The following is a 72,089-nucleotide window of genomic DNA, read 5'->3' on the forward strand; positions in this document are numbered from 1 at the left end:
GTCTACAGCACATCCTGTAGAATTTCTTTACTGAGGTCAACTGATTGTAGCCTCCAGTATTTTCTAACCTAAAATTGTCTTTATTTCGCCCTTGTTCTTGAAATATATGTTCAATATATCCCAGCTTGGCATTTAACTCTTTAGCATTAGGAAGCTATCACCTTTGGGACTGTGATGCATTTACTCATGGCTGGACCATGAGGTTGGACTTTTGGAGTCCTGGCTTCGTGGAAGATGGCTTCCTATAGGCCCCTGGGCTAGGGTAGTGTCGGGCACTGTGTCTGCAAAGCAAAGCTCAAAAGCTCAATGTTAACACATTTTGCAGTCACCATCAGAGCAATAGCATAGTGAGTTTATTGCTCTGTTAACCTCTGTGTTCACTATTGTTCTTTCCTCGTATTTACTCGCAAGCCAGATCTTTTATGTGCTTCACAAAATTGCATAAAGTATTTTAGTCAGAATTTTGTGTTATTTTTCTAGAGGGAAAATGCCATAAGATTTCTAGCCTGACATATTACTGAAAACAAAATTGTCTAACACCAGTTGCAAGCAGTGAAAAATTTGTTCATGATTTAGTAAACATTTTATCTATTTTTGTTGCCAATTTAAATATTTATATATTTATAACATGTGTCCTTAGACATTATTTCTCAATTTCATTTGCTTTTTGAAGTATAACATAAAAGAATCTATCGTGAATCTTTTTCTTTCATAATTAGGAGAGTTTAATTTTCACCTGCAAGCCGTAGGCGTGTCCGGGGGCTAGCCTACACCAAAGGGCCGATCAAGCACAGCTCCCACAATTCTTTAGCACATAGTTGCCCTTTATCTCTATTGGGCCTTGATTTTTTTTTTCCTAATTATTATAACCTGCCTTTATTCTATATCCCAAGATGCTTTCTCCATGCTTTTGTTGTGGGAACTGGGTCACTATGTTTGTTCCTATATCTGAGTCATTGATTTGCTAATTTGACCGGTACTGGAATCTCCCAGAGACTGTAACTGGTCTCCTGCCACTTGGATCTTAGCCATGATTTCTAGAATTCTAGGACACTTCAGCTGGAAGTCAGCTGTCTGCCTCTCATCTCTCTGGCTCTCAGCCTGGAAGCAAGCATTTCTTGGAGTCTCTTTGTCCTATGACTAATGAGTTCTCTATCAAAAAGATTATTCAGAACACATTTCCAGCATTGTATATCCAAATTGCTTAGGAGAGCCTGTGACATCCTCATATTAATTTAGAATAAAAGAGTATAAGAGAATTAGAGAGGAAAAGATAATTTAGAATTAAAGAAGAATATAAGAACTAGGGAGGAAAAGAAATTAGTGAGAAACTCAGAGGGAATAATGAAATTATTATTAACATGATTTTAAACCTATTAATTTAGCTGTTTGCCATTATAGAGTAGTTTCAAATAGATCAAGTTTATTTAATTGGTTCTGAATTTTTCAAGACAAAGTTCTTAAAATTGTTCAAAAACCTTAAATCAGGAGGATAATCTTTAATTATTCAAACACTGTTTAAATTCACAATTTATAACATAACATCGTAAATAGTTAATCTTTTTTTTTTCTCAATGAAAGACACAAGTCTCACAACAGACGCAACTATCACCAATGAAATCTGACTTGGAGGAGTGTTGAAAACTGCATTTGATGATTAATTGTACACGATTGAGGCATAATTTAGGTTTTATGCTTTTCATTTTAAGTTATAAATTTGAATCAATTTTGTTTGGTTATATTGAACAGCAGCTAACCATTCAAATGGAAATGCTAACATATTTTTACATTAGAGTAGTTTAGTGAGAATAATTTTGAAATCAACAGTAAGTAAATACAGCTTTCGCTTATATTTCCAGTTCAGTGGCACAAGCGTAAAATTTTTTTCCAATGCAATTTTTATCAGTGCTTAGAACTCACTAAATTGCTGCATTTTTTAGTGTGATTTTATGGTATTAAAATATGATTTCATGAATAAAAGCTAAAAATCGCTCTTGATTTCTCCTTTTATCCCTGCTCCGTATACTCAGTTCTACAACAAAAGTGTGGCCTAACTCCAAAATAGATCATGAATTATCTGTACTTTTCCATCTCTAATCTCTTCAGCCAAATCTGAACCAGCATCAAGTCTCACAGGAACTATTACATTTTCCTAATGGTTCTCCTTCTCCACACAGCAGTAGTGAAGGTGATTTTATTTTTTACGTAAGTCACATCATGATATTCACTTGCCTACAACCTCACTGTGGATTTCATTGTACTTTGTATAAAAACAAAAATTGAATGTGGTCTGCAGTATCTTATTAGATCTCAACAGGCCTCTTTTTTCTTATTATTCCACTACTTTCTTCCTAATTTATTCAGTTGTAGCCACACAGACCATTTTGTTTTCTGTTTTAGAAAACGTTTTTTGAAAACCTTGCTCTTCTCTCTTAGGATGCACTGCCTTGAAAATGCCTTGATTCTTGCTTGTTTTTTGGTCTTAGTTTCAATACCAAGCTTAGATGACGCTCCCTGTCTGATGTTACTCTCTTCTCTCCCTGGACCCATCACTTTCTATCAAATTATTTTATTTAAAATGCAAAATGCTCTTACTTGTGCCCTGGACCTTATTTATGCTCCGTCTCCTTCATGAAACGTTTTCAGCTTTATGGAATCGGGGCTTTCTCTCTTCATCTTTCTGTCCCCTGCAATTAGAAGCCTTCACCTACGGGGAACATTACTGAATAAACCAAAGCACAGATTAATATATATTACTATCTTTTCAAACAGAAAAGTACGTATGTAAAGTATGAACGTTTGACCAATTAGGAAACTAAGGATTGATTACTTCCCCCAGATCAAGAGAGAACTGAGAAGTGAGTGAGGGTGACTCTTTTGGTGCCTAGTGGGTGCTCTTCCGAGTGCAGCACACTAAGGTCATGAGGACCAGACCAAGCACGACTTAGTCAAAGGAGGAATGAGAGGCATCTTGCAGCTTCCCATCAGTTCCCACCAGCGGGCACCACTCACCTCCAGCGTTTGCACATATGTTTTCATAAGTGCTATCACCTCTCTGTTATTTTCTTTCTTTTTTTAAAAAACACATATTTATTGATTTCAGAGAGAGGAAGGGAGAGGGAGAGAGAGACAGAAACATCAATGAGGAGAGAGAGTCATCCATCAGCTGCCCCCTACTGGGGATCAGGCCTCAACCGGGGCATGTGCCCTGGCCTGGAATCCAGCCCTGTCCTCCTGGTTCATGGTCAACGTTCAACCACTGAGCCACGCTGGCCAGGCCGGGCCCCTTTCTGTCTTTAACCATTTTTCTAGTAATCAGAGAAGTTTACAGACGGGAATGTCAGCCATGACCAAGTAGTTTGTATTGGACTAACACCTCCAGAAAGGACAAACTACACAGAGCAAATAGGTGAGGGTGCTGGAGGCAGCCAGGCCTGCAGAGGGGGGCAGGCTGCAAACCCCGGGGGAGAAAGCCAGCTTCGCATTCGTTCTGTTTTTCCCCACGGGGAAGCCGCTGGTAGGCAGGGCAGGGAAACAGATTTACAGCAGATGACTGTAGCCTGCAAGCTATGGAGAAAATCACTGGAGCTCAGGGCTGCCGAGCAGTCTGCACTGGGGAGGTAACATCACGGGAGGAGGGAATTCAGCAGCATGAGTCCCAAACTCTGTGTGCAAATTCCCCTCGTGGTCTTTACTGATCCCCAACTCATAGATGTGCAGGACTAAACTGGTAGGAACCTTGGAGAAAGAGGCGTTTGAGGGGTTAAAGTGCTGAGCACAAATTTTAGCAGCTACCTGATGCTAAAGAGGCAGAGGTTGATTTCGGAGCCCGCCTGGGTGGAGGCCTTGATCAATACCAGATTTTATGCATTGAAATCCAAGAAAGGCCACATCTTAGAAGTAATGGATTAAGATAAAATGCAACAAAGAAAGGATTAAGAAGAAAGGATTAAGATGAAATGTGACAACCATTACAAAGCATAAAACCAACCTTTGCAGAAAAAAGTGACCTACCTATGTTCTTTATGCCTGACAGAAGAACAGTTCACCCCCGGGGAAGAAAGATAACATCTTCCGGAACCTCAACCACATTTCAGTCTCATATCCTGTGTGCAATTTAAAGTTATGTGGCATGCTAAGAAATGGTCCAATGACTACCAAGAAAAATACTTACAATGTAAACACATTCAAGGTGGATTCAGATATGGAAATTTTATAAAGGGAATTTAAAATAACTTTTGTTTATGTGTTCAGATAAATAGAGTAGAACATAGATAATTACAGGAGAAATCAGAATCTGTAAAATATGAGGCAACAGGGTGTTCTAGCACTTAAAATAACAACTGGGTAGACCAATCTGATATCAGATTAGGCATGCACACAGTCACTAGAAAAGGGGGAAAGTTAGTGAGGTGGAAGGCAAATCAGTTGGAAATACCTAGACTTGTGTGAATTATTAAAATATTAAGATGGTAGAGATATGTTGAGTTTTATTGATTTTCCATGCACTCCAGGGGTTTGAAAGTATCTGGGGGATGGAGAAATGACAGGAGAAAGGTAAAAGCTGTAGACCCTCCTTGTCTCTGGGACACACCAGAGAGCTGCTGGGTGGGAATCAGGAAGTTACTGGCCCCAAGTGGCTGCGAAGTTCCGGATGAGTACCGACCCCTGGGCACGTCGGCAGGCAAACTCCACTGCTTTTCTAAGCAGCTTTAATCCTATCGAAGTTCTTTTTTCACCTCTTGTGTAAAATGGAAAAGACATTTTTATTTTCCAAAGAGATACTTAGAAATGAATGAAATATTTTACAATATTGAACTATGTTACAACCCACTAGGTCAAGTCTTGGCATAGAGCAAGAATTCAACAAGTTCATGTTTTTGTTTCCTTCCTCTCTCCTCCAAGGTTTGGTCTAGGGATAATTGGTTTCCCAATGGTGACATAAATGGCCTCATAAACTCAACATTAAAAAATATGTATTTTTATTTTCCAGTAAAAAGCTTTCTCCCCTGCTTTATGTGAAGTATTTTCCAATGGCCACCCACTTTTCCATCTATTGTACTTCCTACAAGAACTAATTAAGTTAATGAATAGCCATTCATCTGAGGCCAACTGACGATTATCTTTAGAAATAACATCATAAAAAATCCTCCAGTGTTAGCTAAATACCATTCATAATTCACATTCAAAACTGATTAGTGTATTTGTTCTGCCTATCTGAGCAAACAAACACAAAATCAACTCTAAAATTGCTCAGATGTAAAGGAATTTTAAACACTATTGAAAAAAAGGGCCAATACTCCTATCAAGTATTTTGGTTTGAGACAGAGCCAGTCAAATGCACATGCATAAAATCACTTGCATTAAACTCTCAAATATTTATATCTAATGCAAAAAGATCACTCAAGATTTATACATAAAAAATAAAACAAAAATTTTAAACACCAATAAATGTTTCATATTTTGTGAACAATAAATAGGTACTTCCAGCAACCTATTTTCAGTTTTACTAAATCTCTCATCGTAACTTTCCCATTACCATTGTCCTTCAAACTAATCTTCCACTTTCCTACTTTGTACCAGCCTTTACCTTGGACCTCCTATATCCAAATTGAATCTTATCACCTCTATGAGGCCTTTTCTAATCGCCCTCTGTTTATACTCTCTTCCTTCAGATTCTTAATGTATTCGTGGCTTTATTTTCTTTTGTTACTGCATTGTACAGATTTTTATATTAGTACAGACTATTACCTTTCAAGAGAGCCATATTCTAAGATTTCACATTTCACCAAATGAACAAATATAATATGTTTATATAGGATCTAGTCTTTTCTCCAAGCCAGATTTTTCTTTCTGCTTTCACTGTCTGAATGCTTGCCATTTCATCACCCATTACAAATTTACTTTCAACCCTATGTACATTTGCAAACGGAAATAATATTGGCATTTCTCAATGAAAAATCACGAATATCTGAGGGCAAGAAGAGAATGGCAGAGCCAGGTGAATTATTCATTTCTGTGGTTAAGCTTAGTCTTTATTTCAGTGACTTGGTCACTAGATAAACTTCAGTACTTGGCAATTCAAACGCAGTCTTCATTAATCATATAATTGGCCTAGGTCGTCTAAGTATTCAGTTTGTCAGCTCTACAGTTCTACTCTGCTTTTCTTCCTCTAGAAAATTACCTTTCTCTTTCTATATCTTTTCAGCCTCTAGATGGTAAAGATTTACCTGAGAAGCTGTACTATATGCTGTCTCAAACTGTATCTCATTAAGAGGTAAGATGAAAATATTTACATTAAGTATCATTGTATTTATTTGAATTGGTTACACACTGCACTTATTAAAGTGAACACATTTTAAGCATATAATTCAATGAAATTTTACACATATAAACACCCTTGTAAACTGCCATCCAGATGAATATACAGATCTTTTCTCTCTCTCCATTATCTCTGTCTTTTAATTACACACATATTAGACTTTGGGACAATGTCCCAACTCTTTTATGCTTTCCCTCACTCTGTGTTTCTGTTCAGATATTTTAAATTGTTCCGGGTATTTTAAATTGTTCCGCCATTGTATTTACAAATTTCCATCCTCTGTAGTCTGCTGTTAAATGTATCCAAGGTGTACTTAATTTAGGTCATTATTATGTAATACAAGTTTATTTGAATCTTCTTTTAAATGTTAATCATCTGTTGAAATTATCCATAATTTAATCTATTATATCCATATTTTCTATAATTTTCCCTCTGCTTAGTGCTTTTCCTCCCAGCAGCTATTCTCTGTTAGAATCCCCTTGTACATGGACAGCTCAGAAGGCAACCAAGTATCCGAAGTAAATTTTTTTAAAACATGTTTCTATTGACTTTTAGAGAGAGAGGAAGGGAGAAGGACAGAGACAGAAACATTGATGAGAGAGAAACAGCATTGACTGGCTGCCTCCTGCAGAGCCCCTACTCGGAGCGAGTCTGCAACCGGGCCAGGCCTGTGCCCTGACCAGGAATCGAACCAGTGACCTCCTGGCTGTCAGTTACACCACATCCTGGAGATTTTAATTCTCCTTTATCCCTTATTCTTGGGTCTTTGATGTTTTGTTTGTTTGTTTGTTTTGGTTTTGGTTAGTTCTGGTTTGTCACATCTCTCATGTGTCCCCTCCAGGCCCTACCTACCTCTCCCAGCTCATGTCTATCTAGCTGCCTACTCTAACAATTTTTTTTCCAATTGGAATATCTGGAAATAATAATCATAATGCAGTGTCCTGCAGATTTTTTTTTTTTACCAAATTCTAATAATTCCTACGCATTCAGCTTTAATAGAAAGCCAATATGAGAATTTTAGATTGAAAAAAATTGTTTCTGAGCCTGTTGCACATCTGTAGTTGAAGACATTAGCATTTAGATAAGAATCCACATAATAAATTCCACTTTCAATTGTCACTGGCAAGAAGTTTGTCCATTCAGATAAACATATTTACTTTCTGTCATCAAATAGAGAAAACTTATAATGAAATGTTTCCATCTAAGCGTTAGTTGCCAGGAAATGCAGCATTAACTCTGTTTAACCAGAATTCGGGTGACAGTTTCATTTATGTCTTATTTTTTCTAGTATTATTTTGTTTAATTTTTTAAAAAGAGAGGCTTAACGAGTTATAATTGACTACAACAAACTGCAAATTTTCAAAAATTTTAAATATATAAATTTTGATCTATGTATATACTTGTGAAAACACCTTCACAATAAATAGAAAAAACATCCATCACCCCCAGAAAGTTCCCTTGTGCCCATTTGTCATTTCCTTCCTGCCACTCTTGTCACCACCACCCCTATCATAGTCCCCAAGCAACCACTGATCTACTTCATACCTTATAAATTAGTTTGAATTTTTACAATTTAAGATTAATAGAATCTTATACTATATAGTCTTTTTTTTGTCTGGACCCTTATATTTAACATAATGATTTAAAGATTCATATTGTAGCATATATTAATATGAATACCTTGTTATTAATAAGATTGCACTGTAGGAATTTAGCATAGTTATTTTTTCAATGACCAGTTTATAAGAATTTGGATTGTTTCTATTTTTGCACTTTTACAATACAGCTACTATGATCATTCATATGAAAGCCTTCGTATGACATATGCTTTTACTTCTCTTGGTTATATACCTAGCAGTGATATGAGTACAACATATGGTAGGTTTTTGTTTAAATTTTAAGAAACGAATTGGGTTTAAATATGTTTGTACCATTTTTTTTCTCACCAAAAGATAATGAGAATTCCAGTTAAACCATCTCCTTATCAATACTTGGTGTGATCAGTCTTTAATTTTAACAATTTAATTAAAAATTGTATTACACTGTTGTTTTATTTTTTATTTCATTAATGGCTAATGACATTTAATAGCATTTCATGTATGTGTTTGCCAACTGTGTATCTTCTTTAGTGAAAGGCCTGTTCAAATATTTTGCATATTTACTAAGTGTGTTACTTGTATTGAACTTTGAGTCATTTATATGGTGTGGCTACAATACCTTTATCAGATATATTATTTGCAAATTATTGACTTTGTGGCTTCTCTTTTCATTCTCTCAATAGTGTTTTCAGAGAATAGAAGTTTTTAATTTTAATGGAGTCTGATTTATCAATTTATTATTTTATTGATTGCACATTTAATGTCATATCTAAGAAGTTTGTGCCTAATCTTGAACAGGTGGGCAAGACTCCTTCCTGGTCCCTTCCAATATGGGCCAAGGATCTCTTCAATCTTTTTCTTCTCATTCACTCAGGACTTTTATCAACTATTTATCTCAAATAGCCAAGTAACAGGTTAAAGAACTGAGTATTTGAATGAGTGTTTTAGAGCCAATAGTGAATTTGACTTCTTGTTACAAGAAAAATTAGGATCACTGTTACATTAATCTTGCAAAAGCATACTATCAAGAATAAAGTTACCACTTTTTTATATATTTTTATGATAGGAACTTAGTGCTCTGTTCACTTTGGATCTGAAATCTGGAAGATTCTTATTCCATTTTCTGAAAGTTGTTACCTGATTAGGTTATTGCATTCCACCGAGCAAGCACCTAAATGTCATAGCAATATTTTACCCCATTAACTATAGATTGTATATGATATTTTTATATATTTATATTACCTAAGTTCCCTCCATGGTGCTATAAGCTACAGATTATAAATCTACTTTCACAGATAATTCTCCTATATTCAGGAAATACTGTATTTTCTCCTGTAAGACAGCATAGCACAGCGTCTCCTCAAACTGGATACAAAAAAATACTTCCCCAGCACAGATAAAACTTTCCTCTAGAATTTAACAATGATTCAATAAAACCAATAAAATAATTAAAGACCTAACACAGAAAAAATGCTGGGTACAGAATTTGGCATTTCGTTGAGCCCATGGCCCTGATCCTTCCCTGTGGGTTCACTTATGTGTTGCCCTGCTTTTAAAATGACTGTTTATATATCTAGCTTCTAGCCTTTATTTTGATAAAAGTAGCCAATTTTTTCCACCATCCAAGACTCAGATGTCCAGTTTTCAACAACTCTAACTAGAACACTAGACACACATTTCAGCTTTGCCAAGGCAATTTGATTCCATTCAGTGATTCTTTATCCAGCATCAGATAAAGATTACACTCTGTCCTTTGTTGCAATGACTGTATGTGTGCACATACACACTCTCACACACACACACACATGCTTCACCAAGAAAAAGCACGGTACATGAAGACTGTGTGTATACATATGTACATATAAACACACACATATATACATATATTTCCATATATATATACACATATATATATATATATATATATATATTTGTTTTATATAGAAGGAAATATTTCTCCAAAATTATGTTGATGGCAGAGTTTCAGTGTTGCTGTATGTACAGGGCTTGTGAAGTAACCACACAGAGCAGTTTTCCTCCTTAAAAGCACTGCTCTATGTGCTGTCTTACACCTTGGCTCACTTATTTCACTGCAAGGTCCCTTGGGCATTAAGTTGTGATCTCTCCTTTCTAGCTTTTAACATCTTTTCCCTTCCAATCTCTGCAATTCTCATCAAGGTTTTAAAGAGTGTAAGGGCAAATTGCTCAGTTGAAAGTACCATGTCATTCTTTCACACCTGCTGTATCTACAAAAAAAAAAAAAAAAAAATCGTGCCAGTCCTGCGGTCCAGGTGCATTAGGTGAACTCCGCAGTTCGCTCCTTCCTGTCCTACCTCCTTCCTATTCAGGGCTAAGGCCCTGTGCCCCTGAAGGCGGTAATTGATAACTGAGCTCCCTTCCAAGCACCACACTGCCTAGCCTTATGCTTGATGAAAAAACTTACATATAGCATTTACAGTATTTTTTGAAACTCCATTTTCTTTTAATTTTAATTAACAAAGTGAATTGTCAATCCCTCCCTCAGGTCTATGGAGTCAGAAGAGCTGCCTGTGACCCTCTGTAGCTGGGGAATAACTCTGGGGTTTGGGACACCTTACCTCACCTGTGTCTCCCTCAGTTTTAACATTAATAAAATGATGTTAAATGACAATAAGGACACCTATATCAAAATGTTTTTATAAAGAACAAATAATACTTCATATGAAGGACTGTAATAATCTGGCATAGAGTTAACATTCAGTACAATGTTTTATTATTTTATTACATATGGTATATGAAAATTTCACCACTCACAGATAAGCACTGCATAGATACGCCTGATGACTCTAATGATTAAATGTACAGTAATCTCTAACTATGTTTACCAGTCAGAGAGAGGTGTATGTTGTGCATATGAAGGCTTTAAAATAATACCAAGAACAGATTTGGTTACTTAGAGATTTTTTCAAAATGAACCGTTGGTAGTATGCAGCTGTGGTTTGGTGGTTTTTATACAATACACAGTAATTAGAACTCTATTCCACTTTCATTTGCTGAAAATAAGACACACTAATTGATGGATTTTCCTTTGTGTACCAAAAGAAATTCTCTCAGATGCTCATTGAACACATCTAATGTAGTTTAAAAATTAAAGTAGAAAAAAATAAATATTTCAGCTTCAAGACAGATACCCCAAATATTTATCCTAGGGAATTAAGCCTTGCAAAATTAGATGTCTTATCATCTTGACAGTAGGAATTAGCACTTTACATTCCACTAGAATCAACTTTCTTCTAATATATTAAAATTGTATTGGATCTTAAATTCCTTTCTCCTAAAAATTATAGTTAGAACAATAAGCTTATTTCAAATTTAATTGAATTCCTGCTAAATATTAAAATACCACAAATAGAAAGTACTCATATATATATTTTGTGTGTGTTTTAAAAATTTATCTTTATTGTTAAACGTATTACAGATGTCCCCTTTTTTCTCCCCCCATTGATCCCCTCCACCCTGCATCAGCCCCACACACCAGGCCATACTTATATATATTTTTATATAAGCATATACTTCTGATGTTAGGAAAGTTTAAGAAAAAATATATACTTTTCTAGTAAAAGGAAGACAGATGAAACCTATTTTTCATTTAATTGATTTATGTATATTATGAATGGAAGATGTCCTTATCATTGGATCACATTAAATATGCCACTTGTTTATTATGATAAACAATTAACAACGCAAATCTATATAGTTAACTATTACCCTATTTGTCATCAATATAACAACTATTTGATGTAATAGTTGTATATGAGAAAACTAAGAGTCACCCAATTCAAAAGAGCCAGGAAGTAGTAGAAAATAAATTGAAACCCAGGCCTGCAGAAACACAGAGGCCAAGTGTCTGCACAGGCCGCCATGTCACTCATGATGCCAAATAGCATAACTAAAACTGATGGAATTTAGTTATTTTAGTTTACAAAAAAAGTTTTAAATAAAATACCCTACAATAACTTATTTGCTCTATTAAATATGGCTACAGAATATTCCAAAGTGTTTTGTAAATATCCCAAACAGATTCAAGTAAATCAGTCATCAGAAGTTTAGCTGATATGTAGACATGACTAACTGCATAGCATATTTGTGTTGGAACTTGCTAATATATGGACAAAATATTTCTGAATTATCTCTATTTTTCAGTGTGATGTATTTGCAGTGAAGGACAGAGATAGACAGGAAAAATGAAAAATAGAAATTACCTATCTTTTTATGCATACCCAAGAATTTCAGGGGAAAAAATAATTGTAGACAAATGTATAGAAATAATCAAATAAATATAAAAACAAAGAAAATAAAGGACATCTAAGACTGAGATTCCTAAAACTATCTTGTTCACAATCCTAAAACTATTTTAGAATTTTCTGTTTATTAATAAATTATAATTTCGGAGCACCTCTGCAAGAAAATAAATCCTGACAGATTAATCCAATTTTCTTTTAATAGATTCGCTATTCTGGGGAATGTCATAGTAATGACAAACCCTAGCACAGGTTAAGATACATAAAGCAAAGCTTGTCAGAAATAAAAGGAGAAATAGACAAATCCTAAAGCATAATGAGTTATTTTAACATGTCTCTCAATGTCTGATAAAACAAACAAAGCCCAGTAAATTTATAAAATCTTTAAACAATGTGAATAATAATTAGTTGACATATATAGAACACTTAACACAATATTCATTCTTTTAGAAATGTACAAAGAAATTCTAAAAATGCGAAGGTAAGTTCCAGTAAATTAGAAATAACTGAAGAATGTGTATTATTTTCCCTGACCTCTGGATATTTGTGTTAAAACGAAGAAGATAACTTAAAAATTACCATATGTTTGGAAATTAAGAAACTCATGTGATGCATTTTAATTCTACTCAAATACTCTCATAGTCATGACTAATTGTACATATGGTTAATAGAAGCTGTATGTAAGGTGGATCTTAATTGAATCACCCTATACGAGTTCACATACACCCACATAGAATAATATGATTAATGAATTCAAGTTACACCGAAGCTGTTCTGTCATAGATTTTGCCATTTGGCACTGTCCAGTTAATTATTGTAACCAACGATATAAATGATCATGGCTTTGCCAAGGTAAAGAGAGCATCAAGACTATGATTGCTCTCTTCTTGGTTTGTCAGAGGGAATATTTAATATTCCTATTATAAATTTTAATAGTAAGTAAAAATAGGATAAGCATAGGAAATCTATAAGGCCCACTTTCCTACGCGTGATTATTTTCCTACTGAAACTCATGTAGTTATAGCTTGAAAATTAGCAATTTTACTAAAATTATTATCATCACATTTTTGTGGAACATTTGTATAATCTGACAACATAATTAGCACTTCACAGAACATATGGTGTCAATGACTGGGAGCCAACTAACTAAATAATAATTAAGATTGGAATCTCAAAAAAGGGAAATAAAAATTAAAGGATTTTTAAAACAGAGTACAGGCCTTGATAAAATATTAACCAAAAAAAAAAAAAAAAAAATCAAAATATGTTCTCAATGTCAAAATTTGAATTTTAATTTGAGCTCTAACAATTCAGTAAAAATAAAGTAGAAAAGGCAAAATCATCTATCCTATTTTAAGATAAAATAAAGTAATTTAACATAATTATCTTGAAGTTTTAGGCAAAAACATTAGATTTTACTTATTTATTTGATACTACTCTTAGTTTCCTCTTTTATATTACCAAAGTCAGAGCATATTGTGATACCAACTCAAATTTTCCATTTTCAAATTAATTTCTGGGATGCCAATCATAGAATGCTTTACAAACAGCCCTGGGAGCTCTTGAAGTCATCAGAAGAAATCATATCAATCCTTAGAAGATTTTGGAGGGCTGCTTAAGCACTACTTATTCAACTCTATCACAAAGAACTGTTTATTATGGAATATCTCATCATACAATACAGATAAGTAAAATATTGTTCAAAAGCAGCACAAGTACAGCCTGGCCAGGCATGGCTCAGTGGTTGAGCGTCAACCTAGGATCCAGGAGATCGTGGTTCGATTCCCGGTCAGGACACATGCCTGGGTTGCGGGCTCAATTCCCAGTCAGAGGTGTGCAGGAGGCAGCTGATCAATGACTCTCTCATCATTGATGTTTCTCTCTCTTTCTCTGCCTCTCCCTTCCTCTCTCTGAAATCCATAAAGATATATTAAAAAAAAAAAAAAAAGGCAGCACAAGTACAGATCCTATATATCCATGATAAATACAGGGACACACAATATTGATGAGCCAGAAATTTTCCCACTACAGGGTGGGACCCAAATAGGTTTAAAGCTGTGAGTACACGAAACGAAACAGAGTTTATTCTTGAATAATTATTTATTAACTATTGTATTGTTTTCCATATGAACAACTGTAAATCTACTTTGGCCCCACACTATATATTGAAATATAACTGAAAAATAAAATTGTGTACATTTAAAGTATATAATGTAATGCTTAGATATACATATGTATTCTGAAATGTTTACCACAATTTAATTAATACATTCATCACCTCACATTGTGTGTGTGTGTGTTGTAAGCGCTTAAGCTCTACTTTCTAAGCAAATTTCAAGTATACATACAGTATTATTAACTACAGTCACCATGATGTATATTATGAACTTACTTATAACTGAAATTTATTACCCTTGAATAACATGGCCCCATGATTATTTGTATGTCTCCCTTGAAAAAAATGTCTATTCAAGTCCTTTGCCCATTTTTAAAACTTGGATTATTTGTTTTTTATTGAGTTGTATGAGTCTATGTATATAAATGTTTTACCTATTTTAAATATTAACCCCTTTTAGATATATGTTTGCAAGTATTTTCTCCCATTCAATAGGTTGTCTTTTCGTTTTGTGGAATGTTTCCTTTTATGTGCAGAAAATTTTAGTTTTATATAGTCCTGCTTGTTTATTTTTATTCTTATTGACTGTGCTTTTGGTATCATACCTAAGAAATCATTTTCAAGATCAGTGATAACGAACTTTTTCCATATGTTTTGTTCTAAGAATTTTACAGCTGCAGGCCTTATATTTAAATTTTTAATCCATTTTCAATTATTTTTTGTGAGTGGTGTGCAATAGTGATTCAGTTTCATTATTCTACATATGGATATCTAGTTTTCCCAGCAGCATTTATGAAAGTCACCATCCATTTGCCCATTGTGTGTTTTGGGGACCCTTGCCAAAGATTAGTTGATTGTTTATTTGTGGGATTATCTCTAGAGTCTTTATTCTCTACCATTGGTCTACATGTCTGTTTTTATGTCAGTACCATACTATTTTAATTACCGTAGCTTTGTAATATATCTTGAGACTATGAAGTGTGATGTCTTCAGCTTTGTTTTTCTTCTTCAGAGTTGTTTTGACGATTTGTGATCCTCTATAGTTCCATATGAATTTTAAGATTTTTTTCCCCTTCTATTTCTTTAGAAGATGCCACTGGAATTTTGATAAAGGTTCCAGTGAATCTGTGGATCACACTGGGTAGTATCGAATTTTAACAACATAAACTATCTTCATATGGAGTAACATAATGTTCATATCAAAGAGTTAAGTGCATCCCTATTGGGATATCAATAATTTAAAAAGTGGAACTGTTTAGAAAGGATAGCAATATGACTTTGTGTGTATGTAAATACAGAGAATGTTGACCTAAAACATATTTCCATTTATTGACTTGGGTTATTAAAATTCATATTTTGAGATTTGATTCAATAAGGAAACACAAAATTTGAACTTTAAAAATGATATAGAGCAGTTGTAGGAATAATTTGCCACTCAATAGTCTGGAACCCCTCTGAGACAGGAAGCCTCACAGCTTTCTAGAAACTAAGCAGAGCTTACTTTCATTACCCAAAGTGAATCATCCAAAGTGTATAAGAAATATGCAAGTTTACTCTAAAATTATACAGTATATAAGACTCTGCTCTGCTTCCTTTAGTGGCTTCTAGTATTTAAAGCTTATACTCCTTCATATGGCCTATAAAGTCCTGCTGACTCAACCAGTCCTATCTGTGCAGTACCTACCCTCTATCCCAGCACTTCTCTAGCAATACAGCTTCCTTGCCGATCCTAGAACATAGCAGACATGCCTACCTAAGGGCTTCTGCACTCTTTTCACACCATATAGCATAACTTCCCCTTGGACAGTCATGTTATTACTCCTGTTCTCTACTCAAATGTTACCTCTGACTTTTTTTCAGACGATGTTCCCTGAATACTTTTATTTCCTCCTGTCTTTCTCTTGATTTATACTTATTTACATCACATATCACAAACAGACATTATTTTGTCAACTATTCTCTCTTTTTTTTCTCTCCCACTAGAAGGTAAGCTCCACAGACGCAGAGGTTTTTATGCTTTGTTCTTCACAGTATTCTTCATGTTTAAGGAGTGCCTAGAAAGTGATAGATGCTCAATGAATTATTGAAACACATTATTGAACAAGGCAAGAAAGAAGGAAGGAGGGAAGGGAGAAAGGAAAGTAGGAAGGAAGAAAAAATTCCACTAATGTAATCTGCAAAGTGCTTTTTAAGCAAAAAAATATATATCATTTTGGAGGGAGCACAGACACATTCTAATTCACCCTTGTAATTCTCAATTTCACATTTTCTGTGTCTCATGCTGGGCATCTTGTGATTATTTGTACTCTTGAACAGTTAAGATGTTTTATAGTCTCTTTTTTTGATGGGAAAATTAACTTTTTGCCTAAGTTGAAACTTAAAAAACACTCAATTATTTATCAGCTAACTCTAACTCTAAATGTAAGTACTCTAAGATAATTCCATATGATACAACAAACTACTCTTTTTGAGTACAGTCAACTACATTTTTCTCTTAATTTTTTATGTTTATTTTCATGAACACCATAGTAATATTGAATATAAAACACTATTGGGAATGATTATTACTAAAAAAATAATTCAGTGGCTTTAAATACTGAAATGTAACTACCTGAAAGTAAAAGTGTATATTCATGATCAAAACACAACAGCCCCAGTTCCCCAGGGTTCTGATTCTTTGGCAGCATCTGTGTTTCAATTTATTGTCTAATGTCAGAAAAATGCCATATCTGTGACAAATTTCAAATTAAAATAATTACCATGGGTAGATTTTCATTCATTTACATTTGATTGGAAAATGTAAGGATGTGGACCTTGATTCATTTGTCTCTAAGGAGAACTAAATGTTACATCCTTCTAACACAACCTAGCAAATATATATTGAGGGCCTAAATTATGTGTTTTATTAGGCATTGGAGAAGCCTAATGGCAAATAATGCACAAAATAAGGAAAGGAAGCTTTTCTTAGCTAATTGCCTCTTCAGTTATCTATCTCAAAATTTAATATAATTCACTTTCAAAACCCACACACATTTAATGCTCTCAACATTAGGCATCACTGTTATGCAGGAATTCTCAATGTTTTCGAGGATATTAAAATCTGATGGTATTACCAAGTAGCCTTAAAAATCTATTATTACTCCATTTACAAACCATGCCGTGTAAGGAAACTAAGGCTCAAATAGAAGGTTAGAATAATAGCAACACTTACTACACTCCACCCACAGTTCTATATTCTTTACATCTGTTAATCTACATTGAATAAACTCACTTGAGTTTCAAAGTAACTATATGAAGCAATTATTATCATTACTATCCTCATTTTAGAGATGATAAAACTGGGATTGAAAAAAATTAATTTGCCCAATGTCAGACAACAAGCAAATGGCAGAGCAGATTGTTGAAGCCATTGTCCGGCTCCAAGATGAATTGCTTAAGAGAATTTTTAAAAATGCACCCTGGTAATGAGATGCCAGAACATTAAGGCAGAAAGATAAGAGACTTTCATGTTACATACACCTTGAATTGAATCTCACACAAGCTGTGAACTACTCAGCAAGTCAATTAAGCATGACAAGTCTCAATGTCCTCATATGTGAAAGGGTGATAATTGAGGGTTGTGGTGAGAAGTAGGAATCACATTTAATGATCCAATATCTGACATAAATCAGAGAAGTATCCAGGGCTATTTTTAGTAGCAACTTTGTTCTTGGATACCTGAAAGCCTTTAGTATATCCTTACTGTAATGATGATATTTCATTACTTCTCTTGGTCTTAGCCTGTGTTAAAGACAAGACAACAGGCCCCAAATGGGATGACTTATGGTAAGCCCCATGTCACCTCATGGAGACTTAATTTAATTACAGTTTTGGCTCTTCCAGAATTGAAATCATAAACCAGTCAGTCAGGAATGGCCTGAGCAGCTTCAGCTAGGTAATCCCCCCATGGACGCCTGCCATGCCCCGTAAGGAGTGTAACCTTGCACTAACCATCCGCTTCTTGCCTGGTGTAACTCCCTTGTCCCTGCGCCTTATTGCTTATACATTCTTTTGCCTTATAAAGCTCTTTGGAGAGTGTTTCTTTCTGATAGCTTGGGGGAAAAGAGTAGTAGTAATTTCTTATTTAAATTCAGTTGACATAGTGTTACCACCAATTACCAGCTTTATGAAAGCAGATTGAAATATAGGGACATTTTACTCAAGATGGACAGGAAAAGCCCCCTAGCACAAAAGGTTCAGTGTGCTTTGCACATTCACTTGATTTCAGAATTTTAAGTTATTATAGGAAAATGGGATGTTTCAGTACAAGTTTAGAATTAGAGCATAGAATTTATTATACAAGCTCAAGATATGAGTCAGTTTCTCTACTGCCAATATAGGAAAAGCAAGGTTGGGACTTAAAATATGAATCTTTCCTTTACATCTCTCTTCAGATCCATTTCTGTTTTACTTTTAGCCCTTTCGTCTTTCGGGCAGCCTCCTTTAGTCTGTATTTAGAGAAGCAGCTAGACAACACTCTCTGTCAATAGCCCCATGAAGCCCCAATGGGGTTTCTGGAAAACGAAAGATTAATTTTTAGAAAGTAGCCTCTAAGTTTGTTTATCAGGTGGCAACTGAACTGTTTAACAAATCAAACATTTATTGAGAGAGCAAAAATGAATTAATACTTGGGAGTGGGCAGTTTTCCAAGAACTAAGGGTTACAGTAGCATAAGCATTTAACCTATTTATAGATTTAATATGTTGTTTATAGCTGTCATTCTATAAAAGTTCAAATGCTGGGAAATCGTGGCCTCATGCTAGAACATGCATGTTTTTCTAAGATCAAGGCAGAGCTCTGGATTCTGTCTAATTTATCATCCTGCCATCTGTTTAACATGGATTTACTACCAGTTACTGGCAGTAAAATCTTTAAAATCTTTATTCATTCTGAACAGTGATCTGTCAAGTTTCATCCATAGAGCCTCTGTAGGACTCCTGTAAGTCAGCCAACAACATACGTAATACAAATTCAAAACAAAAAAGCTAAAAACAAAAAAGATTTTATCCAGCTGTGGCTAAATTGTAGCTCATTGCTTTAACTTTTTCTTCTATGAATCCAAGTATTGCGAAAAGAACAGCTGCATGGGCAATGCTACACTTTCCGTATTAACCATGCTCAGTGGAAAACTGCCAGAGAGGAGGTTTTTATCTTAGAGGGACACTTGACTACAGAACTGAAGTTAATTTTCTTAAATTGCAAATCATGCTTAGAGCACTGGAGCCCTAGTAGTCTGATAATAAGATCTAAATTATTGTTGATACTCCCAGAGGGTATCGTCCTTAGTGGTATGAACAGTTATGAAGTTCTGTGTTGCTATAATTAAATTATTTCTATATTTTCCTTTTAAATTTTGCTTTGCAGTTGCAAATATGAAAAAACAGGCTTTCACTTGTCATAAACCTATTATGTTTAAATCTATCTGTATTTGTACAGGATTATATCCTTCGTGTACACATTATATTTAGGTTCCCATATTACTTCTGAGATGCAAACTCATATTTGTTTCTAGGCTAAATAGGATTGAAAACCAAAGCAAAATATTGACATAATAGAATTATGAGCGTATTTGATGATGGACTTTTCTTGAGACATGCGGAGCTGTGAAAATCAAAGATAGCCAAAAAGTTTAGTAAAAGGCTTTTGGGAGAGCTTAATTTTGAGAAGAAACATCATTAGACAGAACTTACATGTAGAAAGGCAAAACGGAAGAAGGACAACTGAGTTTAGAAAATAAAAGAAACAAGTCTATTGCTGAAGCAAATTCTAGTAAAATCAAGAGGGTAACATTTGAACTTAAGAAATGAAGGTGAGGAGAAATATATTTAATGGCTCTTGCTGTCCATTTCTGCCAAGAAAATGTGGTTAGAGGTAGGGTCATTTTTTAGATAAAATAGTATTTTTAGTTGGTAATTACTCAGATGGAGAAGGGTGTACATTCTCTGAGAACTTTAAATGCCAAAGAGACAACCCTTAAACAATGGTGATAGAATATATTTTGTTTTCAGATATGAAAACATAACTGAAATTACCCAATGGAAGTGATGGTGTGCAGGGATGGATACTTCTCTAAATCCTAAGCCATAAGATATATTTCTAGCACCATTTCAATGATGTCAACAGTATTTATTAGGATAGTATTTATTAGAATACTATCCTAATATGCTTAAAATCAGTGAGAAAATAAGAATATCACAATATAAATGGACAAAGGCTATGAGCAAATTCGCTATAGAAATGTAAATTAGAATAAATACCACAAATTGTTCGTGATTGAAAACATGCAAAAAGAGACTTCACTTTTCAATTGGAAATATTTTAAATTTTGTGATACTTCTTATAGGTGATCTCACATTAATTATTCTTAAACAATAATAATAGTAGCAGGAGACAATTTTGGGAGGTGATGGATATATCTATGGCTTTGATTGTGGTGATGATTTCAAGGGTGTATAATTATTACAAACTCATCAAGTTTCTTTGTTTTTTTTAATTTTTAGAGAAAGGAAGAGAGAGAGAAACATCATTTTGTTCTACCTCTTATTTATGTATTCATTGGTTGCTTCTATGTGCCCTGACCGGACCTGACCTGCAGCCTTAGTGTATTGGAACCATGAGCTAACCAACTGAGCTACCCGGCAAAGGCCTACACTCATTGAGTTTTATACACATTAAATACATACAGTTTTTTATATGGAAACAGTACTTCAAAAAGTGCTTTGAAAAAGAAAAGAAATGAATTCCATTTACTTGCAGCAATATAATAATATCAGTGAAACAATTAAAGCCTGCAGGTCTACATGCAGCATAATATAGTCCTAAAATTAAAAACAACTAAACACAAACATATACGCTATTTCATAATTTTCAGGAAATGAAGCCAAGGTATACTAAACATGGAACTTAAGTTATCATTTACCTCAGGGTAGAAAATAAAGTGGTTGTGATAGGGAAGCTGTATAATTAATGTTATTGTTCAGCTCGGCTTTTGTTTTAATTGATAAAACTAAAACCATGGGAGTTTGTGACACTATTAAAAGTAACTAAATAACTTCTGAAATAGATAAAAGGAGACTATGAATGGATTGGAGTATCAGGAACCCAGATACTATGATTATGTAATATGGTCCAAGGCAGGAAAAAAAAATTGTACAGAACAGTTTTTAATTTCTTATAATTACAGCCTTTTAGGATATGTATTTTTAAAAATAAGTTCATTATTAAATACAGAAGAGTGAATTAGTGCCACTTATTAAAGATAATAATTAGTGCTTAATATCATAAATTATTATTGTACATAACTTAAGCTTTTCAAAGAAAAAACGAATTACCTTTTCTTCTCTGAGAAAAATAAGTGCTGTGTTCTCTGTGAAAGGATGTTAAATAAAAGAAATATATACCCATGAAATAATACCATATGGCTTTTTTAGGACTGAATCGCATAATGCTTACCTCCATTAAAAAAAAAATAATAACACCAACGTCTGAACTCACTGCTCTGATCAACACATTTAATTCTGAGAAAAATGTCTTTGGAAATTCTTGTACCTATTGAATAAATAAATGAAACATCTGTACAATTATTTTAAAAAGTTAAAAACATTTTTTTCCTAAAGAAAATATGCTTGTTCTATTATGAAAGCAACATCAGAAGGAATTCATTGAAAAGTTAAATTTTTTAAATAGGGTAGGAAATCTCCAAAATCTGTAATTACATTTTGGAATAAGGTGATTCACTCAGAATCTAAGGAGATTTCCAGGTGTGATGCTCATGATCATTAGATGTGAAACCTAAAGGAATAAAACAGATGCAGCAGATCATCAACAAATACCCTAATTGTGCCTACACTGTCACTAATCTAGGTGTGCCCAGAGTCTGTACTCCTCGATATTGTATAGCCCACATTCTCTCGTACACGTATAAACTGTTACATGAATATATAGTCATAATCATAATGAATAGTGACAACTTGACATGAGTGAAGCAAGAAGTTGGAAAATGCATTATTTTAACAGATGAAAAACAGAGCCCTGATTCAGGAGAGGGATTGCCATTGTTTATGACAACATGTTGGTAAGCAAATGCAGATGGAAGACGATGTGCTGAGAATATTGAATGAAAGAAAATTGTGAACCCAAAGGAGTTAGCGCACTGTGTGAGGCATTTGCACTTAGGTGAGGAATGACAGAGCACAGGAAAGTGTGTGTGTGTGTGAGTGTGTGTGTGTAGGGGGTGGGTAGATATGAGAGTGAGATGTGGGGAATATGTAAGGAGGCAAGAGCCAATAGGTCGAGGGCTTTGGCCATATTTACTTCCCAGAGATAGTGTGGCCACAGGTATTTCGAGAGTGGAGAAACCTAATGTGCGATATCACTTAGCTGCATTTCCTGTAGTGTAAACTCTGATCCTCTGAACACTCAATAAGTCCGACACAATTGTAGTGACTTGGGGCTTAAAGTAATAAGGCAGTAAGCGGACATTTCTGATGCCCATGCTGATGTAAAATCCTTTGATCCATATAGAAAGTAGATCCTGAAGGTTCAGTTTATGACCATCACCAAGGTGAACGGTATCTACCACTGAGCTTAAGAATCCCAGTGAAGCTGCAGTTTAGGAGCAATTCAGGCATTGCACGGACCAGCCTCTAGTGCATTTGAGGGAAGTGAGTTTAGAAAAGGGAAACACTGACATCTGGATTACAGTGATGTAATCACTAACTCACAGATGGAGAATGATTTAATTATTTCAGGAATTCCTATCTGTTTTGATACACGGTTAAACCAAAAAGTTCTACTGTGTCATTTAGAATGCTTCCAAGCACAACTTCATTCCAATAAGGATCATCACAGTGTGTTATAATCCACATGACGTGAGCATTAAATTGTGTAACCTTACAGAGGAAACTTTGGGGCTGCAAATAGTAGATTTACTGAGGGTGAGGGGTAGACACATGGTAAGTGGGAAGGGGGGGCAATATTAAGAGGAGTGTATGCTTTAAATTTTGAGATTCAGAAAACAACTGAAGATGAGAGGGCGTCTGAGTCATGTTCTTCTATATGCAATAATCCATCTGTTAGATTACTTTTTTAGTCATTTAAAGGCCGGCACGTTCATTAACTCCACCACCTTCCCAAATGCCCATCTGCAGCAATATCAGGCAACTTGCCAAGGGCGTTCACAGGCAGAGGGCATCTGAAGAACACATTTGTGTTCCAAAATAGCACACAAAATCACGTCATCTCAAATCCTGACTAATACACAGATATAAGCAACAACCCCTAGGATGAGAAAATAAACCGTACTGTAGCTGAGGCTTAAGAAGTAAATCAGAAACTTCCTGCATCTTAAGACTGACAGGAAATAAAAGAAAAAATAACATCATAAGTAGGTTATCAAGTGCAATAGCAGAAATGCCAGGTTAGAATGAAGTGTAGTATGGTGTCTAATATAATGAACATCTGAGACTGCAGTCAAGAATAGATAAACTAATTTTTCTACTTCTATATGAAAGTACCAACTTATATTTTATTTATTTTTCATTGAATTTATTGGAGTGACATTGGTTAATAAAATTATATAGGTTTCAGGTGTACAATTCAATAATGCATCATCTGTACACTGTATTGTGAGTTCACCACCCCAAGCCTCCTCCATCACCATTTATCCCCTCAATCCCCTCTTCCACCTCTCCCAACCCCTCTTTCCCTCTGGTCATCACCATATTGTTGTCTGTGTCTAGGAGTTTTTTGTTTTGTTTTATTTTGTTTGTTTTTTGCTTAATCTGTTCACCTTTTTCACCCAGGCACACAACGCTCCTCCCCTCTGACAGCTGTCAGCCTGTTCTCTATGAGATAGCTCTGTTTCTATTTTGTTTGTTAGTTTATTTTGTTCATTCGATTCCACATATGAGTGAAATCATATGGCACTTGTCTTCCTCTGACTGGCTTCTTTCGCTTAGCATAATGCTCTCCAGGTCCATCCGTGCTGTCCCAAAGGGTAAGAGTTCCTTCTCTTTAGGGCCAAGTAGAATTCCACTGTGTAAATGTACCCGGCTCCTTTATTCAATCACATACTAATGGACCCTTGGGCTGCTTCCAAATCTCCACTATTGTAAATAACGCTGCAGTGAACACAGGGGTGCATATATTCTTTTGAATTAGCGTTTCGGGTTTCTTTGGATATATTCCCAGAAGTGGAATCGCTGGGTCATAAGGCAGTTAGCTCCATTTTTAATGACTCGAGGAACCCCCAGTCTGCCTTCCCACGGCAGTGCAGGAGGGCTCCCTTTCCCCACACCCTCGCCTGCACTTGTTTATTGATGTGCTGATGGAGCCACTCTGACAGGTGTGAGGTGACACCCCATTGTGGTTCTAATCTGCATCTCCGATGGTTAGTGACGTTGAGCATCACGCACAAGAATAAACTCAAAGTGGCCCTGGCCGGTTGGGCTCAGTGGTTGGAGCATCGGCCCACAGCCTGGAGGGTCCCGGCCTTGATCCCAGCCAAGGGCACGCGCCTCGGCTGTAGGGAGCCTACGACCCCGGGCCTGGTCGGGCGAGGGAGGGAGGCAACCAGTCGATGTGTCTCTCACACTGACATGTCTCTCTCTCTCTCTCCCTTCCTCTCTCTCTGAAAAGCAATGGATAAATTATCCTCAGGTGAGGATTAAAGATAAATAAATACATAAATAAATAGATAATAAAATAAAAGTGGAAGTACATAGGCTTTACTTCCTCATGTCGAATTCATTATTGCCCTAAGACAGACTTCTGGAAATTATTCCACATTAAAAAACATAAATCACATATTTGACTCTCTGAACTTCCATAGAAGAAAAAATACAAAAAGGTTTTTTTAGACCAAATATTTTATAAGATGGTGGATTACAAGGCTGTCGATTGGCTTTAACACTGTGGAATGCTAATCGATGGTAGGTATACTTCCTATAAAGGAAAGAGTTTCACAACAGATGACTGTTCTCTGTTAATATTTAGGCAGGTAATATTTTATGCTAATACACACACTCAAAGAAAAGAATTACATACAATTTTACTGTCATTTTATTAAAGTATTACTAAATTAATAGGAACACATAATATATATTTACCTTTTATAAGCCCATTCAAATCTCTGATGTTTAAGAATAATTTCAAAAAAAAAAAAGGAATAATTTCATTTTGGAGACACTATAGCAGTCATTATTCTAATAACACATTCAAAGAGAGACTAGGTATTTACTTTTAAGGAAGCCATATATAAAAACTGGAATGCAGAAATAGCCAGGATGTCCCTTTAAAGTATATTTGATATACCTAGTTATTTATTGTTGAAATTATTAATTTAAAAAATGCACTAATGGAAATAAATGCATATATACATGTCAGTGCTTCTTAGAAAAAGCTTTGCTTAAAGCCATTTCTAATCTAAAATATTAAAAGACATGATTAATTTAATTTGCAGTTATTGTTAAACTAGTCACAAAAAGTTTTACACCCAGATATTCTAAGATATAATGGCCTATTATATATGTGCCTTTATAGGTAAATGAAATTTAAAAAATGATGTGGAATTCTATAAACTATTCAGAGACAACTTACTTTTCTGTGTTAGACAATTCCTCTTAGAAAAGATTAAAGTAAGCCTACAGTATACATAAGAAAGAGTTAAAGTTCTGTTTGCCTAGCAAACCAGATTTGGTCTGTAATCCTTGGTTAACAGCTTTAATATATTTTTCATTATGTTTTACATGTCATATGTCTATATTTCTAAATATATCTGAGAAAGGCTATTAAACCATAACATTTAGCAATATTCTCATTCACATTTCTACAACAAAACTGTATCATTCATTCCTGTGCCATCATGGTATTACATATTGTTGTGAATCATATTATGAAGAGTTTAGGAAATATTTTATGAATCTCTGAAGAAAAATTAAAGCACCTATTATCTACATCTTTATATTTTATTATACAATCTATGCAATCTTAAAAAAAGTTCTTAATCTTCTAGATCAAAATATTTTTTAAGAAGCCAAGAATTCATGTACTGGAGGAATCATAAATATAAACTCAATTTGAGTACTTAGAGAATGAAAAGATTTCCCAAAGCTATCATATTTTGTAGAAATATTACTTTTACCAAATAAAACAGAAGTTATGTTCACATGGCACTAGTCAGCAGGAATGTTATGAGTCCCCAATGCTCATGCAAATCATCAGAACATGTTTTCATTGAGAAGAGAGTGATTAGGGAACTATTTTTATAAGTCATTTTCTTATGGGAAGGCATCCTGAGTTAGAAATTTGTGCAATCTAGTTTATGTTTATTTTCCTTCTGCCTTCACTTTAAGTCAGAGGAGATGAACATGGTTTATTCTGTCACTTAGTGAATATAATTTCTATAAAGGTACATGCCAAGCATACTATAATGTTTTGGATAGAAAGTTATTATAGGGAATTTATGTACCTACGCACAGAACTGCAATCAAAGGCCTGGATGTTTGTTTCTCCCCCCCTCCCCCCTTATCCATCCTCTGTGTTGGCTTTAGCAAATCAAGACCTTATCACAGATGAAGTGAGGCCATGACTTCACAGGGAATTTGATAGAATCAGAGCTTCCCATCAAATTTGGTTCTCTTAATATTTTTCAATTTATTAATTGTATAAAATCAATATTTTTCCCAAAATATTATCCAGGTATTTATGCTAATTACTCAACAAGCACTGATTCTTTAAAGTGTGTCTGTGGTATAATGGAGGAAAATAACTAAGTATTTACTGTCATTGACTTCATAGGTGCCAAAAAGCTGATAGGAATATATATTTTTAAAAATATGTCTTTATTGATTTCAGAGAGAGGAAGGGAGAGGGAGAGAGCTGAAACATCAATGATGAGAGAGTCATTGATGGGCTGCCTCTTGCAGGCCCCCCACCGGGGATTGAGCCCAAAACTGAAACCCGGGCATGTGCCCTGACCGGGAATCGAACCTCGATCTCCTGGATCCTGGGTCGATGCTCAACCGCTGAGCAACGCCTGGCTGGGCTGAGAGGAATAATTTGAAAATAAGCAGGCAAGTTTATATTTGATGTAAAATCCACTGTGAATGGTTGAATAGCCTTTGGCTGAATACTGAAAACTGATAAAGAAGTCTAGAAGCAACAATCAAGTAGTTTAAAAAGTTTCATAAGCAATTACATAGTGGTGCACTAAAAATATACAGAACTTTTAAGAGACGAATGTTCATTTTCTGTAGCTATGAATTAGCTTCATTTTCCTTCTTTTAACAAGTAATATTTATATTTTTACTGACCATCTGTCCTCTCTGCTTTATTACTGTTTCTCTTATTCTCAAGCATCCTTTCTCCATGTGTCACTGGAGGTGGCTCTGGTGGTTGAGGGTTTTGTAACCCTTGCCACCAGCGCTTGTCCCCAGAATAAAAAAGATGAGGCCTCTCTCTTCCAGCATCCATACCAGTTTCTAAAACTAATTTTTATTAGCTAACCTATCTCCCCACACTGCAGCAAGGAAAGTGAGACAAGTTGACATGGGGGGGAGGCTCCTTTTTTGTTCTTCTAAGGGAAGCCAACCTAATGAAAATAGATGTCCAATGCATAATATTTAGAAAGAAAATAAAAATAAAGAAAACACTTTTTTTCAGAGCTTAACTGAAAAGGATAGGAAAGATGGGACTGCCATGAGTGTTAATGTTTACATTAGTGTGGGGATTAGAACAATAGAGGTTTCAACGCCAAACCTAGAAGATAGATTATTATTTTTTATATAACCCTAAATCACTTAATTTAGTGGCTGGCAAATGGTCAAAAATAAGACATACATGAACGGGTGAGTGTGTCGATGAGTAAAAATGGCAAACAAATTATAGGAATGCTTGCTGTGTTATGCCTTATATTGGCAAACTTTTTAAATGCAAGGAAGAAAATGCCTACTTTTATCTTCAGAAATCTGAACCCTATTGGGAGAGATATAATATATATGTATATACTTATGATAAAAATGTCAGAGGCGATTACCATATGAACAGCAGAGTTCTCAAGAGGTAGCGAAAAAGGCAAGACGATTACTTCCAGGTGGTCTGGAAGAACTGGAAAAGGATTAGGGATAGCTTTTAAAATAAAATTATATTTACCTTGGGCTTTGATGTTGGATAGGATATTCACTAAGTGTTGGTAAAGAGACTGTATTAAAGAAGGGAATATATTCCATATATGACTTAATATGTTTAAAGCAATCAACAAATAGCGGCATTCTTTGTGTAACAAACATTACTGAGTCTGTACAGTGTTCCCCACACATTTCTCAGAGCCAGGGTTGCAGGGGTGAATCAAACTCTTCTTATTTTGCTTACATTTTAGTGGAGAAGGTCAAATAAAAGAACAATAAAAAATCTGTAATACTTTCAACAATAAAGATAAATTAATAATAATGAAAAAAACCTGGCCCTAAAAACGAAAAAAGAGAAAAATTACATGTCAAGAAATGTACAATCATTATCTATGATTCTCCACAGGTACAAAATTAAAATTGAAATTGATATTTTCCTTGCAGTATGGTTAATCAGTGCCATAACCAAAATCATATAAACAACATGAGCAATATAATAACACTTTATAACGAGAGACTAAATATATTTGTCATAATATAAGTCCTGGAGCAAATTAAATTGGCTAAGAAATTTAACTTGACAATTCATCTTTCCTCCATAAATTAGTGCATTGAATATCATGCCAGGAGAATTGACAGAAATAGTTCTTAATTTATGGATGTTAGCTTCTTCATACATTTTTATTATACACATTATTGTCAATAAATACCACTTGAGGTTTCAAATAAATGATGTCCTTAAACTAAATACACTATGTGAGGCTCTGTAGTGGGCTGATAATATGAATAGTTATTTACAATAGCATAATACATTTAGGAATGTTATATGGTATTGTTGAAAGCTGTATCTATTACATTTATTGTATTGACAGAACATATCATATTGAATTTATTTATACACTTAACTGGATAGTTTGAAATATTTTACTGATGAAATCATCCATTAATTATGATATTTCTGAAGAAAATAGGAAAGTGAAATAATTTGTTGTCTTTTGAAACAGAAATTACTGCATTGCAATGTCAAATTAAGTCTCTTTACTTCAGAGGTGGCTTATTGGGATTTAGGAGGTTGTATTAAACTGATTTCATATAGTGTTCTGAATATTGGCTTAAATATAGATATATTTTATTCATAATGAAGGTGTTATGCATTTATTTATTTATTTAAAATATACCTTTGTTGATTTCAGAGAGAGGAAGGGAGAGGGAGAGAGAGAGATAGAATATCAATGATGAGAGAATAGTCATAGATCAGCTGCCTCTTGCACACCCCCAACTAGGGATGGAGCTCGCAGCCTGGGCATGTGCCCTGACTGGGAACTGAACCGTGATCTCCTGAATCCTAGGTTGATGCTCAACCCCTGAGCCATGCCAGGCTGGGCAAGGTGTTATGCATTTAGTATAAAGTATAAAAATAATATAGAGCACTTCAATGTAGTAAGTTAATTTATCTAGTTAATCATTTTAAAATTTTTAAATAAATCCTTTAAAAATAGTTATAAATTTCATAGTTGTGTTTTTTTCTTCAGCACTGTTTTTGTCCTGAGTGTGTTCAAATAAATGCTGGCAAGATTTATCAGAAACCAGCTGGGCTCCCTGGGCAATGCTCCACAGAGGCTTAGAGGAAACTCTCCTGGTGCTAATTGGCAGTTTGTTTTTCATGGGACCACTGTGGCTAATTGATGTCCCTGGAGCTGTAAATGGGGGGAGAAATGAGAGACAAATGATGCACTTCCCCACTCTGATTCCTTAATTCTAGAAAATTGCTGAAACAAACAAATAAAAAATAGATTTAATCTCCAAACTTCATTACCCTTTATTTCCACTCGACTTTGCATTCACTTCATTAACATGGATCCTGCTCACAGAGCTTTATGCCCAATGAAAATGTTTCTGAACAAATATTTTCCTCTTTAGAAAGATGAGAGTGACATCCTGCTGTAATACTGAGATAATGCCCTATTCTGAAAAAGAGACGATGCTCAATCAGGGAAACCAATAGGTACTTATTCAGTGTGGAGGTCACAGCTATATTTTAGTAGAAACACAGCTTTAGTCTAAGTTTCCATATTTATTTAATAATTCACCACATATCTGACTTTCGATTCAGAAGAGTAAGTTGATCTTGTAAGACACGCCCTCACCCCATTCCACCTTGATCTAAAAATTTACTTCAAAAATTTCTTTTATAGAAAACATCCATTGATTTTTGTTTTAGTTGATATTTTAGCTTTTTTTTTTTTCTTTTCTGGAAATACCGTCTTTGTTGTAATGGGGTGGTTTTGTTTCTGCTTTAAGAAGAAAAACCCCAGGCCCTATATAGTATGATGGAGACATGGGAGTGTGGGGACTCTTTTTTCTTGGCATGTCACGTTCATTTCCTACTCTTCCCCCTGTGGAGAGCTTAGGATAGCTGCGCACCTCACCAGCAATCTTGCCACTAGGTGCCTGTTGAGTTTGACTAATGATGGGCACTAGCAAGGTATCAAAATAGGGGAAACCGAAATTGGGCTATTTATTCCCTCGGCTCCTTCTCTAGGGTCGTGTCATCAAGGGTGGCTTTACCACCTAAAGCCAGAGCCTCTACCACTGTACTCTTTTTATGGTCTGGGAAGTGATCCCTCCTCTCCCCCCTTCAGTCATAAGAGGGTCAGTGATGCACCATTCACACCATCCCCAGCACCTGCACTTTCTCTCCAATTTTTCTCACACTTTGTTAAATAGAGCCATTAATACATTCTTTTCAAATTAATTTGCACACACCCATCTTTTTCCCAAGAGTCTGAATGATGCAGGAAACACATTTTTTCCCACTACTGTTCTTATTTTTCCTGAATAACTGTAGTAATTTTAAATATATGTTAGAATTTATTAGGCTATACCATGTATTATAGTCATGAATGTAATTTCCTTCCATTGTATTAGACTGCGAACATTTTGACAACAAAGACCTTGTCTAATTCATTTTACTCTCATGAACACCTAGCACAGGACTTTGCATTGTAGGAGGAACTCAAGTTATATTTTCTGAGGGTTGGCTTATTTATGGGTAAATTAATTACAGGTAAATTTATTTTGTATTTCCTCTTTTTATGAAGGGGAAACAGTACTCTCTTAAATATTTGTGACTTTTTCTTTCCAATGTAAATTTTGTTGAGTGAGTAAGCAATTCATTATCAAAAAACAGAATGCATTTCCTTCTAGTTGGAGTCACTTGGCATTATAAGATTTGTAAACAGAAGCTATAGAGTGTAAAACGCTTGGTTTTCATACTTCTTTTACAAATTTTTATTCAACAGCAAATTGATCCTTAAGACATCATATATAAAATGAGAGTACACATATTATTTGTATAGTATATACAGATTACATAAACACATTCATTTATACCTACATGTGTGTTTCTGTATATAGGAAAATTTTTGCACAATGCTTTGCAACTATTAGAATCAATAAAGTGTAGTTACTATATGAGCCTTGTCTTAGGCCAAATATTCGCATACTTTTCCTATTGTCCCCTAGATATGTTTACTGTTTTGAATAAATATAGTTCCTCCCTATACTATGTCGAATTCATTTACTTAAACTTATATTACAGCATGTAAGTGTGGCCAACAAACACTGCACCAATTCTTCACAATTATGTTTTCTAATTTTATTTTATTTATACCCCATTATTGAGGTATGATTGGCATGTAAAAAGCTGTAAATATTGAATGTATACAACTCAATCATGTTGGGAACCAATTTGTGTTTGGCCTTCAAGAAATCCACACTATGCAATGAAGTTTGATTAAGCACTTCATTCATTATTTCACATACACTTTTTATTTACTTGTTTATCAGTTTATTCTGTATGTAAAATTGTAGCGACTGACATCATGCATCCTGTAAAGCGTAGCTATTATGAAGGGTTTGTTCCTCAGCCATTGTATTTCTTGGACTACTTTATATTTCATCTAATCTACTTCCAATTTACTGCCTTGCATGGGGATAACAGCCATATCAACAATTTAAGCCTCATCAATCTCCTGAGCTCCAAAAGCTCCCCACTATTTGTGGCACAATAAAAAGAGATGTCTAAGATATTAAGCTTTCACATTCTCAAAACACATTGTTTCCACTTCCTGAGTTTTCTACCTCAATGCTATTTCCAGTTTTAAATATTGGCATCACCATCCATCAATCTCTCAAGTTACTCAGCCTAAATTTTTCTTTGTAATTTATCACAAAATCCGATTGTTTCTAAATCTGAAACACCTCCTGAATAAACCACTGCTCTCCATTTTTCTATGTCAACTATCATTCATTTTATTTCTCTTCTGTACAACTGCAATAATCTCCTTAATGTTTCTAACATCCCCTAATACTAATACACCTCAATTTTGAATTCCATGATTCTGTAATATTGGCCTGAACTGCTCCCCCATAAATTTGGTCATGTAATAATTCATATAAAAACACTTTGGTTACCAAATTGATCCTAAATGAAGTTCTAATTCTGTAATTTGATATTTAGGTTCTTCAGGTCCTGGTATTTTCAACCTCATACCCCTCTGCTATGCCATTTCTTATACTTTAAGCTTCTGATTATCTCTTCCACTGTTATTTGGATAGCTACCCTTTGCAAACGTAGCCTGACCTTTCACAAATATAGTACATCAACTTTTTTTTTTAAATCTCTGTAGATTAATCACACAAATTCATTCATCTATTTATTGACTCCTTCAGCAGATATTTACTGAGTGTCTGTTCTGTGTCAGGCACTGTTCTGGTCACTGAACTATAGAAAAAACAAAAATCAATCTTGCTCTTATGGAGCTTAATTTTAGTGAGAAAAGAAAGCTAATTTAATTCTCAGAGTCTCATTGGATCATCATAGCTGACTCAACCCCTTTCATGAATTTTCAGCCTTTCAGCCCATGCCATGCTAACTGTAGAGTTCTGAATTTCTCTGTGTTTACCTACCCTATGGCCACCTGAGCCCCTTTTTTGATAGTTAGGAACTGAGTATGCTGTTCTATACTTCTGTATGTGAGACTTGAGCTGTTGGACTCCTTAAATAACCAGTTTCTATATTTGTTTTCTTTAATAAACTGTGAAATGAGCTGGTTCATTGTTCATTTTTCACACATTCAAACATAAAATGAGAATGTATTCTTCTGACAGCATTTGTTCATTTTTCTATATGGGAGAATGAACTGTTTCATTGCTTTTCATTAGCAGCCTATTTATATAATGGGGTGGTGAAAAAAATAATGTCAAAAACAATTGGACTTGTAGGAGAATTTTGGGTTTACAGAGTACAATTAATCAAATTTTTGATGACACTGTAATAATAATCCTGCTTGGAAAGGTACTGAAGAGTCTTTCAATTGTCAGAGGTGTGGTTTTGTATTTCCTTCTAAAGGAGATTGTCTACTCAGCAAAAATGAAGTTGGATTTCTAATTACTTAGAATAAAAATTAACTCCTAAAAACAAAGGATTCTTAAACGACTTGTACTCTTAAACACAAGGCATGCTGAAGGGTTCCTTGAAATATTTGTGATGACTACTCAGCAATCAAATATATCTTTTGCATTGTAATTTGAGATAATTCCTGATGTTTAACAAAGTATCATTTTAGAAAAGAACTTCATTTGCTTAAATTTGTTTGCTCAAGTATACATCTTTCTGTATTTTACTAAGTCTATAATATTTTACCTGTACTTTTACAGTTTTTTAATTACAAATTATTGGGAAACTGGGTCTTCAGTTTTTCAGATCACTCTTGTTAAGTAGGAAATCTGAAGATATAATAGAAAACTGATTTATACATAATGCCTGAGTATTGCCCTTTCAGGTTGATAGTTTCTCCCTGATGGAGACATCAAAGGAAATTAAGTTCTTTGATTATTCAGTTCTACTTAGAGTACTGTTAACAAATCATCTTCTTTAACACTATAATACTTCATGGTTAATATTCTAATATATTGGCCCGGCTGGGCCTGGCTCAGCTGTTGAGCGTCGACCCAGGATCCAGGCAGTCGGGGTTCGATTCCCGGTCAGGGCACATGCCCGGGTTGTGGGCTGCAGCTGATCAATGACTCTCTCATCAATGATGTTTCTCTCCCTCTCTCCCTCTCCTTTCCTCTCTCTGAAATCAATAAAGATATATTTTTTTAAAAAATTCTAATACATTGTTGGATTATTATTTTGAACAAATGGTTGTCTCTTAAATCAATTAAGTATTCAAAATAGAAGTTTTTATTTTACCTTAGATATTCCTTCTTCATTGCTTTTCCTTTTATTATGTAGATTGGCGTCTCTGGCATGTGCCATTTTCCTTCTCTTAAGAACTTCTATTAACATTTCTTGCAAGGCAGTTATATGGGCAACAAAGCCCCTAATTTTTGTTGATCTGAGAAAGTCTTTATTTCTCCTTTATTTTTGAAGGATAATTTTGTAGGCTACAGAATCTTAGGTGGGCGTTTTCTTTCCTCTCAACATTAAATATGTCTCTCCTCTCTCCTCTTGTTTGCCTGGTTTCTGAGGATATGGTACATCTCACTCTAATGTTTATTTCTCTATAAGTAAGGTGCTCCCCACCCCAGCTTCTTTCAAACTTGCTTCTTTATATTTTATTTTCTATAATTTAAAAATGATATGTCTAGGTATAGTTTTTTCCTTGCTGTTGTTTGTTTTTTGGCCATTTTCTTGCTTGGTATTCTCTGTGCTTTCTGGATCTGTCATTTGGTGAGTGGCGTTAATTTAGAAAAATTCTGTCATTATTATTTAAAATATTTATTTTGTTCTCTTTTCTCATTCTTCTCTTTTTGGTCCCTCCCCTTTCTCGCTCCCTCCCCGACTTGAGGCTACTCCTTTCCATTGCTTTTCAGAGAGAGTGGAGGGGGAGAGAGAGAGAGAGAGAAACACATCGACTCGCTGCCTCCCACACGCACCCCGACCAGGGCCTCGGATCGAGCCTGCACCCGAGGCACGTGCCCTTGGCAGGAATCGAACCCGGGGCCGACACTCCAACCACTGAGCCAGCCCGGCCGGGCTCCCTTTGGTGTTTCCATTAGGCATGTCACACCCTTTGCTGTTGGCCCACAGCCCTTGGCTGCGCTGTTCTATGTTCAGTGTTGAAGTTTCCCAAGGCTCTAGCCTCAAGCTCAGAGATCCTCCGGCTGTGCCCAGGTTACTACTAAGCCCATCAAAGCCCATCTTTACTTCTGTCACAGTGTCTGTCTGCTTTACCTCTGGGACATCTTCTTGGCTCTCTCTTAGAGTTTTCATCTCCGTGCTTTCTTGCTCATCCCTTAGAGCCCTGAGCATATTCGTCATAATTGTGTGTGTGTTTTTATACGCCAGGTCTGATGCTTTCAACGTCCCTGCCATGGCTGCTTCCGATGTTGCTCTGTCTCTTCAAGTTGTGTTTTTTGCTCTTTGGTATGTCTTAGTAATTGTTTCCTTGATAGGCATAAAAAATGTACTGGGTAAAAGGAACTGCTATGAACAGGCCTCTGGTATTGTAGAGGTGGTGTGTCAGGGCAAGTGCCTACAGTTTAAGAATTAGGTCATAGCTTTTTAGCGAGCACTTGCCCGGTTCTGTGAACTCACACGCGTTTCTCAGGCTCCCCACCCCCTCCTTACACGGGAGGGTGTGGCTGGAAGGGGCTGCAGTTGGGCATTTTCCTTCCCCCGTCAGTCAGGCCCTGATAGCACGCCGGCAGGCCCGTGTCTGAGCACAGCCTTGTTAAGAAGAACAAACATTCCCCTCCTCCCCCACCAGAAGCATGAGGTTTCTCTCCAGTGCCTATTGTGAGAACCTGGTTGTGCCTCTCGGGGTAAACCTCACAGAATCGTGGAGGCCGCTCTGGGACTCAGTCTCCCTGAAGCTTTCTCTCCGAGCGTCCGCACTGTGTGCAGAAACTCTCCAGTAACAGCTCAGGCTTTTCTACCAGGCCGCTGGCTCCCCTGGAGGCTTCCTGGTCCCCCTGGGGGTTTCTGCCGTGTCTCTGCTCCAGCAAGGTAAGTCACAGCTCCCTGCACTCGCTCGTCTGGCCCCCCGTTCCTGGTGGCAGCAGCTTTTCCGTGTCCTCAGCTCTCTTGCGGACCCTGGAAGAGTTGTTGACTTCTCAGGCTGGTCAGCTTTTTACTTGTTTGAACAGAACGGTAGCTTCCAAGCTTCTAACATGTGGATTGGAAACTGGGCGTCCCTGGACGTGCTCTGTACACTTCTGGAAACGACATTACGTGCCTTAAACTGTCCTTGTACTGAACGGGTGACTTCCTAGCTTACCTGTCATGCTTGTTATCCCTCCATTAATGCGATATTTGGTTTAATGTTTTGGATTTTTTCCAGGTCTCACGGCAGCATTACCTGGGCAGGTTTTTTCACACTGAGTGGCAACAGAAAGGGACACCTCTCCTGCTAACTGAAATATTGCACATGGTGTGGCCAGGCTTATTATCATATTTACTAATTTGAAGATTATAAAGGGAAATCATAGGCTTTACTTTTATTACCATGGTCAGACTCCAGACATTTTATCAAGTAGGGACATAAATATGAAAATAAACCTGGTTTAAAATAGTAAATTAAGCTAAATTAACCATTAAATATAAGCCATAGAGGCCCTTTTCAAACAATCACTTAATTTAAGGCTCACTGAATATTATTTTCTTCTGTGTGCGGGTTAATTTTATCGGCCATATCAACAACATGTTGGTTCATTTCTAGTCTGCTCAGATTGATAGTGTTCTAGGCATTGGTATGGCTAATTTACTTACTTGGATAGTTTTAATTAGTTAATTATACTACAGTTAATACCAACATGATATAAACAGAACATTTTGCAAACAAAAGTTTAAAACAATTAAATTTTATTATTCCTGGAAAAATTTTACTAACTGCTCATCAAAAATCCACGACTTGCACAGGCAAACTTAATTGAAGAGATGAGTGCTTTTCTAGTGCACTCATTAAGTGACGACAGCCATCAGGTGATTTGAGGACTCTAGTTTTTCTTCCATATTAACTATGTAATCTGGCTTCACCTGGTTAACTGCGTCAGCACTGCCTCTAACTCTGCTATGTTTGTAGGTGTGTAAATAAAGAATACAAATTGAAAATAATAAGCTTAATTCTCCTTGTTGCAAATAAGGGAGGAAACTCCCTTCTTAGAGCTTTTACTTTTAAAAACTTCCAAGTGGTAATATTCTTACCTTTTTAAAATGTATGAATTCTTTTAAAAGCTAATTAGAACTCTTGCCAGCTTTAAGGCCCAGGAGTGCCTTTCTCGAGACCTGGGAACCATCTCTTGGCAATAGATAGGATCCCTGTCTTTCAGTTTGTGGGAGGTTAGGGACATAACTTCAGTGGATGCCTCCCTTCAAGTTACAGAAGCTCCTCTTGTCATAAATGTATAGAAAGTATATTTTTCCTTGGTGTAAAACCAATTAACGAACACAGTCACCCCAATTACCAAGTAAATTTAGTGTGACAAATGGTGTTGCCACCTTACTTGGGGACAAGTTATTGTTCATCTTGAGGACGTATAATGTAACCGGTTGTATTACTTGGCTATAGAAAAGGGTGACATTTCTGTCTTTAAAATCTCTTAGCAGATTAACTGCCATGCACATTGCGGTCTGGTTTAATGCTTATTTAATGATAAAATTGTTTCATTCTCTTTTATCTTGGTGGAGAGGTTTTCTGAAATGGAAGAAATTTTCATTTTTATTATATGTCTGAACAAATAAAGTGCCTGCTACATTATTTTTAGCATTTGCAGTAAAAAAGAAGTGAAGCATAATTAGCAGAGAGCCCTTAAGTCAACCAATAAAATGGTATTTTTTTTAAACAGTGGTACTATTAAAATATCAAAATATGTGCAACTCCTTATTCATGTTTTGAAGTACCAGAACTTCAAAGAATCAAACCTACAGAAATTCAAAATTTTGAAAATAGTTTCAAACACAGCCTGTGGAGGCTTTTAGAATTTATATTTCCAATATATGAAGTTGTGTTGATTTTTGGGAAACAGTTCTTGATCTTGCAATATTTTAATGTGAGTGCTTTCCAATTTGAATTTTTTATACTACAAAGCTTACATTTTCAAATGTACTACTTTAATCAGGATGGAAACATGTAGACATTCTGCCATATTTTTAGATTAGTATTTTAGTTTCTCATACAGTTATACATTCATATCTGGGAATTCTGTTTACTACAAAGATTTATATAATATCAAGGTGGCAATTACTGAAAAGGTTTACAAATTTATTCCTAATTATTTTATTGTTTTTGATGCTATTGTGTATGACATTGCTTCCTTAATTTCTCTTTCAGGTAGGTAGCTTTTAGTGTATAGAAATGCAACTAATTTATATGTTGATTTTGAACCTTGCAACTTTACTGAGTTTATAAATTATAACCATTTTTCATAGTGTTTTCTACATATAAGATCATGTCATTTGCACACAGACATGATTTTACATTTTTGTTTCTGATTTGGCTGCTTTTCTTGCCTGTTTTCTATGGCTAAGGCTTTCAGTCCTGGGCTAAACAGAATCGACAAGAGTCAGCATTTTTGTCTTATTCCTGATCTTAGAAAATAGGCTTTTAACTTTTAACTATTGAATACGATGTTAGCTATGGGCTTGTCATATGTACTAGCTAGTAAAACAAGCTTTTAACTAGAAAAAATTCCAAATTAAATAGACACTAAAACTATAGAGTTAGGAGACAGGGCAATAAACAAACAAAAAAGTTAAAATAATTCCAGTGTCAAGAATACTTTCCTACAACTTGATGGACTAATACAAACCAAATTCCCTAAATGCATTCACAGCCCAATTCAGATTGTTAGGACAGCTTTATAAATAGCGATACACTTTCTTTTCTGTCTTTGTCTACAAACCTAACTGACCAGTCAATTATATAACACTATGCATGAATCCGAACCCACAGTGCTTTACAGAAGAGGGAATATTAATAAATGTATATTTTTAAATTATTTAGAAGTCTAAGGACAATCCCCACCTGAGCCCCATCATTGTAATTTCATAAGGAGGGGCAGGGGATGAGGGGTGTGGTCTGTTGACAGGATAATTCAAAAGGGCACAGTCCCAGTAAGCTTCTCACTCACACCTTAATTTTACTTGGTCATATTGCTCGTTATGTTTTGTTTTCTTTCATATCTGTGGTTTAAAGAATAAAAATCATCCCATTATCTTGTCCCTTCATTATATTTGTCTCTATTTATTTAAAATATTCTCTTTTCCTCAGGCTCCAGAGTCAGACTTAACTACCTCATTGGGCAAAAGAAATACACCTATAGAAGTTTCAGATAATGGGGGTTTTCAGACACGCAGAACTGCATTTTAAAGTAATTATGTTTAATATTTGAGGAAATCAAACAAGAATTCTGTTAGCAGTGCATATTTAAGGAAATATATTTGTAATGCATGTAACTGATTTATTCCCACAAATAATAACAAAGACAGATAATCAAAAAATTGTCATGGGACTCAAATAGCAATTTCACATAGGATTATAGCCAAAAGTCATTAATTTGTGGAAAAAGTACTCAGTTTCATTAGTTATCAAGGAAATGCACAGTAAAATAGTAATTAGCTACCTCTAAATGCATACCTGGAATGTCAAAAATTGAAGAGTGACAATACTAAATGACAACAGGAAGTGGAGCAGAGGGAACTCTCTTGCATTACTGATGGACGTATACCTTTTTATAAACAACACACTTTGGAAAAAGTTTTGGCAGTATTTTCTATGGTTAAACAATAAGCGTAAAATATGATCCATCAGTTTTACTTCTAAATATGTATCCAAAAAATATGTATGCATATGTGCAAATAGTATGTACAAGAATGTTTATAGCAGCATATTTCTAAAAGCCAAAACTTAGAAACAATTCAAATAGTCGTGAACAATAGAATAAATTGATCATTGAAATCTCATGCAATGCAATACTACTCGGCAATAAGATATAAGAACTCTAGCTTCAAACAGCAACTTGGGTTTATCTCAGAAATAAAACTGTACAAAAGAAGCCAGACACAGAATGATGCATAATGAAGATTCAGTTTATATAACAAAAAAACAAGCAAACATATGATGTTATGATTACTTTTGGGAATGAGAGAAGGAATAGTAATTGGGAATCAGCAGGATGGAGGCTTTTACAATACTGGTAATATTTTAGTTAGTGACACAGATATAATTACTTTGTGGTAATTGATTGAACACATGACTATATGTCTTATGCATTTCTGTGTATTTGTATTAAATCTTAATAAAAATTTTATAGCATGACTCGTCTACTGAAAAATATATGCAAATAAGACTACACAATATATTAAAAGTAAAGGATACCATTTCCCAAACCTTACTATTATACTACTTTTCAACTTGATGATTTTTGCACAAAAATAAAATATAAATATGGTTCTAGAACTAAATATTTTAATCTACTTACCTCAAAAATTTTAAAGTAGAACATTATATTCAATTACCTGGGTGTTTTTATATCCTTTTCTATTAAAATTGTGTAAGAAGTGTTCTTGCATTTGAATTTTTGAACACAGGTGAGATTGAATGAATTCCAAATATATTAATCAGTGTTAATTTGATATATATTGCAAAAATAGCATAAAATATTTTCCTTTATACTGTGTGTACCTGCCTTCCTTCACTTTGAGTACCTCTGCAACCTGCCAAGACTTAGTAAGTAAAAGACAAGAATATATTGCTAGGATACTGATGTATTTCATGGAATAGGAAAAAAAAAAAAAAAAAAGAAATCAATGGATGGAAAGGACTCTTCCCTATAACACAGCATCAAGAGTATACCCCACTTTCACGAAAAGATAAATCATGCAGACAGAAAATCAACAAGTAAACGAACTTGAACCATACTTTTAACTAAATGAGCCTCACTGACATATACAGAATATCCCATCCAAAAGGAGCAGAATGCGTAGACATTCTTCAAGTCCATTGGGAACATTTTTCAGTCTAGTGCATATGATAGGCCATAAAACAAGTCCTACCAAATTTAAGAAGTTTGAAATTATACCAAGTATCTTTTCTGACTACAATAGTATGAAAGAGAAATCAATGACATGAGGAATAGCTGAAAATTCATAAGTATGTGAAATCAAACAACAGATTTCTGAACAACCAATGGGTCACAGAAGAAATCAGGAGTCAACCCTGCTTCACTAAGATCTGGTTTGGCTTCAACCAGTGCAGAGCAACTAGACACTTACACTCTTTTAACCCAAACTCTGTTTTCCTTGAGCCCTGGTCCAGGGTCAGAGTTTCTGGCCCAACACTAGTTATGAACACATCCCTGAGTCCTGGCTTCTTCCTTCCCCCACACCAGCTCATTCAGAAGCCCTACAAGCAGGCAACCTTGAGGTTCTCCACAGTCCTTCCCGTCACCGAGCTGTTCAGCACGTCCATGACATCATCCCTTCCCTGAAGGCCTCGCCTGGCCCCACCCAAGTGTGTTTTCTTCATTGTAACCCTGAACTCCAGGTCTTCCTTCCAGCCTATTCCAGGTTTCCCTCCCTGCTGGAGCTTCAGAGCAATCTTGGAACGATACTACCTCCCCTTCTATAGACAATGAATCTATGCCTCTGTTCCTTCTTATCCATGTCTCGTGTCTGTTCATCCATTCATGGGCACTAAAGTTATTTCCAGATCCTGGCTATTATGAATAATGCTGAAATAAACAGGGGAGCGGACATATCTCTTTGATATCCTATTTTCATTTCCTTTGGGTATATACCCCCCAAAATTGCTAGATCATTTGGTAGATCTATCTTTTTTTTGAGAACCTCCACATTGATTTCCATAGTGGCTGAACCAATTTACAGTCCCATCAACAATGTAAAAGTGTTCCCTTTACTCAGCACCCTCACCAACACTTGTTATTTCTTGCTTTCTTAATAGCAGTTTTAACAGGTGTGAGGTGAAGTCTTACTGTGGCTTTGATTTCTATTTCCCTAATGATTAGTGATTTTAAGCATCTGATTTTCATGTACCTATTGGCCACTTGTATGTCTTCTTTGGGAAAATGTCTATTTAGTACCTTTGCCCATTTTTAAATCAGATTGTGGCATTTTTATTGTTGAGTTGTATGAGTTCTTTACATATCTTTAATACTAATCCCCTATTTAACACATGCTTTGTGACATTTTTCTCCCATTCTGTAGGTTACCTTTTCATTTTTCTTCTCTCTCTCTCTACAGAAGCTTTTAAGTTAGATGTAGTCCCAGCTGGCAGTTTATGCTTTTGTTGCTTGTGCACTTAGTGTCACATTAAAAAAAATCATTGCCAAGGCCAATGTTGAGGAGATTCTTCCCTACGTTTCCTTCTAAGAGGTTTATGGTATCAGATCTTATGTTTAAGTCTTTGATCCATGTTTAATTTTTGTCAGTGGTCTAAGATAGAGGCTCAATTTTATTTTTATGCTCATGTTTGTTCAGTTTTCCTAGCATCATTTGTTGAAGAGTCTATCATTTTTTTTTTATTGGGTGTTCTTGGCTCTCTTGTTGAATATTTGTTGACCATATATGTGGGGGTTCAATTCTGAGCTCTCTATTGTATTTGTTTATGCATCTATTTTTATGCTAGTAACAAACTGTTTTAATTACTGTAGCCTTGTAGTATAGTTTGAAATCAGGAAGTGTGATGCCTCTGGCCATTTAGGGTCTCCTGTGGTTCCATAGAGACCTAGAGATACAGGCATGATGGGATTAGCCTGGACTGCACCTTTTAGTATCCTGCCTCTACAGGCAGTTGTTGCTCAATAAACTTCACCATTATGGCAAAAACTGGACTCTTGGAGAGAAGAGATTAAAGAAGGAAAGAGCTATTCATTTCAGCACATCTTCCCCTTTTGCAAAGGGTAAGAAAGTCCCCTTCTTAATATAGACTGATGACAATAAGATTCCTATCACAGTAACAAGTAGGTGACATTCTATTTTGTTCTGTTTTGTTATTTATCATTAAAAAAAAAAAAAGACAATATTCAGATGTGTTTCCAAACAACCACTTTCAGAATAAGGTACCAGTCAACATTTTTGCACTGATGGGTCTGTGTTCTTAGGTAGAGTTTTAATAGATTGGGAGTTCATAAGTCCCTGTTCTATAAAAAACAACAACAAACCCTTACTTTAACCAATTTATTTAAAATAGGATTTTAAAATGAATATTTAAATTAACCAGGTTACTACATACTTTATAACTCAATAAATAGTCATATTCCATGTTCATTTGTAATGTGCTCACTGTGCTATTTAATACAAAAACAACAACAACGGGTCACAGGGCATTGATGAAGAAGGAATTATTTCCTTTTGAAAGTGATTATCTTATTAAGACTACTCAGCATTTAATTACCATTTATGATATTTAAAAAATAATGCAGAATAATGCATGTAATTGTGTGAGAATGACAGGAGATATATTTCCAAAACTGGGAAAATTCATTATGGAAAGTAAATGCTGTTGATTTTCTGATATACTTTGTATGCTGTTTTGAGGATAGTTTTATTATTAAGAATGTCTACGCAAATGAAATTCTTCAACAAAATAAATGCCTAATAAACAATCTGGGCATTTTCATTTTCAATGGCAATTAGAAAAGCTTAAAATGAGATATGCAAATAAACAATGCTCCTATAAATTGGTTGTTTTCTCTCTTCTGAATCACAAAATGCAGACAAATAATGAACTGTGAAAACAAGAAACAAACTAATCACATTTTAGGAGCATCTTTCATTCTAAAAATCACATTTTACATACCATTCCTTCAGTAACAGCAGGACCTCTGAGAGTTCACTTTGCCATGCCCAAATTTGTTTTCATTTAACATATTAGAATGTTAATAAGTCAACCATATTTATAGTGCTCCAACATCACAAAGGCAAGCTTCCCCAGTATTAAGGAAATAAATGGAATGGCAAATCTTCATGCATGCCTGAGTAAGCTTGTATTATGTCATAGATTTATAGTCAATAAGTAGCAAAGTAAATTAATAAACTGTGAAATTAAAATCTCCTTAAATCATAAATAGTCGAATTTTGAAGAGATGTTAAATGATCAGCAGTTTATGTCACTAAGAAAAACAACAGTTTGGGGTGAGATAGATCTTGGTTCAATTCCTAGTTATTTTATTTGCCAACATTTTGCTTTTGGGTGATTTATTTCATTGTTCATATATTCTTTATTATAAAGGGGCAGGAATTTCCTGAGGTATTGCAGTCGACCATAATGGATGATGTTTTTGAGGAAAGTGCCTATGATTGTGGCATCCAGAGGTCACTCAATAAGTAATAACAAATGTGGGTTGGTTGGTTTGGTCAAGGAAGAAATGTACTTTACAGCAAGAGGGATGGCAGGCATATTAGTCAGTTCTTGAGAGAAATGGAACTAATAGAATGTGTGTGTGTGTGTGTGTACGTGTACACACGCACACCTATAAAGAGATTTATAAGAAACTGGCTCATGCAGTTATGGAAGCTGGCAAATCCAGATCCACAGTGTGGGCCAACAGGCTCGAGACCAAGGGGAGCCAGTGATGTAGATGAAGCCCACAGGCATTCTGCTGGAGAATTAATTCCCTTACTCAGAGGAGGGCTGGTCTTTTTGTTCTACTCAGGCCTTCAACTGATTGGATGAGACCCATCCACATTATAAAGGGTAATCTGCTTTACCAATTAAAATGTTAATCTCATTCAAAAATAATGTCACAGAAATACCCAGAATGTTTGACCAAATATCCGGGTACCCTGTGGCCCAGTCACGTTGGCATAAAATTAACCACAGAGAGCATCAACCACATCATTATTTTATTGTTTTTGATGCTATTGTACATGGGATTGCTTCCTTAATTTCTCTTTCATAGAGTTAGTTTTTAGTGTATGGAAATGCAACTGATTTCTGTATTTTATATAAAACATGGTTGGAAAATTTTACAGTGTGGGCAAAGGATTAGCAAAACACTTTTCACTATATATGTGTGTGTGTGTGTGTGTGTGTGTGTGTGTGTGTGTGTGTGTGTGTGTGTATAATTCGTGTTCCCCTGGCAACCTACTATAGGAAAAAATGAAAACTAAATTGCTAGGCAACATCACTTATGGTTAAAAATGATTTGGTTTGTGTACTGCATCTAGCCTGGGAAAACTATAAAAATGTGATAGGTACAAACTATTTTATTCATCCCTGACTACAGTTACTATTACTATTTTTACTGGCCAAGCCTCTTGTGAGTCCCCTGAAGCTCTGTCTATAGAGATATTACAAAGATATTGATATATATGTAGGATGCTGGGATACTCTAACTCAAGTACTGAGGCAAAAAAAGAATGTTCAACATTGTACTGCTGGCAAGGGGTGTTTTCTGTCCTAAAATCCTTTGATTGTACTGATGTTAAGTGTAGTCTTTGTCTTTTGAGTCTGAATATTTATTAGTAGAGTCTAAAACATCTTCATGGTGACCCCTGTAGATAGCAATGGCAAAATACCCTGAACATATTTCTCTTAGATTTAATTGTTCAATATAGGGCATTTAGGATTTTAAGAAATTGTTTATTTTATCTCACCTGTATTTTCCAGCTATAAATTGCACTTTTATTGCAGAAATGATCTCAAAGTCCTCATGTTAAAATATGAGAATCAGTCTAGCTCTGAATAAATTTTCTCAGGTGGGATTGGGGGTGGGGGGAGATATTTCTATTTGTGTAACAGAAGTAATATTAACTTTCTTTTCCATATATTAAATACTTAAAAGGCAAGTAGCTTGTAAATATATCAATTTCACAGAGTGATAGGAAAATATATATGTTGCACTTATAACTTTTATGGCATATTCATTTTTTATAATCTATTTAAAAAAATCACTGAGTTCCAATATACTGTGCTAAAGCAAACAAACCTAAAAAGACAAGAGGACATCACTATTAAGGAGATAGAGGAGTTGTAATTAATATATTCTAAAATCAGCATGTAAACCAAAGATTACATATAGGCAATATATGATGAGAGTCCACTGAAAGCTAAACACACATGCAATTATAGTCGATGAAAAACACAACTGAGGTAGATGTGAATCACGTCTCTCAGCACCCACGCCTTTTTGTGTGTTCTTCCCACAGGGACTCTAAGCTTAGTGGTAGTTGCTCTGGCCAGTGTAACGTCAGCAGAGTGGTACGAGCCTACTAAGCCCTTGGCACTGGGCCTCGCCCTGTTAGCACTCTGCTGCCACCATGTGATGACACATGATCCGGCCGGCTTCAGGATGGAAGATTGGTGGAGGGAGAGGTCTATGGGAAGCCCTTGCTGCTAGGCCAGTGCTGTCTCTGGAAGGACAGCCGAGCATCTGGTGGTTGGCTTAAGGACATTGCAGGTGAGTAGAGCCAACAGTTATGAGAAGGTAGAAGCAGAAGAGTGGGGAGCGATGGGATGCGCTGGGCACTGAGCCTGGTGGACGGCCGCTTCCCGAGTGTAAGGAGACTAGCGGGTGCCTTCCCTTCCACGTTGCAGATCGTGTGCATATTTCCCCTCTATCACAGGCCTAGAAGTGAAGCGATGCTGGGAAATATATTTCCCAGTTTACCAAGTCATCGAACATATTGTCCACCAGAGTCTACTTCCACATGGAATCTATATACGCCTCTTTTAACCATATTTAACTTTAATATAAAATAAGAAAGTGTGCTTTCAGCTATCATGATACAACTTATACTGAAAACATATGAACACTCTTTTCAAAAGTGGAGACACAAAGTCTCAAGTGGTCCTGAATCCACCTGGGAGCGATGTACAGTTCACACTACCCTTCTGCTACCTGTAACTTAAGTACAGATGTGTAAGATTATCCAGTTAGAACATCTATGTAAACAAGGAGGAAACTGGAAAAAGAGAAAGAGAAGCCCTATGTATTTATATGAAAGAACTGAAAAATCACTGACTACTACAATAGTCAGGTTTCGTCAGGAATATGGGATAGCAGAATGTCATAGAAATTACACCTTTCACAATTGTTGGCACAGCTGATAGAGGTCTAGAAATTAGAAGTAGAGGGTCAAAAAAAGAATCTCCAACTTCATTCTGGGAAGTCCATTGTCCAGTTACTGAAGGCAGAACACGGGGTAGAATTACATAGAGGGATCTATGAGGAATCGTTGCCTCTCTGTAGGGCTGCAGAAAGCAAGAACTGGGTATGAAACCAAGGAAAGTGAGGACAAGCTGGAACTCAGCATTTCTACGTATTTCTGAGTCTGCATCTTTAGTGGAAGCCACCTTGTTTTACCCACATCCCCCTTTAGGACATATCCCTCTGGGTACAGACACCACTGTTGACTGACAGCCCTCAGCTAAAAGCCGCCTCGGAGAATTTCCCTAAGCCGAAGAGAGCCCCTTGCCAAAAGTTGTGCTCTACATCCAGGGACAGCCTTCATTTAATGACCTGCCTGCATGAAGATATAAATACCTGGCCCCTTTGCTCCAGCTCGGAATAATCCTGAGAAGCCTAGCTTTAAACATCCCCGAGGGGTTGGCTGAGCATTCTGAGAATGTGTGACAGCCCAGTTTCTCCCTTTGCATGATCTTCCTTCTGTCCCTGCATGCTAACTCCCATCCTAGAGTGTGTTTCCTGGGGCCTGAGTTGGCATCAGGAGAGGGGCTTGAATAATTAGTGCGAGACAAGAGGTTGGAGCTGGATTACTTTCCAGCCTGCTGAAAACAGACATCGATCGCTGTGAGCGATGCAGGACCCGAGAGCCCTAGCATGCTGTGACACGGACTCTGTTAAAACGTTCACACATCATGAACTGCTATGATGAACCAAAGGAAGTGCTGATGACCTGCAGGGTTATCCAACTATAGCCCATCAGCAGTTGTGTAAATGTGTGCACACGTGTGTGTATGTGTATAAACTTTTAATTAAACTGCCATAATTTCTATGACTGCTTTCACCCTACAACAGCAGATTGCAGGTGTTACAGAAACTGTACTGTCCACAAAAACCTAAAATATTCACTATCTCACCCTTTACAGAAAAACTTAACCCATACTAGTGAGTGAAAAGTAGCAGGCATTTGAGAAATATGGGGGCAATATCAATTATGAAGATACTAAAATTAGATAGCTATTATTGGGGTTAATTGATGCTTGAGACAGAGATAATGTAAAGCTAATTAGTTAAACGCTATGTGTGAAAGCCAGAGAGAACTTTTGGCAGTATATAAAGAGATACCAATCTCTTGTGGATGGAGAGCTGAGGAAGCTCAGGGCCAGGACCAAAACTAATTATAAAGAGTACCGAGTGCCAGAGAGCTTTAAATTCCTGCTCTAAACAGGTTGGCTATAGCAAGATCAGGGCCCTGATTGGGAAACAACAGGGCCATCAGAATGCGATGGAGATGTCTGGGTTGATGCACTTAAAATTCTTGAATTCCCATATCCCCCCAAACTCTCCAACCCTGCAGAAGGGTTTGCTCTTCCTTCCAAAGGACTTTAAGATAATGCAGTCACTGTCATCACGCAAGATAGCATGTGCCCGTCCTTCCAAAACCTGCTCTCACCTTCCTTCTGACTACTACTATGTCAGTACCAGAGTTAAATAACATTATCTAGTGGAAAAGTGCTTGGCTTACTAAGGGAGGTAAGGAATAATTACTACCCCCAAAGAAACGATAGCACCTAATCAGCATACACCGAAAGGAGCCAGGAGAGTGCATCTAGAACTGTATTCAGAGTGTACTAGATCAAGATATATGGGACATAAAGTTGTGTGAAGGGGAGAGTTTATTGATATAGCAGGTGGGATGTAAAAGAAAACAATACAGCAGCTCTGGAAAACACACTGAGTGTGCAACTACGATGTGACCGAGCAGTTGTGCTCTTGGGCATTTATCCCAGAGAAATGCAAACTTCGGGTCACACAAATACCTGTACACACAGGTGCTTAGAAGCTTTATTGATAATAGCCCCAAACTGGAAACAGTTGAAATGTCCTTCAGCAAGTGAAAGGTAAAACAAACCACAGTATATCCATGCCACGGAATCCTGCTCAGCACTGGCAACAAACTGTTGGTACACACAACCACTAGGATAAATCTCTAGAGAACTATGAGTCAATAAAGCAAATCCCAAAAGGCCATGTATTATATAACTATAGAACATTCTTGAAATTATAGAAATAGAGAACAGATTAGAGGTTGTCTGGGACATTGGGAGGGAGGGTGGCCTTGGGAGGGAGGTGGGTGCATAAAAGGGCAACGGCAGGGATCCTTGAGATGAAATTGTTCAGCATCTTGACCGTAGCAATGCCAATCTCCTGGTCATGATAAAGCACTATAGTTTTGCAAGATGTTATCATTGGACAAAACTAGGTGAAGGAATCTTTCTGTATTAGTTCTTAATGACTGTATGTGAATCCGCACTTATCTCGACATAAAAAAGTTTCTTAAAATATTAAAGCAAAATAAAATCTTCACATGGAAATTAGATTCTACATAAAATCTGAATTTTTGCACTGTTATAGAATTATAAATTTGGAAACACTTCACCTATACTCTTTTCTGACAAATTTGGCTAGATTTAAATTGCAGCTGCCCTTTTATGCAAGATACAGGTTGCTAGGGTAACAGTTATTCCTGATATTTCTTACACTGGAATATTCCACTTATTTACACAGTCTTTCGCCTAAAGACTAACTCTGCTTGACGCCACATGCCAGTTCAGACTTTTGATATCGAAGTACAGAATTAAATGCAAGTTTTCATGTCCCTGTGGGTACAGTAATTAGGAAAGCTAGCAACCTATCTCGGGACCATTCTATAACTGTCATTTCATCTATCCCATTCCACCTAATTACAACTTTCTAGGTTTCCTGAGATGTCTATAGCTCTGGTTTTTTTCTTGTTTGCTGGAGCATTGATGATTTTAGATAGTGTTGCAAGAACATAGCTGAGCAATTATTTTCTGAGTTAATATACTATATCAAATAATAACTTTCTACACTTCTACCAAAAGACAATTCAGTTATATGTCATTGGGGGGGGGGAGGGGAGAGTCACAACCTTTTTTCTACTTAGACTCTTAAAGTCTAAAAGGCAATTTTTTATTGTCTTCTGGCATTTGTATTAGGAAGTTTTAATTAATGTAATTATAATTCTAAATTAAGTCTATGTAATTTTATTTTGATGGAATTGTTGGAAACTTTTTGTATCAATATAAAAATTCACAAATCTAAGCCTAAGAATGTGTTTCTTTTCAATAAATTTTCCTGAAATACAGAGTTCTTTTATAGTTTCAGATATATTTTTAATCTTAGAACACTATTCTGTTCTAGCTTTGAGGTTTTTTCCTAAATTCTTCTACAGAAATCCAGTTGCTATTCACAGGAAGATTTTCCATTTCTGTCATACCTTTTAAGTTATTTTAATAGTAGAGCTGTAATGTATTGAGCATGTGCTGTATGTCAAGCATTGGCTAAGTTATCTATTCATACAACTAAATTTACTTTCATAATAGCCTTATGAGGTCAGCATTCTATGGAAGAGGCTAGAGAGGTGAATCCATGGGGGATTTATACAAGTAATGAGAGTAGATCTGGTCCTCATTGATGGGCCATATGATGCTAAAGATTGGACTTTCAAAGCCAAAGTCTCAAATTCAATATATGTAGTATTACTGTGGTTTTGACAGATTTCAGTGCATATTTTAATTTTGTCTTTTTATTTGCAGCCATTTCTCTCTGTTTATTTCAACTTAGAGTTTTTAAACTTACTTAAGTTCTTTTATGTCCTGGTGTGTTAAAATACCTGGGGTTTGTTTTAACCAGGTATAAGACATACAGACACAGAGATAATTGCCATGAAGGAAGCAGGTTATATTCACAGAGCCCTAGGGACAGGAGGCATGCCATGCCGGGCCAAGCTACCTGGGGAAGGTCCAGGGGGGCACAAGGTGAGAGCTCGGCCCAGAGAACTTACTGGGTTTTCAAGGAAAGAAATGAGTGACAGAGGGTAAATTCACTTAGTTTAGGACTGGATAATTTGAATAAGTTCAGTGGGATCTGGGTTATAGTGATGGTCCCTAGTTGTCCAGTACCTGACCTTGGAGTGATTTAGGGCAAGGGGAACACGACTTGTATTTGAATTTGATGAAAGAAGTGGTTCTGGGTGTGGGCTGTTGGTAGGTTTACATATCAAAGGTGTGCTCTCAGGAGAATCCTTTGTTTTCTCTAGGAATCAGCTAGTCCTGGGGGAAGGCATTCTCTGCAGTATCAGGCCTTAAATGCTAGAGCGTTGAGTATACAGAACTGGAGAAAATAGAGTTAATATACTCTGTCTCAATAAAGTCTATTTTTAAGTCCTTTTGAGACAAAATACAATAAAACAAAATAAAAATTTAATGTATATTCTTTTGCTGTCTTTTTCTGGATACTGTTTCCCGGCAGCAGCCTCGTCATTGTCACTGTGGCTCTTTTATCATCTTTGTTGGGTGGTTTTCTCACACAGTGCTTGATGCGGGGAGATCAGTCTAGGGGTTAGGTTTGTCAAGAAAGCTAATGAACTGTTAGGGATTTTCAGTCGCCTTACTTCAGGCCTAAAGCTGGAGACGGTGCCTGGCTATATCCGATTCATGTTTTCTGGGAAGTTTTTATCTAAGGAACTAGGTGGGATTTGCTCCTGCTCCCACTCTGTGGTTCTCTGCTTACAAGGAACAAACCAAAAAGTCCAGGTATTCACAGTGTTTGGAGTGTTACTTGATTGGATGCTTTGTGTAAAAATAAAAACCTCACAATGCATAACTCAAAATTATTGTCCACAAGAGGGATCTTTATGTCTCAGAATTAAATCTATTGCTATTTATTCTCGTGTAGAATTCCCTCATCCCACCTCAGTGTTATAACAGTGAGTTATAGTCTTGTGTTTGGAGAGAAAGCGTAGTATCCCAATTAAAGAGGGGAGTGTCGGAGAGTCCACTTTCCTGCAGACTTGGCACAGGAAATCTTTTTTCACCTAAGCAAGTAGATACATAATTGTGCACTAGGATAGGAAACTATGCAATTTATATGATATCCCCTTGCTTTAAACTGCACCATGTGCAGTTACTATATCAAAAATTTAGCAGTTTTGCTAAAGATGATTTTTTAAAAATCTTACCTATTTGTCTAGCTTTTAATGTTTTCCAATATCTCCAATGGAGTAAATATACATTCTAGTTTGCACAAAATAGTCCTAATTTACATCTGTTGCTGCAGCATCCCATCTGGTTCAGAATTTGTCTCTGAGATGAAGTGTCTCAGTTTAGACAATATATTACGTGGTAACCATATCTCTAATCACAAAGCCTCTCGCAGCAAAATTTTAAACATAATTCTTATACCAGGTAAACATTTTTAGGCTTGTAATCTTGGGCTGTCATTTTATCAAGAAAATTAAATATTATATAAAAACATTTGTACCAGGCGTAATGTCATGCAAATATTAGATGCTATATGAACTTGTGTGAAGTTAATATTCTAGAACTTTAATTTTTAAAGCTTCTGAAGGTTAGTATCAATCATTTTTGAAATGTCTACAAATCAATAATGAAAACGAGTTATAAATTAAGGCTATATAATAAATTCACAGAATCTAAGAAGGCACAGGCAAGAAAATATTACTTTTCAGGCAATAGCAGAGTGCACCAATGGCTTCCTAGAGAACATACTTTTATAATTACTCTCAGAAAAATTTTTTTTTTCTCTAGGAGCTTCTGGTATTGGCTAAGTGAGATTTTGACCTTTTATCTAGTGCAAAAGGCAACCTAAGTTCCAAACTGTGCAGAATCAACATCGCAGAAGTTCCTGGCAGCCTCTCACAGCCCTGATGGCTGCACACTGCACCTCCCGAAGGTTTCCTAGTTCCTGACCTGAGACGCCCACCCATGTTCACCCATGTTCACCTATGTTCACCCTCCCCACTGAACATTGTCCAGGCTTCATCACATCCGCTCACATGACACACCATGTACCACTTCTTCAGTAGCACAAACAGGGCATTTATAAATGAGCCTTTGATTCTGTATTTAATATGAGTGATTCAACTTACAGATAAAGAACAAAATCTTTTTAATATTGTTATTTTTCCTCATGTAGCATACCTTGTGTTTAAAGGTGGTATTGAGTTTACATTAAAAATTGCTATTTTAATAAGAAATATTACAAACATCCATAAGTAGACCATCCTACATCATGAAGATTTTCTATGTTTTTTCTAAGTATAGTTTTACTTTTTATATTTAAGTCCTTCATTCATTTTGAGTTAATTTTTTGTAGCAAGTATTAACTTTGGTTTATGGTTAATTTTCTGTCTACTGTTATCTAATTGTTCCATCTCCATTCTCTGGAAAAGCCATCATTCCATCATTGAATTGCTTGTGCAGCTTTGTCAAAGTCAGCTGGGTATATTTTGTGATTCTATCTCTGTATTTTCTATTCTGTTCCACTGATATGTGACCACACTTCTACCAATACCTCACTGCCTTGATTACTGTAGCTTTATAGTTAGCTTTAATATTGGGTATGGTGATTTCTTCCACTTTTTTTCCCCAAGAGACTTTTAACTATTTTAGGACTTGTGCCTTTCCATATAAGATTTAGAATTAGCCTGTCTACAAAACCTCTCTGGGATTTTGATAGAAATTGTACGAAGCCTATAATTCAATTTGGGGGAAATTTTTCCTATGCTGAATCTTCAAATCTACAGACATGTCTGTTTATTTAGGTCTTCTTTGATTTCTTTCATTAACATTTATAATATTCAGCATTCAGATCCTGTACATTTGTGTTAGGTTCATAATTCAGTATTTTATCTGAAATGATTGTAAACAGTGTTTTATTTTTAAATTTCAGTTTCTTTTTTTCAGTTTCCACATTTTTCTTATTAGTATGCAGTTATTTTTAAACACAGTTTTGGTCAAACAAAACACAACTGTAGACCGAATTTCTTCTGGAATTTACAAGTTTGCAAACTTTGCTGTAGGCAGTGGAATCAATACAAAGTGGTAAAATATTATGCTGTTTAGTGGGGATAAATAGCTAATAATGACAGTAAATGGACTTAGTAAAGAAGTTCCTCAGTACCAAAGTCAAGGGATTAGGTTTATGGTAAAATTCTTATCCCAGAAAAAACTGTTAAGCTGTCTAACTAAGAACTAAGACAGAAAGTGTGGAATAAATGTGCTCAGAGCAATATACAAGGATGCCACATACTGGACATTTGGTAGAAACACAATACTCAGATCTCGCATGCGGTTGGGTTGTTAATACTCTGCTTGTGTTAATTAGGCTTGGCTCAGGAGTCTGTAGTGAATGCATGTCTGAATATCAAAGGAGCCTTAATACCTGCAATGATATGATGATATTCTGTTAACCAACAGAATATTGAAGAAGATATTTTTTGAGCTTTCCAGATCATGGGCCCTAAGATAGTTTGAAGTTACTACTCTTGCTCCTTTGGAAAGAAACTTGGTCTAATCTATTGGAATTCTGCCACATAGAGCAGAAGCATGGAGCCTTAGCTGACAGTCACATGAACTGCTCGACATATGAGGAAGGACGTTTGGACCTCCCTGTGCAATGAATGAGCCCAGGCAAAACCACTAGAGGTAGCGTCCACCCAACCCATGGAAATGTAATAAATAATAAATCATCGTTTTAAACCAGTAAGTTTGGGGGTAAATCAGCAACTAACATCTGATCTATGTTTCTTATTAGTTGAGAAATTCAGAGAGAAGATTCAAATATACTTTAAAATTTTGAAAAATCAGATTGGGGAATGGGAGCTAAAAATGATAATGTTTAAACTTTTCAGCTATATGGTTCTCAAACTTTGTAGTACTACTTTTGAAACCTTGAGATCCTGAAAGTTGAACAGTTTTATGATGTCAAAAAGTAGGGCAGAGGCCATTTTTGGAAATAAATACCGTAGTAGTCCTATTCAGCAAGCCCGCTATCATTGTTATTGCAAAGCTACAACCAACAAAATTACAGGTAATATTTGTATTTTAGTAAAACTTGCCATGGTCCTACTAGCAACTGAAATAAAATTACTTTATACTGCATTAATATTTATTTTCAGTGTGAAAATTTTAGCACTTATATGATAGGGGTGTCAATGTATTTCAAACGTAGAAATGTCCCATATTGGTATCATCTGGCCATTATCCACTTAACAGTTATGTGTGTAATTGTTTTTAACAAATTATGAGGCCCATAAAATTAAATTAGCCAAGAGAAAACTAATAAAAGGCATACTTTTTTGTTTTACTATGAATCTGGACACAGACACATGTGGAGTCAGATTTACACTTATTAAATCAACTGATGAGATTTTAAAAAATCAAGAATAATATAGGTTTAATTTTAACTTTACTAATATGTGAGGCTTATAAAAAAAAACTTGTGATAATCTTAGGAAAAAAATCATTGATTTATGCCAATTAGGTAAAATGCAGCCCAGCATGTAGGTATTCCTTTCCCTTTACTCTGGTTTTGCGCAGTGCGTATAGAAATTACTCTTCTGTTTTCATTCCGTTAAGTTCTAAAGCAAGTTCAAGTTCCTTTCAGACTCTCAAATTCATTATACTGCTATACCTGTATCTTAAGTGTAAAGTCAGAAAGAAAGAAGGTGTACTGCTGAGTTTTGAATATAACGTTGCTATTTTTACTGTCATTTCAGGACTTTCAACTCAAGATAGGTTCTGAGATTGAACAGGAAAGAATAATGTGACCCTAAAAATTACTGCTATAGAAATGCAGAGTACTGGACTAGTTTTTGAGAGCGTTTGGACATCATATGTATCCTGGCTTGTCTTTATAGCTCATTGCTTCCATAATGGATCGAAAGCGAATCCCCACCATCTCTACTTGCGTTCATACATTTGCTCATGAGCTAAGTCATCTCAAAGCAGACTCTACTATTATTTTAAGATGCTAAATGCAAAATAAGCTACTTCAAAGGCTTTGTGACAGAAAATTTCACCTGCAGGTGACCAAAAATAATCAGGCTGACAAAACGTAACAAATGCCAGTTGAAGTTTAGATTGCAAAACCCGTAACTCTTTCTACCTGGGACCTAGAGATGCTAATAGTGTAGCAATCTTAGAGTGGCTCTTCCCGCAGAGATTTTAGCTTTTTCTTTTTTTCTTTCTTTTTTTTTCCCCCTGAAAGATACCTAGGGATTACTTGTCGGATTAGAATGAAACTGAGAAAATGCCTATGCTGCCATTTGACTTTTCAAAATAGAAACAGGTACGGCATTGCTGAGGGATTTAGGTATAGATCTTGACATTGTGTTTATTGTGGTTTTTAAAGATGGCATAAATGTTTTGTCAGCAGTCAAAATGCATTAAAATATTTTTGAAAAGTGGCTGGAAATCATTAGTTAAACCAGTGTATCAGCAGAGACTGAACACGGAGAGGAACAGTGAAGGAAAAAAACAGTAGAAACCCAGTGGGCTGCACTTCTGTTAGGGAAGCTTTTATCAGAGTTGCATGAGTCAGCCTTTTCTGCCCGACTGAAATCAATGTATTCAGTCTTTGTTACCTACCACAGGAAACAGTCTCAAGGAAACTACCTTGATGTTAAGTTCTCACATGCTGCAAGTTAATAAACCTTTAATTTAGGGTTGGCTTTTTAACAGCCACAAAGATGATGCCGCATAAAAGAAAGGCAGGGAATTGGGAAAGAAGAGAGAAAGGAGAGTAGAAAGAGAGGAGAGGAAGAAAACCTCTTAGGGTATTTTGCCTAAAGGCTCTTGACATCAGCAAAGTTCGACTTTGTAACTTGCTGTTTCCAGGCCCAATTGCACTATTTTTATAACTTTATTTCTGGACTTATTTAGCAGACAAGCAGAGGTGGCAGAAGATTCAGTTAGAGTTACTCTCCAGGGCATATCTGCCAGTATTTTCCTTTCCCAATACATCTTATTTTAAATGAAAGGAACTATGTAAGAATCGAAGCCCTATTTAGCAAAATAAAGTTCTTTCAATATGTTTCTCTGCAACAGTGTTCACTCCAACACCAGGATATAATCACCTGGGCCTAGGTAACTATACAGAGGTGTTGCAAGAAGCAAGCCTAACTTTCTTCCTGGTTTTCAGGTAAAAGGCATTAAAACACAGGTGAAACTAAAACTAAAATTGATTTTTAAATGTTTTTATTGATTTCAAAGAGAGAAAGGGAGAGGGGGAGAGAGAGAGAAACATCAATGATTGGCTGCCTCCTGCACGCACCCTACTGGGGATGGAGCCCGCAACCCCGGCATGTGCCCTGACCAGAATTGAACTGTGACCTCTTGGTTCATAGGTCGACAGAGCCACGCCAGCCAGGCTAAAATATTTTTAATACAAATCAATTCTGGTTTCCCAAAACCCCACTATATTCAGAGATCAATAAAGGAGAGCAAGAATATGTGTGTGTCTATTTTTTCAATCCATGTTTTATTCCCTTTGTGGCTTTGTTGGAGAAATATGATTTAAAACAAAATCTCCCAATCCAGATCCTCTTCACAAATGCAGTACTGAAATAGCTTATTATTGAATAAACATTAAACCAGAATGTGATGTGCATAACAGGCCAGTTCCCTAGGAGATTGCAGAAAACCTTACCCTTTTATATAGCCAGGCAGACACAATCCATTACATACAGGTTCTCAAGATAAATAATAACTCATCAAGTAAGAGGAGTGACACTACCATTCGTCATGCACAGTTCATCCTAGACCCCCTGCTAACTGTAGTGATCAATACATTAGCTAACTGGCTTAATCCAGAGGAAAAACAAACCTCTCATAAATTATGACAGGAGGTAGTCTTGAAACGTGGGGCAAATTAAGGCTCCTACCCTCCCACAGAATCCAAAAGGTAGGGCTGCTCTCTTCCTCGGTGTTGACATTTCAAAGGGGTGGCTCCCAGGTTCTTGAGAAAGACATTTCTGGGTCTTAAAGCTGACAAAAGTCCTCTCCAGCTTTAACAAGAATATCTCAAAAGGAGAAAGCACTACAGTTATAAATATTCTAAAGTAAATGCTCTAAAATAAGGGAGAGAAGTCTCGTCTCTTCCCTTATTTTCAATCAGGAGAGTTAAGCCTTTTTACATTTAAAAAAAAATTTATTAAATTTATTGGGGGCCCATTGATTCATCAGATTACAGAGCTTTCAGGCGCACAGCTTTGGGGCCTTCCACCCGCACGCTGTATGGTGTGCCCCCCACCCAGAGTTCACTCCCCTCCTGTCACCATGTAGTTGACCCCCACCCTCCGGTAACCACCGCTCTGTTGTGTCGAGGACTTAGTTTTCTCGTCTGTATGTACGTTTTGTATGCTTGTTTCTTTTTGTTTTATATCCCAGGTGAGTAAAACCTTTCTGCTACAGTGCCCATCCTTCTCAGTCTAACAGTTCACTTGGCACAGCGCTCGAGAGTCACCCGGGTGGCGCAAACGGCAGCGTCCCATTTTCTCTGATGGTTCAACGCTGTTCCGTTGCATGCAGGCGCCGCATCTCACCCAGCCGCCCGGGGAGGCACACGGAGGTGGTTTTCATGTTTCGGTTATTGTGAATAAGCTGCAATAAATTTAGAGGCTCTTTTCTTAATTTTTGGAGGAACCTCCATCTGTTTTCCATCGTGGCTTCACCAATTTACACTCCAAATGGAAGAGTGCGAGAGTTCCCTGTTCTCAACACCCCCTAGCACATTGTATTTCTTGTCTTATTGATAACAGCCTTTCCAGCAGGCGTGAGGGGCGGTGTCGCCGTGGTTTGGATTTGCATTTCACTTCAGTGATGTTGAGCATCTTTTCATCTATCTGTTGGCCGTCTGTATGTCTTCCTTTGGAAAGCGTTAATTCAGATCCTTTGTCCACTTTTTAAAATGTGGGCGTTTATTTCCTCGATTGTCAGTAATTAGCACGGCTCCACTTCCCTTCCTCGCCCAGACGGCCGGGCGCGCTGGCCTAGGCCTCCGGGGCCTAACTGGAAGCGAAGCCGGCATTGACTTGCACTGGAACAGGAATTAGAGTATGAATAGATCGTTTCATACTAACCTGTAAGAAGCTTAACAATTTTCTTCCATTATTGAATAATCTGGCATAAAATATCTGAAGCTGACGAGATGATAAAGCAACATATGTAGTCCAGAGGTAAAAGCTGTCCCCAAAGTCTTTATTCTTGACAGTTTAGTGTGAAATGATTTAGTATCACAAAGAGAAAAACATACCAACAAAGTGGAGGGGTAGCCCCAGTTTAGCAGACAAAATCTGACATGGACAGTGTTTCATATTTTGAACAATAGGTACAAATTAAATCACAGTAATAGCTCCATTCACCATTGAAAATAGTAGAAAATAGAAAATCTTTGGCCACAGAAAAGGACATACTTTAAAAATATAAAATTTAAAACAAAGACTTGAAAGGGAAACCTTCCTTAAAGCGCTATCTGAAAAAGAAATATCTGGGAGATGTTGTATTTTATACAATGAAGATTTATGTTACATGAGGACAGACACTTCTAACACGTATACATTTATCAAAATTTGCTTTTAAAGGCCAATTAGGTGTATTAGCTTTATTACTCAAATCAATGTCCAAAACATAAAATTCATTACCAGTAACAGAATAGAATTTATATACTCTGTTAATATACAGTTAAAAAGCTATATGTCCATGGTTTGAGGGGTAAAGTTATGGAATTCTGATCATAATTCTTTTCCAGTCATCTACAGAGGATATTTAAAATCCTCCCTACTTATAAAATTCTTCACTTCTGCTAACACTTATAATTTTATCAAAGTAGGTAAGGCTATTCATAAAACTATGCCGAGGACCAGAAATTCCCTTTGCTGTGATTACTTTGTTTCAAAATCCATTACTTGGCCAACAGACCTCTGAAACAGTTTTACTAGGATTGTATGGTATCAAAAGCTGTATCCCTTATTCACCAAATAATGGATTTTTTTTTTTAACTTTCTTGGCCCCAGACAGAAGCATCTTCACTTTGATTAAAATTGAACAAAGTCCTAAATAGTCTCCTCTCCTTTCAGACATTTTTCTTTGTATTTGTCATTTCCAAGATCACTGCTATTTGCATACACTTATAAAGCCCTATTCTGAATAAATAAATAGAAATTTTCATTACAAGAGAGATTTCCAATTCATGATGGGTGAAACAAACATAAAAACCCTTTGTGATATACTTCAAGTTTTTGTGCTTACTATATTCAGAATTTTAAAAAAACAAACCTGAAACAAATAAAAGGAAAATTAATTTTTAAAAAGTAAAGGAAAATATATGAGGACTTCCCTAACTGTGTGGTGCTTTCTTATAGCAGTGAAAGGAAATAAATAGATTGTGGTTTGGTTTATGTACGGTGAATGGCAATGAAGATGGGAATGATACTGTATGTTCTTCATGAGTTTCTTACAAGGGTCCGAAAAGAGAGCTGAATATAATAAATCCAGCGTATCTACTCAGAAGTTAGTGATTATCTCACAATCTAGGTATTGCTGTAAAGACATAGTTATGATACATTGCAGGGACTTATGCTAAAATCACCTAAATTGGTAACAGGCATATTATGTTCTCAAAATTGTGCCTCTCTGACAATCCAGTGAGCAAGTAAAAAGATCTACAGTAGATAAAAAAAATACACTGTACTCAAGGTATTATGCAGTTACAGGAAGGAACACGTGTTGCCTGTCAAGAAAACATAAACATTTTCAAATCCAATTGAGTCAAGTCCTTGGATTATTTTACCATCAATACGACCTATGCCCTTTAATGAATGATGTTACCTTCAAATAGTAATGACTTAATTTGTATGTATCTATGTAAAACATACTGACTTAAGTAAATTAGTACTTGGCAATGGTCTCAACTTTGATGTTTATTATTTGGTTTTGGTTTTGATTTTTATACTATGTAGAGGAGCCTAGTATGGTGGCTAGATTCCAAAGAATGCCATCAAATAAATTATGCCTACTTACATTTTCCTCACTTGGTCACATCCTATAGCAAACCTGAGATGGTTCTACTATATTTTAATTACCAAATTGGCTGTAAACTAATTGTGTCAGTTCCAAGCTTTAAAATGATTTCCATTTTTGTACCTTTAGGATCCCTGAGCCCCACGTAAGAAGTCTGACTACCCTGAAGACACCATATTGTAAGGAAGCCCAAATAACCCATGTGAAGATAAAATGTAGAGAGAGAGATTGAGATGCCCAGCCAGCCCTCATCGTTCTAGCTGTCTCAACGGAGTCATCTTGCCGGTGAGTAAAAAACAAACTTAGAGCTGATCAAGAAATGTTGCCATGAGGGGCCTTTCTGTTATCTATTGCTCTATGACAGATCACTCCACAGCCTAGTGGTTCAGTACCACACAATTTCATTTTCTCTTACAACTTTATGGGTTTATTTGGCAGCTGAGCAGTTCATGCTTGGCATCTTACGTGTCATTGCTGTCAGATGGTAGTTTGTGCCAGTGTCATTTGAAAGCCCAGTTGGGCTGGACATCCATAATGAAGGGCTGAAACATTCTAAAATCACATCAAGTTAAATCACTTAGTGTTTCTGCTTATTTGGTATATGTGTGTATGTTTGTGCACTTATTTATTTTTGTATCTATAAACTAGTGTGACAGCTTTTCTTTCCAACATTATCAGTTTTCCTGTGAAGTAGAAGCCACCTGAGTTTACTTCCTTAATTATATCATTGATATTTGAACATAATATCGAAGTAGACAACCCACTCAAGCTCACATGCCACTATTGTAAATATTAGTGCATCTTATGAAGTAATTACTTTGCCGAAGTTCCCCTTAGAATTTCATAATTTTTACAATTTGAAGGAAGTTGGCTTAGACCCATTCCCTGTGTCTTTAAAGAGTTGTAATCACCCTAATTATCTGCTCCAATGTAATGTTAAAATGTTTTTAATGCTCTACTTTATCTCTGGAGGAATGTACTTGCTAAGAAGTGGCCATCTGTTTTTTATTTGAACACTCACTATAGGTTAAAAATCCACTTGTGTGTTTAGTGCTATCAGAATCATCCACACAATCTTCCTATTTTAGGGGCAAATATTCTGCAGGTCGCTATAGGAGGTATCAAAGTAAGAGCCACAGTGCAGAGAAAGACCCAGATTTCACCATCTTCTCTCCCCTGTCTACCCAGAGAACATAGAGACTCTTATATTCTTTTTTCACTATTTTTTTTTCTGTTCTGAACTTTCAATTGTCTTTGCAATCCTCCTTAATTCTCTTCAGTTCTTTGTTAATGTAGATATTTTTACAAAGGATTATGCAAGTATTGCAGTTTCAGAAAAGGAAAGTATTAAAATTACTGGAGTAAAGAGGTTGAATGTCACAGCAACATCATATTTGTATTAATTTGAAGCAATGGAGAGGACATCCAAGTTGGACTTAAAGTTACACAGAATATCAACCAGAACTATCAATAAGCCTGAGATTTAGGAGAGATGGTTCTTGACTTATACTAATAAGGTCAAGCAACACGAAGCGTGAAAAGGGCAAAAAAATGGGATGTCTCCCTTCAGTTTCACATAGAGCTCCAGCGTTGGTGGGAAAGGATTCTTTACTCTTGACCCTGGGTATAAGGCATCTTCCATTTCTCCTTTTACAAGGGAAGGCTTTCTAGGCCTAGGCCAGCTAATCAGTGAGACTGGAAGAAAGGGAGCAAAGAATGTTATCTCTTTCTTATTACATTGCTTAAAAACTAGCCTATTAAGTCAATGGCTAGGCTCCAACCCATTTTGATTAACAGATTTGGTCCTCTGATTTTTTAAATTGTAATTTTATAAAATAAATTTGAATAGTGTGATTATGAAAACACTAAATCATATGAATTAAACCTAGTTGAATATATTTGTATCTACATTTCAAAAGAAATCAACAACAGTATTATTCCATAAGAGACAAAAAAACACATACGCAAAAAAACACAGAACACTGGAGAATTTCCTTTAAGCTGTGATAAACTCAAATGTTTGTTTTCATAAATTGTAAATTATTTAAAATTGCCCAATGAAACACTAAATAAATAAATGAAGTCCCAAATTAATTCAGTAGTCACTAATTATCTTTTAGGGTCATGGAATTTTTCTAAACATTGGGCATCAAATTAGGGAAATACACAAAAAGACTATTCTCATAGAGCATAGTAGGGACAATAAATAAATTAATATATACATACGACAGATGGAAAGTATTATGGGGGAAAATCGGGCACAATAAGAAAACTAGTGTGTGGCAAGGATGCAGTCGTGTGGCAATGGAGGCTGCAGATTGATCGATGCTGCTTAAGGATTGCTTCTGTGACAAACTGTCATTTGAGGATTAACACGGAGGCTGAGAGAGTGAGCCGTGTGGATATTTGGGGGATGAGCCCTGCAGACTGAGGTGACAGGGTGAAGGCCTGGGGTGGGAGTTCAGCTAGAATCCAAATCCAGCAGGGAGACCAGCCTATGCAGAGAGCAGGAAGCATAAGACAGAGCAGAAAACAAGGTCTGGAAGGTAAGGGGGATGCTGGGTCCTGAGAGCACTGGAGGTTACTTCATTGCAGGGGCGTCGGGAAGCCTTCCCAGTGAGCAAGGACCTGACGGCCAGAGGGTCAGTCTGGCTGCTGGAAGTAAAATAACTATCATTACAAATTCTGTATTGTAAGTTTGCTCGCAGATCTATTATATATTTTACAACTTTGTATTTTAACTGAAAAACTTTCAATATTATTATGACCCATGAAGTTTTTAAAAATCTAAATTCTGCTGAGAAAAGTAGAAATTGTTTTAACAGCACTTCAAAAAAATAGTTTAATTTCATAAACAATATTCCAGGCAAGATGATAAATGCAGACAGCGTAACAATGACACATGCTTTTGAGTGAACTCTCAGCATTTCTAAGCACTGTTTTCCTCTCCACTCGCATATCCTCTGTGGTTGAAGTCATGATGAAAGTCTGACTTCATTTTGGGGGTGAGAAAAGAGAGCATACTTGTCACTGAGATATATGAACTTGTACAAATCATTTCTGCAATGGAAACAATACCATATTAACTCAATGACTAGTGATTAAATGAAGTTCATAGGTAGAGGGATTTTTTGCCTAAAACCTTTAAAAGATAATCTTGACTGAGTTCGTGAATAACTACCTGGACCCTTCCCTTAATCGGGGTTGTAGTGGATCAATGCCACATGCTGCTTTTGTATCAATTGTATGAAACTGTTAGGTGAGTCAATGTTTTACAGAATACTTTCTGCAAAAAATACATCACAATAATGAAATATTCAGTTTTACTGTTTTTAAATATAGGCTAAGTAATCTAATACTTTACTTTTTAGTTCAGGTTTCTTGAACACACACTTTTCCAAACCGAGGGCTTTCAAGTGCTATTTCTTCACTATTTTCGCGTCCCTTCTTCCAGTTGCTGTCATCTTTCTGGCCTTCCAAGCCTCAGTAGAAGGAGCACCTTGTAGAGGTCCTGGCTGAACAGGTCATTTACAATGGCTCCCTCTGTTCACACCGCTCTTTCACCCGGAGTACGTAATTGCCTTTGTACTCATTGTTAAGATTTTGTTTGTAATACCTTAAACAGCTTTGCCCGTGTGCTCTAGGCTCCATCCCTGTGTGCTTTGTTCGGCATTAACAATTCCTAGCTTTCAGTGGATACTCAATATATGAATAAAAGAATTAATCATTATCCAAATCCGTTTATGCCCACATGTATGCATAAATTCAAACCGAAGAACCATAATTGGGATATAAATGCATATATCACTTTGATATTCTATAAGGAGCTGGACAGAGGGTCAATGGCGGGGGGGGGGGGGAGGGAGGTGGCATCTGTAATACTTTCAACAGTAAAGATAAATTTGAAAAAATCATAAAAATAAATAAAATCAATGAATATATATATATATATATATGTGTGTGTGTGTATATATATATGTGCATAACCCTCGTTAAAGGAACCAGATGGAAATATGTGATACCTTCATAATCAGAGCCATTTTACAGGAGTGCAAATTACTTCTTCACTTAGTCATGTTATGACAAAATCCATTATAATGATGGATACGCCCAAGGACATTATTAATATTGAAACAAAATTTAAAGAAACTAGTTGTTTCAAGTTTGTCTCACAGAATTTTCTTAGTATAATTGTGGGTAATATGCTAAGAAAAGTGGATTTTATATGAAGATAGATATAGATTTCACTTTAAAAAACCTGTAGATTACAAGTATGATTAATGAGCATGACTATTTTAATGGAAAAACAAATTACTGGGGAAAATGATTAATAGTAAAGTATTTATGATAATTAAACTACAGCCCTGACATTGATAGACTATATATAAGCTTCCTTGCATAAGTAACGGAGAATCCATTTGTGTGTAGCAGAAAGGGTGTAAAGGGCTTGTAGGGCATGGCATGTGTCTGCTTGGGCATACAACTAATTTGGTTGATTTGTTACCTTGCTTAGTGTACTCATAAGTGATGAGGTAAAGAAACATTACATAAGGATGATATATAATACCTGAATGCTTTATATAGTGTGTTCAAAGAACCCCAATGATTTCAGTGGAAAACATGTATGAGAAATTTCATTGGAACTGGTACGTTTTTTTAAAAAACAGTACCCATCATTACCTCATGCAGGCAAGTTATATAAAATCTCGCAGTCTACCTTAAGCACACTGTACCTGTTTCCTTTTTATAAAACGGATTAAGAATAGTACTCAGAAATAGTGTCTCTCTTCAGATGACGATAAGGAATATCTGGGAAAAAGCAGCTGTAACACTCAGTGTGATGTTTCACAAATAATCATCACTCAGAGTATTTGCTGTTGTGACCATAATGCAATTCTGAACCTTAAGCATTTCACAGTCTGGTCCTTTGATCCCTGAATATTTTTTAATGAGGCATTAATTTATGGAGTTTGAAATTGTGATTCAAAGGGATTTGGGCTGAACACTCTCTGGGGATACATAGGAAGGAGAGAAAGGGAGAGGGAGAAGTTCATCTCATCTGAAACTGTAGCAGCCCAACTTTGATGAGCTCTACATGTTGTGCCTCTAAGATTTTATTTGGAAGTGGAATTCCACAGCTAAAATATATTTTGTAACCTACTGCTGCTCTAAGATATCATCTTTATAGGTCTAGGTAAATCACGAATGGTCCACCTAAAATAAAACAAAACTTATAGCGAGGGTGCTGTGCTTGTTCCAGAGGACTGAACAAAGAGCGTAGGTGAGGAATGGCATACGTCGCGTTGCTCCGGGAAAGCAATTTATAGGCTCCACTCTACTGGGCGTATTTCAGCTGTGTCACTTTTATAGAGAGAAGACAACATTGTTGTATTAGAATGCCATTAACTGTATCAAATGTCATATGTTTAAAGACCTGAGGATGCATATCTTCTTTTTCACTGTAAAAGCATTTTATTTCTTTCTCAGTGTAATCAGAACACTGACAGATAATATAGCAATTTATGAACTGTGGACAAAAGGAAAGCATAAAAGCACAATCATATTAGGATTCCAGCTATGCTTATCTTGTTATCTCAGCCAGAGATTTGAAGATGTTTATGTACAGAGAATGTTAACTGTTTTCAAAAGATCATTTTAAAATATTTCAAATGGGAATTTAATAATGTGTGTGTGTAGAATACAGACACAGTCCTGAAAAAAAGCCTAGTACTTTCCCAAACATTTGTATAAATATAATCTCTAATATCCATCTCTTTTTGTGATTCTCAATTGCTGAATTTTGAAAGAAGATCTACTTTTTCTGACCATCCTCTACAAAGTAACTGTTAATGTTTGCAAGAGGGGGGAAAAAGGCATCTGGAAGTGTCAAAGCCTATGAATAACATGGAAATTTTCATTAAACTTAGAAAATAGTTATTTTGATTACAGGTATCTAATCAGGTGCATTTCCCCTGAATTTATTAACTAATTTTAGATTTTTTTATTGTTGACACTGTTACAGATGTTACCCACCTTCCCCCCCTCTGACCGCCTCCACTCAGGCCCCTCTCCCGGCCTTCACCACGTTGGTGCCTGTGACCAGGACCTATGCGTGTATGCATCTGTCTCATCCAGGGTCCCCCAGCCACCTCCCCTCTGAGAGCGGTCGGTCTGTTCTGCGTATCTATGCCTCTGGTCCTATTTTGTCAGTTTGTTTTGCTCATTAAATTCCACATACACGTGAGATCCTATGGCACTTGTCTTTCTCTGACTGCTTTATTTTGCTTAGCACAACAATCTCCAGGCCCATCCATGCTGTTGCAAAGGGTAAGCGTTCCTTTTGTTTCCGGCTGGTAGGATGCCACTGTGTAAACGTACAGCGGTTTTTTATTTCACTCATCATACTGATGGGCACTCGGGCTGTTTCCAGGGTTGGCTGTTGTAAGAAGTTGGCTGCTATGAGCATAGTGGTGCATATATTCATTCTGATTGGTGTTTTGGGGTTAAGATTTATTCTCAGAAGTGGGATTGCTGGATCAGAAGGCAGTTCCATTTTTTATTTTTATTTACTTTTTTAGGAAACTCCATACTTTTTTGCACAGCGGATGCACTCGCCTGCATTCCCACCAACAGTGCACTAGGGCTCCCTTTTCTCTACACCCTCAGCAAGCCAGCATTTGTGGTTTGTGGATTTGTTGATGGAGCCATTCTGGGAGGTGTGAAGTGATACCTCATTGTGGTTTTAATTTGCATCTCTCCGATGATTAGTGACGTCGAGCATTTTTTTTATATGTCTCTTGGCCACCTGTATGTCCTCTTTGGACATCCCTGTAACTCTGACTTTCTGCATCCGCCTTCCACATTTAAGGACCATGGTGATTACAGTGGGTCCACCTGAATAATACAGTATATTCTTCCTAATTTAACATTAGCTGATTAGCAACCTTAATTGCATCTGAAAATATACAAAAAAATTGAAGAATATAGTCTTAAAGAAACAGTTATGCATTGCTGGCATTAACCTAAATTGATAGAAGCACTTTGGAAGACAATTTGCCTTCTATGTTTTTTTGAGATTTGTCTACCCTCTGATTTATTAATTCCATTTTGAGGTATCTAGTAAGCAACATTTTACACATGTGTACCAGGACACATGTATAAAAATGTACAAAGCATCTTTAAAAATTTTACTATTTCTTTACAGAAAAACACCAAGATACACTAACAATTGAGTGTATAAATATACTGTACAGTTGGGATCCTACAGTTGCCTTTATTAGCACAGATGAATATTAGACTAACTGTAGTAAGCTACAGAATATTACATGTAGTAAAATGTAAGTATATAAAGAAAATATCTAAGAATATTACATGTTTTATAAAAGCAGCCAAAAAGAAAGAAACAAACAATATCAGAGTTTTACATAACTTTTTCTAATAAAACTTTCTAATATGGATTTTCTGTCATATAAAAAAATTAGTTCTTCATTGTTCCACCTAAAGATTGTAATAAAAAATTTACGTTGAATATTTTATGAAGTATTTGAAAAACCTATAACTGATCGAAAGTTTTGTAATGTTCTTAGTATATTATTAAAATCCAATTTAACAGAGTAAAATACTGGCTCAGTTAAAACTGAATCTGGTCAGTTACAACTCAAGGTATTTCGATTCGGTAGATTTAATGTAAATTGTGCTATTAACATATTTGGGACCAAAAAACAATATAAATCATGAATGTAAATATAGTATTTAAAATTACAACTACAACTATAAAAAGCTTGTAAAAGGAAGAGTTACTATTTAAAAATACATGAACAAAGATTAAGACTGAGAAAGCATTTTAGGTAGCAAGCAGAAAATGGCTATATAGGTGAAAATCATGAATAGATATTAAATATTCTTATTTGAGAGTTTTTACCTTTAAGTGGGAGAGGAAAAAAAATACATATATATTATTGCCAGAAAATAAAAAGGTGTATGTTCACATTGGTAATTTATTAAACCATTTACTGAATTTAACACATTTTGAACACTATGGAAGGGAATAGGTTCCAATAACATATATAAATACACGGTTAAACACTGATAACACACCATTTTGAACAGTGTTGTTGAAACAAGTATCTTATATAATATGGTATATTATAGAGTGTAGAAAATATTTGAGGTATTTTGGTTACCTGTAAAGAATGTGTACCAAGTCAATGAATTTCAAGTTATTTTTAGCCATGGGCTTCTTCCTTGACGTTAATTCTTATGTAAGAATGAAATATAGAGAGAGAGCTTATCTGAGTGAAGTGTAGATGGAGATGGGAGAGGCATTTCCAGCCCACTGCCCATCCTCTATTCCCAATGCATCATCAAATTCCCTGAGTTAGAGATTCATGTTTCAGGGGTGGTTTTTCCAGAAAAACTTTAACATCACTAGACTATAGGGTTTGTATAGTTCTTTCCTAATCTAAATGTCTATGAATTAGAAAAAGATGAGCCCTTTTAGTTTAGAAAATTTTTCTTCTTAATGTCCCTAATCTCCCCATTTATTAAATGAAAATGGTTTTTAAATATAATTAAATCATTTTATATATTGAGCAAATTATAATCTTCAAAATATAGGCAAAAAAGGGGCTCAAAATATAAAGTAAGCTTCCCCAAATCCTTTATCCAATGAGTTTGCAGTCAGAGTTAAAAATAAACTGTATTTCTAAAACCTGGTCTCTTTTTATCATCCTCCCCTAGGCAATAAATCAAGGAAAAAAACAAAGGTTTTCTTGACCCTAAATCATTGAGGAGTGAATTTGCAATACTAATATTTTACATTTTTTGGCTTATAACATTGTTCCCTTGATAAAAATCAAATATCCCCTGCCCCCTCCTGAACATTAACACACTGTTACCATTATTAATCATTCCTTAGGGTAAGTTAATTAATAAAAGTATTTTTAAAGCTTAACTTTGGATGGCCTTTATAGGGAAGTGAAAATATCTTGATTCAGGAGATAGGATAACCAAGCACAGAATATTACCAGAGACAGTTTCCAATTGTTCTTAAAAGCTTAGGCCTTAGGTCATACAGATATGTGTTCATTTTCCTGATACAACCACTTACTGTGTGACATTAGAAAAGCCACCTAAACTTTCCAGACCACAATATCTTCATCTATAAAAGGGGGTAAGTAATTGCAGCTATTTCACAGGCTGTTTTAAGGAATAAAGATAGAAAAATTATATAGAGTTAAATTCATATCTATTAACTAATAAACAGTAACTATTGATACTATGGGCTCACCATGCAAGGAAGGAAAGAATGTGAAATTAGGGAAGAAAATGGAAATACAAACCTAATTAACTCCAAATCAGGAGGCACAAGACAGAGCTCCATTAACAGCTCTCTGTAAACTAGTGTGCGGATAATTTTAACCTCTCTGCATCTCATTTGTAGAACCAAGGAGAAATATAATGGGTGGATAATGATTTCTAAGTGTCCTTTCATTTCAAATGTTCAGTGATTTTCGTAATTGTGCTTGTACTTTCTCTAACTACTGTAACCCGAAAACAACTTTTGTACATAGTGAATTTCGAGGCCTAAGAAGCCCCTTTCTCTGGAAGGTTTCACAATCTTAAAAGAGTAGATGTGCTGGGTGGTGGGACAGAGAGCAGGAAGGTCTTAGAGAATCTACACTGCTAACTGCCACACTGGTAAGTGTGAAGAAAATCACACTTTTGTGGCCACATTTTCTTCTTAATTCTTATGTTAGCAGGCTTCAAAACCCTCGTGAGTGGGAAAACTTGTTTTAGAAACACTTTGTAGTCCTTGGATCAGATGAGGCAATAATTTGTCACTCAGTCTAATTGGAGGAAGTCGTTGTGATAAGGCGAAAGGAGGAGGGGAAGAGTTTCTTTCTGGGGGTTCCCACTGCCTTAGAATTGCAGCCCGGCCTCATGAGCAGCAGTGGAGCGGGGCTCTTGCTCTGAGCCGTGCGGTCCTGTTGGGCTGACTGGGGGGCTGAGGAGCCTCCCAGCGCCCTCCTCACGCAGCCCCGTCTAGTTCTGCTGCTGCCATGGGGGGGGGGGGGACCCCTTTCCTGAACCGAGGACTGCGGCCTCCCTGCGAGCACATGAGCCGCCTTGGGATTTTAGATGAGCATGAGAAGTGCAAACTCTCCCGATGTTGACCCAAAGTCGCGTCATTTTCAGAAGCTTCAGCTCTGCCTTCAGCTCTGACACTAACCACTTTTCAACAGTTCTAAGTGGGATGAGCCCACTCTTGCTCTCCCAGTAATGGCTGGTTAGAGAATGAAATGATCACAATCAGAAACAGCATAACAATTTCTGGCTGGTACAGACGCACCACTTTTCCCCCCCCTCTACTTTCTCTTCTAGTAACTTTTATATTATAATGAGAGATAATTACATATCCTCAAATAAGTCCCTGGGAAACTAAAAATAGTATTTTATTTCCTTGTCAGCTCCAGGAACTAATGCCCAATAAGGCACTTTATAGCACACATTAAACAAGCTAACACATATTTGTAAGAATCAATCT

Source organism: Miniopterus natalensis, chromosome 16 (assembly GCF_054644295.1).
Source record: "Miniopterus natalensis isolate mMinNat1 chromosome 16, mMinNat1.hap1, whole genome shotgun sequence".
In the NCBI taxonomy this organism is placed as follows: Eukaryota; Metazoa; Chordata; class Mammalia; order Chiroptera; family Miniopteridae; genus Miniopterus; species Miniopterus natalensis.